Raw genomic sequence first — 72,089 nt, 5'->3', positions numbered from 1 at the left:
TAGCATTTGATAGGTATGATTACTACGATGTTCTTAAAAGAATCAACCAACTAAGAATAAAATATAATGAATTGGTTGAGGAGTTTTCTAATCAATTTCTTCACCTTTGTTATGAATTTATGGAAGAAGGTATAGATTGGGATTTATTGAAACAAAAGTTTGAGCATTTGCTTCATATCCCTTTCCATGGTGAATATGAACCCCTTGATGTTTTCGCTTCCCCAACTCTTGTAAATCACGAGACACCTCTAATTTCAAAGGAGGAACCTACTATTCCTTTTGTTCCTTGTCCTCCTCCTTTTTTAGTTCTGATATGGGTACCTCCTTGCAATGATGCCGAAGTTGGGAAATATGTAAATAAAATGGCTGATCCATCTCTTCAACCTTCATCTATTTCTCATGATTAAGATCCAATGGAGGAAATCTTGGAATGGTTCATGGAGCCTACGGGGAATACTAATCCTTACAACCCTCAAGATGATACTAGAATTCTCGACCTCAATCCTCAAACTTTTCCCACTGAAAGTCTTACTTCTTCAAGAGAAACCTGTCATCTTCTATCATCTACATGCCATGACTCCTTGTATCATGATCCATGTGATTAATCTACTCCACCAACTAGTTCTTCGAACTCTATTGATTTTAATGTTTTTGGTTCAAATTGCGATTAGGTACATGATAGTCACATTACGTAGGTAGAGGAGAAGGAAAGTGAGGAGACTTTTGATCTCTCGTCCCTCTTTCAAAACCCTTTAGGTTAGGATTTTGTTCCTTGATTCTTGGATGTTTTTAAATCTACTAGTCTCGGCATTCAACCAAATGAAATTGATTTGCTTAATTAATCTATAGTCTTGGGTAACAATCATTTTGATGATAATGAATATGTTGATGTATGTGATGACAAATGCCTAGGTACATCAACTGATCTTTCGGTTTCGCATGAAGATTTTAATTTAAAAGATTTATATCTAGAATCTGTTTCGATGAAAGATGATGTTCTTATCGAAAATTCCTCTTCATCTCACTATCCCTTGTGCTCTACTATCCACGATGCATCAAATTGCGATGAGGGTACTCCCTTCTCTTCAAGTTCTTCATCTGACGAGTTAAGTTCTCCATTGACACAAGGGAGTGAGGTTATACATGATGAAAAGGAAAAAATCAAATAATTGAGTATTCTTTCCATCCCTCATCATCTATTATTTTTCATGAAGACAACTCTTAAAATTAGATTGATCATGAGATTTCTCTTATTCATACATCTCTACGTTTGCAATCAGAAGAATCTTTTGACTTGAGTAATATGGTTTTTTAATTTTTTAAACCTGATCATATCAGTGAAAAAGATGGTTTCCATCTGGGTTAGTAGTGGTCTCATTAAAATCAATGAAAGAAAATATCCTCACACCATGCATGATATGATTCAATCTTCAGAATGTGATTTTACAATCCTTGAAATTTCCAGGACTTGTCAAGCAATCAAGGCACTTCAAATTCCATTGATGGTTATGTCAAAATCTTGCGACTTTGGTAAGGTCCCTAAACTATGTCAGATCTGGTTTTTCTTGTAAAATTATTTTCTTCACTTGGTTTCACTAGATGTAAATTCCTTCTTGAAAGAGGTGTGGATTTCAGATATAGTCTTTTGAACTTTCAAGATTTAGTTTCTGATCAGATTCAAGATTTTGTTTCAGTTGATTCTTCTCCATGCAAGGCTATTGTACTTAACTTGGTTTTGGAGTGTTTATCTCTCATATAAGCATGGAAATACAAAGTTGACCATTCCAAAGACCATCTTTGGCTGAAGGAATCATGCCTATCAGATGCATTTCAGAATAGTCAACTCTTGGTTTTTCTTATGAATGTTATATTGCTAATATTTTTCTTCATCGCACCTAAAATCCTCTTGAGTACTAATGAGTGCATGAGCTATCTGGCGAATGAAATTCTTCTTCACTCATTTTATCTTGAATGGTTTCATGTGTTTTCTATACTGGCATTCCTTTTAACCTCTTTTGATGATTACGATGCTAGTGAAAAGTGTTAATAGTTACAAGGAAAAGGTTTGTTACATTTATCATGCCAGGAAGATGATTCATTTTTTCAAAGCATTCATAAATATGTTCAAACTGTTTTATCTTTGTTGTCTATTAACCGAGAATATCATGCCATAAACAATCTATTTGATCATAATATTAACTTTCATTCAATTTATCATTCTCCCACCAACATATCTGATGAATGTTGTTTCACATTGATTAATCTGTATGGTTTATCTCATTATTTGGATACATGTCAAGAGGTTGAGGCACTTCATCCTTCGCTGATGGTTATGCTAGGCCCCCACTATATTGACAAACCTTATGAATATTATTAGACTCATTTTCCCTTCCAAGGTTCTCATCCTAATCCCACACTTTTAATTGAAAATTATTCTTATCAAGGATTTCAGGGTTTTCAAGAGGATTGTCTCAAATTTGATGATCAAATCACTTTATGGTTGGAGCAATATTACTTGGCAAGATTCGTCGCAAATTAACAAGTTTCGATATTTTCTCATGTTTGCTAAGGTTGGAAGTACAAGTGAAGATACATTCGCAAGAAGCTTCCTAGGTTTGTTTAATAATGGTTTTCATCGAAAAGGTAAGGATGCGAGCTAGTTAGAAGTAGTGGCTATGACATATCTTTCTGTTGACATGAAAGACCTTCATTTTTTTTTGCAAGTTATTGAAGCTCTTATCTTTTCTGCTGCACACTATTTTATATCTATTTTATTTTCTCATACCTTTGCATATGCAGGTCAGGAAAAGCTACGATGGCTACATTGGAAATTTCATTATACGTGACCTTGGCCTTCTAGCTAGTTAGGTTAGGAGTAGGTCTAGAAACATATTAGTTTCTCTTGCACATTCATCCTGTACTTGTTGTCTATAGTCTTTCTTGTGTTTTCTAACTTTTTTCTTGCATTCTATTTTCGGTTTAGCCTCCTTTTATTTTTTATTTCTAGTTTTGTTTTCTTCTCGTATCTTGTCTTTTGCATTTTTTTAATAAGACTTCACATGAAGAATGTTACCTTTGGCTCAAAAGACAACGTATCAAAATAGGAAAGGGTCTTGTGACACTGCAACATTTGGCTAAAATTTAGTCCTTCTTATTCGTCTTGGTTTCATACCTTTTAATCAATGATGTTTTGATGGAAAATATGATCCTTATGTAAGGAGAGATTTAAGTGAAACCATGAGACACGCATCTATTCTAGAAACCTCATACCTACACTCGATTCTTAAGTTTCATTGTTTTCCACATCGATCAAATCAAGTAGAGAAGGATAAGGGAAAATCTAAATGAGAAAAAAAATATAAGAGGTTTTATATACGCTTCTCTGAAGGAACAAACTCTTCTAATTTCAATAAGTCGAGATCCCTTCTCCACCCCATGAAATGAATAAGTGATGATGAAAATTACTATATAAATAAATAAATAAAGGGTGAAATGAGAGAAAGAATTCCTATGTAGAGAGGCGAAGAAAGCAACTCTGCTGGGGTAATGTCCAGGCTTGCTGGTAGCGGAGCAATGTTTGTGTTCCTGAAGTGACTCCGCCGGGGTACTGTCTAGGCTTGCTAGCAGTGGAGCAACACCAAAGATGAAAAAATATACTATGAATATCTTAAGCTCGCGAATAACATTACCCTTATCCTTATTCAAAACATGATGATATAACTAGATTTATGATTGTGTTCAACCGAGAAAGAATAAAGGGGACTATGTTTATACATGGGGTAAGTGGGGAAGCCAAATTAATCTGAACGATGAATTGATACTTCGTGAAGAACTAGAGCCTGTGTGTAAGATTTGACCAAGGAAGAGAAGTTGGAGTTCTACTAGTGTGTTGTCGCTGTGACAAAAACCCTCCAAAATTTGGTATACACTTGAATTTTGGAGCCTATTGTGGATCTTGTGATTGTTCATTCCATAGTCACTTCATGGTCGATCGATAAGTGTCAACGTCAATTTCTCACACATCCTCAGTCTGGAACAAGTTCATGAGCCCACTATTTTATGCAAGCTTGAACAAGCATAGTACAACCCATCAAGACAGTGACTGTGTGATGATAAACCTATGTCAATAGTCAAGGTGTGCTTTCATTGACAGTCTCTCTCTTTTGGTTGCGATTGTACTTCTATTTTAGTGAGTTTTTCAAATTGTCACTTTTGTGCGCCTTCACTTTCGCGAATGTTGCTTTCATGTTTTCGACTATCGCTTTCACTTGATTTCACCTTAATTAGTGTCTTTTTCATGTTATCTTTTCTATGGCATGTGTCACTTTCACCGTCATTTTCATATTGTAAGTGTCACTCACACTTTTCTCTTCATATGACAAATGCCATCTTTTGGCATGGGAAGTGTCGCTTATCGTGTAAAGTGGAGTTTGTCTTGTTTCAAAGGGTAAATTTGGTGCTTATGAGTCATTCTAGTCATGTAGACATGTTTTGCACCCATTCCCAAAGATTTATGCACTCTCGCACAAGTGTTGTCACTTTCATTGCAAAATGTACCCTTTGTGTTGCACTTAGAGAGGTATATTGTATCACCATTTCATTGAGGATATAATGTTGTTCTCATTTTTTGAGTGATCAATGTTGTGTCATCGACTGTTTGAGTGTGTGATCATGATCTAGTTTTGTCTCTGTCCACTCGAGCTTCACTGATCCCACACTTACCTTATTTGGAAAATTTCACTTCCGGGCAACTTGACTTCACTTAGCCTTCTTGAACTGCGCACTGCACAGTCTCAACCCTCAAGCCTTGACCTTGCCTCTTGTAATTGTGTACTGCACAGTCACAATGCCTAATCTTGACCCTTGAGCTATAGGACTGTGTAATTTCTTCCCTCGAGTTAGCAACAACTGCACACTATGTAGTGTCAAGCCTCAAGCTTCCAACCTCACACCTTGATATGCACAACTACATAATCCATGAGACTATTCTCCCTCGAGACTTGTGCAATGGGAAACTCCAAGCCTCAAGCTTGAGCTCTTGAGCCCCTCAACTGTGTAGCCACCCAGCCTGGCCTCTTAGAACTACACATTAGGAAACTTCGAGGCTCAAGCCTTAATATTGACCTCCTAAGTCCCTCAATTGCGCAGTTCCTTAAGTCCATCCCTCTAAAACTGCGCATTGGGAAACCTCAATCCTCAAGCCCCAATCTTGAGCTCTTTAACCCCTCAATTGCACAATCCTTTGACCCTGGAAATCCTGAACCATGCATTGCGCAGTATGAAGCCTCAGTCCTGGACCTTGGCCTCTGGAACTATGCAATCCTAGAGTCAATCAATCAATCAATCACCCGGTTCCAACCCTAATAAGTGATTCCATGAAACATGTTAGATTAAGAGTTTTTGAACTGATGTCGGATTTTCATGAGTGGTTTTTAGTTACAGGTGCTCTCTCTTATCATGACAGGATGATGATGGAGGAAAATGATAAGGGGACCATGTTAGAAGACACCTATGGAGCTGAAGAGATAAGATGATCACCAGGAGAGAAGTCGAAGGAACACTAGAGTACAATAGAATATCAAAGGTCAGGACCACATGAAGACTCCATACTGATTCATAGCCCTTTGGAGGGTGGATACGAAGAACAAAGCATATCTCTCATTTAAACGAAGTGTTGGATATATCTCTTACTGAAGACAAAGCAACAAGAGGAACAACTTGATACTACCACCTTATCATGAAGTCCATATTAGCATTGTCAAATTGTAACTTATGAAAATATCACTGCGATTTCATGTGTGTCCATGTGTCTTTCCACATATATTGTGGATGTAATGATTTAAATATAAAAAAGAAAAGGACAAAATGTAATGTAATGTGAAATTCCAAGAGTCATCCATAAAATGTGAAAAGTCTTGAATGAGTCAAAGAGTCATGGAGAAGTCAAACAATCATGAGGGTAGTCCAAGAGTCATAAGGGAGGTGAATGGTCACCCCATTTGTTATAAATACACCCTCATAAATCATGTGAAAGGACTTTTCACCTTGGCTCTTCCTACTAGGCATTACAGAGGAAAATAGTTCTTTGGAGGAACAAGTGGTTGCTCTAACGCTCCACTACTAGGGGTAGTGGTGTTCACTGTCTTAATGTATCTTAAAATTTTTTATTAATTCATAATCTAGTTGATCCAACACACTTTCATGCGTATGTCGTAAATGTTGAAATTCTATTATGTTGTTTTCATTTGTAATAAGGAAATTGAACTATTTCAGTGTCTTTGATATTTATCTTGTTGAAGGTGTGTTGTATGTGTTTTAACAGTCATTTATTCTATGCAAACTATTTCACTAGTTGCCCAACGATTCATCCTCATGTATATTCTTGTGTATCTTTATTATATTAATACTATTACTTATATTTTAAAGGATCACTTTTCTCTCACCTTTAGGTTGAAGAACCTTGATACATTTCACAGTTGAACATTTCACAATGAGTACTCACTTGCTAATTCGAAATTACCTGTGTATTACTCTCTTGTGCTAAACATTGTATCCAAGGAAAATCTCTAAGAATATATGGAAATCAAGCCTTATTTTCGAAAGGGCTCTTACACCAAACTGTGAGAATTATAATTGGGACTTTTCATTGGGGAGACCCCCTTGATTGATGGATTTCCAACCCCATCAACAACTTTATATCTTAACTCAATTGTTTCCAACACCCTAGAATTGTGACATTTCCATCTATTCTAAATGTATGATGATATAACTACTTTCTTAGTGACAAGTGCTCTATTCTATATGTTTCTTGGTACCATGGTGTTAGTAAAATTTGGGTTCTGTTAACCTGGTAGATTTATGTACAGGAAGGTTGGATTGAAATGTATATCGTTCACTTTGATTGGAGGCAACTATTGGTCTTTGCAGTATGCTAGCCTTACTAAATGAGCTGGGTCCTGAAAGGAACTCCAACCTCTATGTATTGGGTTCAATGGTAGAACTTGTATAGGAGACTTTTCATTTGCCTCATATTACATTAAGCATATTCTTAAAAGGAAGTCTAATACTAGACTTTGTAATCCCAATAGGAACCACTATTATTATTCTTCCTTGGTCACAAATATTGGATGCTAGCCATGTTCTATTTCACTTTTGAGGAGTTGTATGCACTTACTATGCAGCTAAAAAACTATGGATATTGAACAGTTTTGAACCAAGAAATTGGTTTTTCATTTATGGTCATGGAGGAACCCCCTCAATGCAATCAATTCAATAAATAACCCAATGACCTACTCTATTATGATTAATGTCATTTGTGTCTGAAGGATCTCCTTGACTACTATTGCTTGATTGTATTTGTAGTGGCTTGGTATCATTGGATTTCAAATAACATCATTATTTAGTCTTTCTGCATAACAAATTTCGGTGGAACATTGGTATGATACATTCCATATATCACTGCAACTGAACCTCTTCATCGTGTTATAAACATAAATCTGGTGGTAAGTAGGATGCACTTGAAGGTAAGTCACATAGTGCACAACTAGGGTAATTCATCATTTTTATGGACATAATATTCATGGTAAGTTGAATGTTTTAAAGGCGAGAACCATATAATACATTGCCACTTGTTACATGGATCCAAAAGCTTAAGCCCTCAAGTTTGAGCTACAAGCCATATGTCCATGCTGTGTAACCATGAGAAATTGATAAAGAGGAGGGACTTAGCCCAAGGGCCATAAAATGTATATGTCCATGTGCCATGGAAAAAGGGCAGAGATCAAATACGATGGATGACAATGATTTAAACTAAGAGATCAAGGGCTCGAATTTCCATGGGGCCTCCCCCCTGTGACGTCAACAAGGGATGGGGGGAGGCCCCACCAACAACATGACCATTGAATGGATTATAGGAGATTAAGGGCTCGTATTTCAGCTAGGATCCCCCCCTTGTGATGCTAGCGGGGAAGGGGTGAGGCCCTGTACCCCATTGGATGAGCTAGGAAACTATGAATAGTTGGATAGATGGTGTGGAAATATGATCAGAATGGTGATAACATAGGGGCTCTGTGACATCAAAGAGAATGGTTTTCACCAAGAATAATTCTGCCAAGAATAAATCTTTCTCGAGGAGGTTAGCTCCAGGGTGATGTGGACCTTAGAAACTTTGAAGCCCTTGCTCACCATCATGGAAGAGTCAGGATGACCCAACATAGTGGTGACGTGTGGAGGGCGCTTCATGGATTGGCGTGATTGGTGGATGAGACAAAGGAAGAGGTGAAACATCCTGAAAGATAAAAAGGTTACACAAGAAGACAAAGGGGCTAAGGGCTAAGGCCTAGTGGTTGATCATAATGTATGAGATGAGAATCCTAAGTACTGAGGGCTAAGTAGGTGGGGTTGCACCATTACATTATCAATGATTTGGAGTGAGGTCTCTCAGAGTTTTCTCTAAGATAGTTCTCGCTAAGAAAGGTTCTTGCAAGTTGGAGTTTTCCCCAATATAGTTCCTGCCAAGAATGGTTTTCTTTTGAGAGGGATTTTTTCCCGAAAGAGTTCTGCTGAGAGGAGTTTCATTCGAGGCTAGGGTTATCTCTGAGTTGGAGTTTTTGGTGAGATGGGTTGTGGGCGAGAAGGGTTCTCAATAGGAATTTCATTGGCGGTAAAGGCCTTGGAGTAAACATTTCTCGGAGGAAAATGACTCGACGGGCCAAGGGATTATCTGTGAAAGATAGGTTGAATATATTCCATAGAAAAAATATAAATATGAAAAATTGGGTTGCTTTATTTACTTTTGTTGTTTGAATTGATAACCATTTTAATTGATTATTAATATATTTTTATTGATTTCTTATTGATTTAAGTAAAATTATATTATTTTTTACTATATTTTAATTTATTTATTAAAACTCATTTCATTTTTATGAGCTTAAACAAAATTTTGTAATAAACAATAAATACCTAGGTAATATAAATAAGTGGTTTTATTTTTTAAAAAATTAGATAAAATTAAATGAATCTATATTAATTCTTAGGTGTCTAGTTATTTAATTCAACTAATAAAATTTTAAACATGTTAACTAATGATATTTTTTATTTTTGAATTGTTAATAATAATATTTATTATAAAAGTAATTTAAATATTAATTAATTAATGGTTAATAAGATTTCATTTTGTGATTATTATTCCTTGGGAAGGAAGGACTTTAATAATTCATTTACTTATTGATCACTATTAGTTTGGCATTCACCCATGCAACTTATATTGTTTAACTTCAAAAAAATATATTTATTTTTCAATATTATGGTGGTCTGACTACACCTTGCTGACACCTTGATCCTCCTACTACTATGACTATGGAATCCTGTAACAAGGGTACTCATCCATGTGAACATCAACTGGATCTGATCTAGACTTCTTGCTACTCTCTCATGGGCCCTGCCCATACTGGTCATCTAAAGCATCGCGCTCCTCCTCCATCTGGAGGTATCACTGCTATCAATGAAAATTCCTCCAATATAGAGGTCAACGCATTGATCTTTGCTGAAGTTATTGTCTGATGCACCTTCTTCTCCTTCTTCCTCTTTGGACACTGGGTGATGTAGTGACCAAATTTACCACATATGAAGCAATTAACCTTCGATAGTTATTTCTTCTTCTTCTCTCCTCCTTTTGAGTTCTGTCCTTGACTAGGACCCTTATTCTCCTTTCCCTTACTTGCAAGGACTACATTTTCTTCTTCATTCTCCACCTTTTGTCCCTTGCAACTATTGTTAGTAGCACCTTCAACAAGACTGAGCCTTATCTCTTCCCGAGTGAATTCACTCCACATGAGTTCTCGATCTGGTTGCTTATCTCGTCACATGATTGTTTAAATGAAAGTTCACCATTATTTGGTAAACCCATTTAGAGTAGTCCACACTAGTTCACTACTTGCTAGTTTTTCTCCAACAATTGCAAATTGATCTCTGACTTCTTGAATCCTAGTGAGATAAGAAATTACGCTCTCACCCATTTGCATCTTGATTGTTCTCAACTTCTCCTTAAGGATCCTTTTCCAATTCTTTGATGGATCCTGGTACAGCTTCACAACAAAATCCCACATGTTCTTTTCCGTATTCTTGTCTGCAGTATGTAGGACAATGTGATCCTGAACCCTGTCTAGGACCATCCTCTTTTATTTGACCATATCCTTCTTGTACTCATGAAACTAGATAGGATATTTCGATTTAACAACTATAGTTGTCACAAAATCCTTCAAACCATGCTCATCCAATAGGAATTGCATCCTGACCTTCCAAACACAAAAGTTTGAGGCTCCAACAATTCTGTCATGATCTTTGAGTCTTGTTGTGGAAATATCTAGGAAACTCAAATAAAGTAGAGAGATAAACACTGAAAATATCCTTCTCCTTCCAGTAGCCTACCTTGGCCTTCCTCTTGCACTCACACTCCCTATTGGAAATGTGTAGATATGCTCCTATTCTTGTCTCTGGTGTCCTTCTCGGAATTCACTTTGCTTGTTGATGCTATTGGGTAGCTCACTCTACCCCCTGAACTTTCTTTGGAATCAAGCACACATTGTTGACCCTGAAACTCACCTACTAGATTGAAAAGTTTGCTACGACTTTCTATTGCTAGAAATTTTAGCCTCCTTTCCTGCATCTCGAAAACTAGAAACCCTATGAGAATTCTAGAAATTTTCTCTGTGTGCTTTTGTCTTCCTTCCCTATGCAGATTTATAACTACAAACCCTTGTTTCAAATCTATGCGCCCATATCTACTTTGAAAATTTACTGATCTACTCTTCGGAACCTCTTCTCAATAACCACACTGCTTATTGCTATTACTTCTAGGAAAAATCAAAATTTTCCTTCAACCTAAACTAGAAATCAATTTTCCAGACCTAACAATCTTCATTGCCTAGCTAGCGTGTACAAATTTGGAAATAGTGCTTCAGATCTCCCTCTGAAACTACATGGTTTCTCTTCCTTTTTCTCTAAGCCTTTGTTTTAATCTTCAATTCTCCGATACCATGTGAACATTCACTGAACTGCAACAATTGAGTATTATTTTCCTAACTTAACAATTTATTTGTCTTCAATTAAATTATTAACAAAAAATAATGAGTAAACCACACTGCAATTATTAACCAAATAAAATTACATTGTGGAAATAAAATAGGAGCTGAGAAATATATGCACTCAAACAAAAATAATGACACCATTATTTTGGACTAAATATCCCCAAAAAAACTTCGAAGGGAGAACCAATGCATTAGATGAGGGTTTATTTTACTATGAAACAATTTGAGAATTATTACAATTGGTTTCCCAACTAGAAAATGTACAAAAATACATTGGGAATGTAGGTTTTAACCCCGTACAGAAATTACCTGCATACAAATTTTAAAACACAGAAAATAAATAATGTGAGAGCAGAACACATAAAACACATATACACAGAGATTTCCCGTGGATCCCAAAACCGGGACTACCAGCTTTATTTTTCGTTATTTTCCTTTCAATGTTACAATACATATTTATACATGTCGAAGCATCCAATACCATGGACCGAAAACCATCGTGTCCAAAAAACATGTGTATAAATCATGCACAAAACCATAGGTGGGTCCGCCCAACCTAACATAGGGTCCAAAACCAAAATTTCCCGGGACGCTGCCCCAAACCCCATAAAGTGGGGTCACGGGTGCCCCTCAAACCCCCTGTTAACTCCGTGGAAAGAATATAACACAACCCAACATTCTCCCACTTGTTGTTTTCTTTCCATAAGGGGCCACAAGAGAGCTTAGTCATTTTTCCAGCCTTGAAATGCCCATTGTCTCTCTCTACACCAAGAGAAATTCTCAGAGCTCAGAGATTTTGTCAATGCATCTGCAATATTCTCCAAAGTGTCCACCTTTACCAGCAAAACCTTTTTGTCTTCTATCATATCCCTCACAAAGTGATACTAAACATCAATGTGCTTTGTCTTTGAATGATATGCAGGGTTCTTTGCTAAAAAAATTGCACTTTGACTGTCACAGTCTATCCTTATAGCTCCCTGTACTAACCCCATACTTGAACACAATCTCTGCAACCAAACTGCTTCCTTGCTTGCATGAGTGGCTGCCATGTATTCTGCCTCTGTAGTTGATAGTGCCACTACAGATTGTTTCTTACTCATCCAACTGACGACACCTCCAAATAGGTTAAACACATACCCACTTGTAGATCTTCTTTGATCCAGATCTCCAGCCCAATCTGCATCAACAAAGCCACGAATATCCAACATTCTATCCAATCCTGATCTTCATTGGTAGCACAAACCATATTCACCAGTGCCACACAAATACCTGAAAACTCGCTTCACTACTATCCAGTGCTCCTTCCCTGGTTTTTACATAAACTTGCTCAATACTCCCACTGCATGTGCAATGTCTAGTCTAGTACATACCATTTCATACATTAGGCTACCGATTGCACTTGCATATGGAACACGGGACATGTCCTCTTCCTCTTCTTGTGCCTTGGGACACTGTTCAACGGATAATCTCACAACTACAGGAATAGGAACCTTTACCGATTTACTATCCTGCATGTTAAACCTCTACAATATTGTCTCGACATACTTCCTCTGGTTTAACTAGAGCTTCCTCTTTGTCCGATCTCTTTTAATTTCCATGCCCAAAATATAGTTTGCGGCACCAAGATCTTTCATGTCGAATTTGGAGGACAATTGGGTCTTCAAATCCTAGATAATTTCTTTGTCATTTCCAACCAGCAACATATCATCCACATATAAGACCAGATAAATAACGCGGTCACCAATTAATTTAAAATACACACAGTGATCTGCTTTGCTTCTGGTGAAGCCAAGTCCCCGTATAAATGTATCAAATTTCTGATACCACATCCTTGCTGAATGTTTTATCCCATACAGAGACTTATTTAACTTGCATACAAGTTCTTTCTTACCCTTCACCGCAAAGCCTTCAGGTTGCTTCATGTATATTTCCTCTTCTAGATCCCCGTGAAGAAATGCTGTCTTCACATCCATTTGTTCTACCTCAAAATCAAAAGCAACAACAACAGATAAAAGTAATCTAATAGAAGTTACCTTGGCAACAGGAGAAAAAATATCACCAAAATCAATTCTTGATACCTAGGAATAACCTTTTGCTACCAACCGAGCTTTGTATTTCTCCACTTTTCTTTCTGCATTTGTCTTATTTTTGAACACCCATTTGCTGCTAATGGGTTTCCTTTCAGTCGGCAACTCCACTAGATCCCAAGCCTCATTTTTGTGCAAAGATGCCATTTCATCAACCATGGCCTCTTTCCAGTGTTTTCCGTCCTTTGAATCTACTACTTCCTTCACAATTCTCGGATCATCGTCAGTAATAGATAAAGCAAAATTTGAATAGAAAGCAGACGGACTATACCTTTCAGGCTGCCTTCTTTCTCGAACTGATCTTATCACAGCCGGAGTTTGTGGCTCTTCATCTTTTGATTCTTCCTCTGCTGTAGAGTCTGATTCTTCCTCCTTTAGCTCAAATTCTATCTTCTCAGGTTCCTTTCGTTGGACTTCATGTTTAATAACATCTTTCACCTCTCTGAACACCACATCTCGACTGTACACAACCTTCTGTGTGACTGGGTTCCAAAGCTTATAACCCTTTAAACCATCCTTATACCCAATAAAGATGCACTTTTCAGATTTGCTATCCAACTTGGTTTGTTTCTCCTTTGGAACATGTACATATGCATCACATCCAAATACCCTCAGATGTGAAAGAGAGGGTTTCTTACCAGTCCATACCTCTTGTGGAGTCTTATCCTCCAACGTTGATGAAGGTGACCTGTTGACCAGGTAACATGCAGTATCCACCACCTCTGCCCAAAATTCCTATCCTAACCCGACACCACTGAGCATGCTTCTTGCCCTTTCCATCAATGTCTTATTCATTCTTTCTGTAACTCCATTTTGCTGAAGTGTATATGGAGTAGTCTTCTGTCCTGCTATACCACACTTCTTACAAAATTCTTCAAATTCCTTACTGCAAAACTCTCCACCGTTATCTGTTCTCAGCACCTTTATCTTCTTCTCTGTCTGGCTTTCCACCAGAGCCTTAAATTCTTTAAACCTATCAAAGACTTCAGATTTCTTCTTAAGGATATATATCCATGTATTCCTTGAGAAGTCATCTATAAAATGATACATAGTACACAAACTTACCCAGTGATGGAACCTTCACAGGTCCAAACACATCACTGTGCACAAGTTCTAATATCTATTTCACCCTCTTACTACCAGAGGGGAAACTCACCCGATTCTGCTTCCCATATACACAACTTTCAAGAAATCAAAATCCAGAGAGCTATTACTCATACCTTCTACCATACCTTTACCATGAAGTATCCGAAGGCCCTTTTCTCCAATATGTCCAAGCCTTTGATTCCACAACATGGTCTTCTCTCCAGAGACCACTAGATTTTTTGCTCCACTTTCAGGAACCACAGAACTATTGCACCCATCAATAATAGTGCTACCTTGCAGCTTGTGCAGAGTTCCACTCCGAACTCCCTCCATCAATACCAGTGCTCCCCGAACTATCTTGCAGGTATCCTTCTCAAACACTTTTTTTACACCTACATCATCTAGCTTGCTAACAGAAATTAGATTTCTGGCTAATGTAGGAATATGTAGAACACCTGGAAGCATTCTAACCCTTCCACCTTGCAACTTCAACTTTACTTTTCCAAAACCAACGATTCTAGCCTTCCTTTTATCCCCCAAGAAGACATCACCGCCATCATATTTCTCATACTCGCAGAACCACTCTCTATGGGGAGTGAAGTGAAAGGATGCACCTGAGTCAATCAACCATGCCTCATGATCTACATGTGTACTTGAAGAAGCCAAGTACACATCCCCACCTTCATCTGAGGTGGTTTTCGCCTCTGCAGAGGGAGCCTTATCAGATCCATTTCCTTTGTCAGGAGCTTTAGATTTACAGTCCCTTTTGTAGTGCCCTTCCTTTCCACATTTCTAGCACACCACCTTTACAGGTTTTCCTGGAGATTTAGATCTCCCTTTAGATTTAGATCTCCCACTCGATGACTTATTTTTGTTTCTGTTCTGGGTCTGCCCTCGTACAGACAAGGCATCACCATTTTGGCTCTCCATATTTTTCCGTCTCATCTCCTCCGTCAGCAAGGATGAGACTATTTCATCAAAATGCAAGGCAGTTGCATTGCTACCTATTGCAATAACCAGACTATCCCACGAATCTGGTAGAGAACACAACAAACTGATGCACTTATCTTCATATGAAATTTTAATATCAACAGATGCTAACTGAATTACCACAGTATTAAATGCATTCAGATGCTCTGTCACCGAGTCTCCATCTTTCATCCTCAGGTTATACAACTTTTTTCGCAGGAACAGTTTATTCACCAGAGACTTAGATTGGTACAAAGTCCCTAACTTGTCCCACAAAGCCTTCACCATAGCTTCCCCTGATACATTCAGCAATAATGAATCTGAGACACACAATCGTATTGTGCTCTTTGCCTTTAGATCCAACTTCTTCCATTCTTCATCAGACACTCCCGTTGGTTTTAGTACCAAGATCTATCGTGATCCACTAGTCTTTATCCACAAACAGATCCTCCATCTTGAGTTTCCACAATTCAAAACTCTGACCATTAAATTTCTCGATCTCTATATTTCCACTGCTCGCCATATTCTTTCACCACTAGAATCGATCTCGCAGATCTCCCACTAAACAGGGTCTACCACAGGCCCGAGCGAAACCCCTCAGCAATGAAGGTGTCCCCTTGAAGCCAAAACACCTCTGATACTAAATGTAGGTTTTAACCCCGCACAGAAATTACCTGCATACGAATTCTAAAACACAGAAAATAAATAATGCGAGAGTAGAACACATAAAACACATATACATAGAGATTTTCCCCTGGATCCCAAAACCAAGACTACCAGCTTGATTTTTCATTTATTTCCTTTCAATGTTACAATACATATTTATACATGCCGAAGCATCCAATACCATGGACCGAAAACCATCGCGTCCAATACCATGGATCGAAAACCATTGCGTCCAAAAAAACATGTGCGAAAATCATGCACAAAACCATAGGTGGGTCTGCCCAACCTAACATAGGGTCCAAAACCAAAATTTTCTTTGGGGGGGGGGGGGGGATTATAGGTGCCCCTCAAACCCCCTATTAACTACGTGGAAAGAATATAACACAACCCAACAAGAAAAATGTACTAGAGATCCCCAATATCCTATGCAAATCAACATTCCCTTCTCTGGCCTGCACACACCCCATACTGAAAACTCACATTGCTGCCTGAAATGTGCACTACTGGCTTTAAGTTATTCACACAACCTTGAAACGACCTCTAACTAAGATGTCCTACCTCCCTCTACCTTGGGAATGAATTTTCTCTGCCTTCTAGATACTGATCCAACCTCCAACAACTAAATCAAACCTCTTTTGGTAACTCACACTGGGAGTTTCTAGCTATTCGCGCTAGCTGTATCATCCCTCTCTGTAGATAATTCAACATCCCTTATCCTATCTCTCTGACACTAAAAAATCACTAGGAATCTGTCAGGAATCCTACTCTTCCCAAATATCTACTGCCTCCTCTCTCTAATGGTCTTTTCCTGGCTTAACGTATACCCTCACTGAAAGCTATGAACTAGGTAGCTTGATCTGCCTTGCTCACAACTAATCACAGTGATACTCTCTCCAAGCCCTTCAACTTTCTCTTACAATCTCTTGTTGGAATCTAAACAACCACGATTTAATCTCCATCGGCAGCTAAGATCAATTAGACTTCATCAATAGAAGTCTCTAGAGCAATCTCGAACATCCTTAATTAATTAACTTTAATTTACCACTTTTCCTAAGTTAAACTTAGGAAATATTTTAATTATGAAAAATTAATTTGATTAAGTTGTTTCCTAAGCTTATCTCATTAAACCTTTTATAGGTTTTCGATATATCATGTTCCTTAGCCTCTTAACATCATCTGAGACTAGGACACCTATACGATGCTACCATATCCATAAAAAACTAACAACGTGAGAAAGGACGAGTTAGTTTTGCTCTTGTGAGATGTGTTGGCACTTGTCAACATGCAATAGGAAATCATGTAAAGGAATTAAAAAGAGAGGGGACACTCTTGCAAGGGAGGATTCAGATAGATGAGAAAAAAGAAGGAATTTTAGGGTTGGTATTAGCAGATACGCTAAGGAAAAGGAAAAAAGAGATTCAAGAAAGGTGATAATGCGACAACAAAAAGGTCTTCGTTTAACAATGCATATAAGGCACTTGGAAGGACTCATTGAAGCTCAAACTTAAGAGCTATCTGAGGGACATTGAACAAAGGCGAAGTTGTTGGGTTTGGAAGGTAAAGTAGCAAGATAATCTATGGGTACTATAGGACTTCTCATGGCGTTTTTTATAGGTGGAGACCTTGTAGGTGGATTCCCATGAAGTCTATCAAGTGGAGGCATGGTGTGCTTTGGATTCCTACTGGATTGCAGGTGGAGGCACTGTGGGATTTGGATTCATGTAGTGTGAATCAGGTGGAAACACCCTTGGCTCTGGATTCCTGTAGTGAGTGTTGGGTGGAGGTTAAAATTAAACTAATATCTGCTATATAATTAAAAATATAAATCAAAACACATTATTTAAACCTATATATTTATTTACACTTGTAATGTCATAGTTTTTTTTGTTTTTTTTTGTGAAACACCTGGGTCTTTGGACTTTGACAGTGAGGTGAAAATAAATAAAATGTAACAAAAATATATGTGATTATATCCTTAAAAAATAAGAACATAAATATCACATGTAATTTAAAATGTATAAAATGTTTATTGTAATGTAAATTTAAATGAAATAAGATTAATATATTAAAGTGATGGGTCTTCCCATTGGGTATAACTTAGTTGGAAATCACCTTGTTATGAAGTAATATGTAAAGCATGAGATTCAAAATTCAAATCCCCATGGCTTAGACCAACAAAAATAAAAGTGATGGGTTTTAATAGTAGAAATTAAAAAAAAAAAATTGAATACAAGGTATTACCTCTTTTTGGATTTAAATATAAAAATATATATGTTGAGGAACTCATAAGAAGAATTTTAATACAGTATAAGCAATATATTGATATATTCTAGAACAAACCTCTTTTTAAAAGAATATGGATATTTGTTCCCTTTTGAGTCTAGGAGATAAGTTAATTAGGAATAAATTAAAATTCAAATAGGAGGAGAAGACACCCAAAGTAGTGGCTACTAAGCCATGGGGCCTGTGAAAGAATAGTTTCTATCTAAGGAAAGGGAGGAGAAAGAATAATGAATTTTGAAAATGAGAGTGAATATGGATAAAGGATTTCTTTAATGCTTAAAGATATTTGAATGATTTTCAAAAAACAAACTACAAGATTGGATCTATGGAAGAAATCAATATATTCTTTTTTTTGAAAGGGCCTTAAGAGGTAATCCAAGGGTGGTAGGTGCGTGTGTGGGTGGGGTGAGTGCTTAGCTTTGACCTAAGGAAAATTGAAAATTTCTAATGCTTTAGAAATAAACAAGAACTCTAGCAATTAGGCTGAAGCTCTAGCTCTTTACTTAGGATTCAAGTTAATTTAGAACGAAAACATTAAAAGATGAGAATGGCTCAAGATTTTATCGTAGTCATAGATTACTTGGTTTAAATATATCTTCCTAGAAACCCTCATCTTAACTGATTGCATCCAAAAATTGTTAGCAGGTTTCAAGGTGATGAAATTTTTTCATGTTCTTAGAGGGTTTTAATCATGTTCAAACCAAGCATGGAGAGGGATCAAAACTTGGGCGTGTTCAAACCAAGGGTGGAGAGGGATCAAAACTTGGGCATGTTCAACCTAAGGGTGGAGAGGGATCAAAACGGGCAAAATCATGGGTTATCAATACCTTTGAGTATTTTATCTAAATTTTATTTTGATTTTGATTATTATTATTATTATTTTAATTTATTTTTACGTAATTTGATCAAGTCAAAATATTTACAAGTCATGACACCACAACACAACACATCTCTTCTATATAATAGTGAACAACCCAATAAATTATTTTATTTATTATTTTAAAAATTAAATGATTTTATATTGATAATTTAATGTGAAATGATGAAGTAAAAATCTTAAGAATAAGTCAAAATGATAAAATTATTTTATTATTAAAAAATATTAAAAATATATTATTATGTTTAATATTAAAAAAGAGTTTAAAAACTATTATTATTTTAATATAAAAATATTTTAATACATATAACTAAGTTTTAACCAACTTAAATTTAAAAAATAAACACATCAAATAATTTAATCTCTCAAACCTGATTGGAAGAAGGTAAATAATAATAATTATTTAACAAAAGGACCGTTATATATTTATATATAGCTAAACATTAACCATTACTCTTGAGGGTTAAATGGTTTTATATTCATAATTTAATGTGATATATGGCTAGTTATTATTATTTTTTAAATGGTTTTATATTCATAATTTAATGTGATATATGGCTAGTTATTTTTATTTTTTAAATAGTCAAAATGAAATGATTATTTTATTATTAAAAAGAATTAAAAAGGTATTATTATTTTTATATTAAAACGGTTGAAAAATATCATTATTTTAATATTAAAAAGAGGGTGGGAAGTCTCAAATTTTATATAAATAGGATTTGGGTTTTATCTCAATATCACTTCTTTTTAGATTGGTTGTAATTGGGTATAGGTGTTGTGTTGATTTGTGAAGATGTGGAAATCAGGGGTATCACTCTGCATTGTTTGTTTTCTTCCTTGTTTGTTTCGGAGCTTGGCCAACGCCGAAGATGGTAAGTTGGTTTTTGCAAAAATAACAAATATTTTTTTAGTATATTAAATTCTCATAATGTCAATCTAGTGGATTTTGGGTTGCTGTTGATGTTACTACATTGAACAAATGTCTATATGCGGTATTTGAGTGCTGTTTTTCCATACAGAAATGGTGTAATTATTTTTGGACCATAGAAATGGAGAAATGATCTGATTTCAACTTGTTTTTTATTTGATTTGTATTTACTATTAGGCTTGATCCCGAATGGAGATTTCGAGGAGGCTCCTCCTCCAGGGGCAATGGTGGGCAACGTGATCGTAGCCCCCAGTTCATTACCAAAGTGGGAGACGAAGGGTGTTGTACAATATGTGTCTGCATCATCCCAAGATAACAACAACAACAACACAGTGCTGAATCTGGTTCTTCCCAAAAACGGATCCGCGGTGGTATTGGGAAACGGTGGGAAGGTATCCCAGAGGATTCACGGCCTCAAGAAGGAATCGCTTTACTCCCTTTCTTTCAGCGCGGGCAGCACATGCGCAGAAACGCAGTCACTGAATGTGACTGTGGTACCCTACGAACCCCAATTTGTTCCCATGGAAAGAAGCAGGTTGAATAGTTATGCTTGGACATTCACAGCTATGCGTGACACCCACCAGCTCATATTCCGCAATCCGGATAAGAATTTGCAGCATCCCAATTGCGGGCCCCTGATTGATGGCGTGGGCATCAAAGAATTGTCAAAGAATTATGAGAGAGTGCGGCCTGAAGATATAAAAGAAAATATGTTGTGGAACGGAGACTTTGAAGTGGGGCCATCCGACTTCCTCAACGGCACCAACGGCATCCTCGTTTACCCAGAGCACAACAACTTCTATTCTCTTGAATCTCCCCTTCCCGCCTGGCGGATCGCCTCCGTTAAACCCGCCAAGTACATAGATTCTGCCCACTTCAGGGTTCCGCAGGGCAGCAGGGCAGTGGAACTTATGGAAAGTGTGCTGTACCAGTCCAGGTTCGTACAGTACGGGGCCAAACACCGCTTGAGTTTTGCTGTGGGAGATGCTGGCAACGGATGCAAGGGAGCCATGGTGGTGGAAGCTTCTAACGGTGAGGAGAAGTTCAGGGTTCCTTACACGTCCAACGGGACTGGAGGCTTCACCACTGCTACCTTCGAATACGTTAACCGTCATTGGGATACTACTCGTATAGCCTTCAGGAGTGAGTTCATCGGGAGGGATGACTCTGGTGCCCCATGCGGTCCGGTGCTTGATGACGTCAAACTTGTTCCTCTACTTTAGTCCTAATTACCTTTTTGCTATGGTCTACTCAAATAAATTTTGCCATGCAACCTCAACCTCATAATTAAGGATGCGTGTGTGTGTTAATGGTTTTACAAGACCTAATTCTTCATCTGTATGATTTTCCATAATTCAATCCATGGTTTTCCAATAATTCAATTCATGGGTCTCTATATATGATGAGAGTTCTATATATATATATATACCTCCATTAGAGTATGCAATATATTTGCATGCATCCACATTATTGATAATATAAATAAAATATTCGACTACTTAACCATCACATATATGTGGTTGTTTCATTTCAGACGCAAAATATTTAGTCACTAAATCCGTTAGCCACGCAATGACCTTAAATAGAATTTATGGAAATTTTAACGTGTTCCTTACTCCTCACGCTTCAATTTATCTGATGGGTACATCATCTAGCAACGCAAATGCAAATGTTTCCATCCGGATGTGCTCTCTATATCGAAATATAACCTGGCCAAAATTGGATTATGATAAATACTCATTTTTACATCGATCATAATAAATATTCGTCTTTAAAATCTGGTTTACTTGTTTAAATTGTCAAAACAATTAATTTGTTTATGTAAAAAGCTCAGAAAGTCGTTTGGGTGAAAGGCATAGATTTTTAATCTCCAATGGTTTATTCTTTGATGGTTTTCACGGATCAAATTGCATAAAAGTAAATAATTAATAATTTATTTATTTATTAATCTTAAAAATTCATCAGTTAAATAAAGTGAAAAAATGAACGAACTCTGATGCCGCAACATTAAAAGACACTCAAATTCCTGTGATTCCGCACCATTAAAAGACACTCAAAATTCCTGTAACTTAAGAGTTGCTCAAAAAATTTTGCCATTTTTTTTTAAATTTCTAGACAAAATTATAGTGCAATATATTGCACTATAGATATTTTTGGGTTTTTTTTTTTTTCATATTTGTTAGTTTCTCTATAAATCATTAGACAATTCCTTATTACTTTTGGCCGAGTTTTTAGGGCTGCTTTGCATTTCAGCCTACGGAACGACCGAGAACAAAACAGTGGCATTGCCTCTGAGCACGCTGATCTTCTTCAATCTATAATCTGTCGCAGTGCAAGAGGCTTGCCAAAAATGCTTACATTTTTGAGTATGAAAAAAGCATAATTTTATATTCATAACAGATATTGAAATATACATATTGTCCTCCAAATTTTCTTAGCATATGCCTCATCGACAATGTCCAGAAAATACATGCCTCATCGACAATGTCCAGAAAATACATATCTGCCTTGAGATAATAATGCCTGCAATTCTATGCAAATATTACAGTCCATAGTTCATGTACTGCAAAAGCTAACCAGCTTGCCATAGGGCATTAAATAACTGGTTAGCTGCCTCCTGGATATCCCTTTATAAATAAAAAATAATAGATGTGTGTTATAGGGATATTGAGGGCGCAGCTAACCAGGCATTTAATGCGCTATGGCAAGCTGGCTAGCTCTTGCAGTTCATGTACAACAATATTACATATTGAAAAAATAAGTATGGGCAAGTTGCATTCTAGAAACACCAAAATAAAAGATGTCATAGAATACATGACGCCAGTAACAAAACAGTTTTGCATTGTAGATAAGTAGCAATATTTTTGCATTGTAGATAAGTAGCAATATTTGGATGAAGATGTTGTTGTCTAGACAATGCCTGTGCCGCATCAAGACAGTGTCAACAAACGCCCACTTGAGCAACCCGTATCGTTCAACAGCTTCATCTATGGGACTATTCTTTGGTAGAGCCAGTAAAAAGGAAAAAATATTGTTTAGGTTATTCACCATCTAACAAAGAGACAAAAGTCAGATATAACAAGTAATTTTGTGAGTTGTCGAGCTGAATCCTGGGAGAGGACACTGTTAAGCCCAATGGCCAAGCTTCCAAATTCCAGTTGCCCTGCTCCTTCCACCGAGAATCAATGCTTCACTTCAATAAACTCTGCACAACATAAAAAAATTCCAAAAATATAAGGAGGGTGGGAGAATTCTATCCAGGGAAGGGGAAATCTTCAATATTAATGCTCTTCTGGTCCATAGAAATAGTTAAGTGCATTTTTCCAATGGAGCCAGTTAAGCCCTTTTTCGATAATTCATCTGCATCCATGTTTTGTTTCGTGTCAACATGTTTAATAGAGAAATTGTTGTGCAGTTCAATTCTCATCAACCAACCAAGAACTTAAGGATTTGTGATTTTAGCTGTTCCCATAATGTGCTTTATAATTACTTTAGTATCTCCATGGATGTGGATGACAAGAATATTCAGCCAGTTTGTGAACCATAAGAGGCCCCACAATGCCAATACCTCAGCGTTAGTGTTTGTGCCTCTGCCACCATGCCAGTAAACTCTGAAAATTTGTTCCTTTGAGATGTCCAACAAGAAACCACAACCACACACTTGCTATTGAGCAGCGGCATCAAAAAAAACCCATCAGGTATATCGGTTGAACTTCAGTCTTCTTTTGGCAAGGGACTTTTTGCTTATGTCTTTTGTGGAATATAGAGTGTAACATATGACTGATCTTTTCCATAACTTTGTGGAAACTCCCTGTGCAATTTTGAAAGATGTAGTTGTTCCTCCACTTCCAGATTTCCCTGAAAAAGATAGGTGGTATGATTTTCCAGTTAGCCCTTTGAGTTCTCCACCATAATAGACCATCCTTTATGCATGCATGTTGGTAAAAAGGAAAACCTAAATGAGAAGAGAGTCATTTCCAGATTTGTGAGGTGAGAGGACAATTGAGGAATATATGGTTGTTGTTTTCATATTCCTCTTACAAATAGGTACAGAGTGCATGGATTCTTGTAGTAAAATGATAGTAGGATGTAGTGAAGCAAAAAGACACCTGAGGGCCCGAAATTTCGGGGCAACCCCCAATCCCCGGATGTTTAGAGACATGATGGACGTCATGGAGAAACCATCTTGGGTTGTCGTGCTCTAAGGGCCTGTGAGGTAGGGATGTTGACAATTGGCACATCAACCAAGAATCTGTCTAGGGGAGAGGAGAGGTGGTTTTTTCTAGGTCATCCCCTGAAATGTCTACTTCCACGGTTTTGTGTCCGCCTCATAGTGATGTTGCTGGTCGATGTAGGGCTAATGTGGGGGGTAGGTGATCCAACAGGTTTGTGGATGGTAACGGTGTGCAAATCTAGGGATTTCTTATTAAGCAGAAAATCCAAGTCACTGCCAATAGAGTGGAGTGTGTAGGAGAGTTTAGAGGCGAGTTAGGTGGAGTTACACTAGTTCTAGGCCCTTTACCCCGGTTTGCAAATAGAGAGGGTGACGAGGATGGAATGTAAAAAAAATGGGAGGTGGAAGGAAGTTCATGTGTCAAGAAAGGAGCCAATAAGGGTGGTAAAATGTCCAGGTTGGGATGGGTGGCATCTAGGGGGAATTACGGTCCGTATAGCGAGGCTAGATGGGGCTTGGGAGTAAGACTTCAGAGAAGAAAGAGGGGACGATGGAATTGGAATTGGTGATGATCCATTTAGTGAGGAATTCTGAGCATAAGAGCGATGTGGAAAGGAATTTCGAGGAATACTAGTGTGCCGCCAGGAAGAATCTGCATTCCGAAAGGTTGTTGACGGCTGTCTTCCATCGTCACGACCCTTTGGATGATTAATGAGAGGTTTTTCATGTAGTAAATCACCTGGTCAACGTGGGAATTGAGCCAACATATGTCCAGTGTGGTGGCAGTGTGATCACCGAACAGGAACTCCCCAGAAATATAATCTTTGTGATAACTGAGTCTCTCCCCAGTATAAGTTGATGTGATCTTGGAATTCCCCATGATATTGTTTCTCAATTAGGATCCAAGCCACGCTTTTATCCTGTGCTCCCAAGCAGTGTGGGTCGACGTATACAAATTTGCCTATAGCATTTCCTATATCCATGAGGACTTGTTTTGTCCAAAGTTCTATAGGCAAGTCGGGAAGCTTCAACTAGATGAGCTTATTTTGAGGTGTGTTGTGGACTGAATTATATCCTATGTACCAGTGGTGCAGTGCGAGGAAGCTTTTCCCTTTAATCCATCACTGATTTGATTTTCTCGAGGACTTAGGAAATGAAAACTGTACTACCCCTTCAGACAGTCGGCATACACCCTAACATGGTTTTCCATTTCTTCCCCCACCCAATCTCTCATGTCTGAGTCACTGAAATCATAAAAATACCACCTGCCAACCAAGGCTCGCTTTTGTAAACTGATAATTCTATGGATAAGCACAACATTCTCCAAAACTAAAGCAGGTGGGAGAGAGGTCATTTTTATAGAGCGCTGCTTATTTTTGGAACGTCGACTCCATGCAACTTCATCACCACCCTTGAGCGCTGCTTATTTTTGGAACGTCGACCCCATGCGACTTCATCACCACCCTGCGAAGCGTGCGACACATGGAAGGCACCTGTTGGACTAGCCTCGCCCAAAATATTGCACCACGTATCCAGAGAACGTATCCATCGTGGCTCTGATAAGGGCCTCATTGGCAGATGAGTCGGAGAGATGGCTTGCCATAAGCCTGTGGCTTGAAATGACCCCAATAGAATATTTTAAGGGGGCCGTCTAACATAAAATGTGGGTGATCATGCAGAAAGGTGGAAACGATTTAGGCGAGTCCAAATATAAATGCGACAGGCTCGGGAGGAATGTTTTACGAGGGAAATAACTCGTGTGGGGAATAAATCCACAAACAACCAGGATAATAGATCGTCGTCAAAACAACATCCAAATATGGCAAAAAGTCCGAGTCTGACACAGCTGAGCTAACAGGTTGTAAGAGGTCGATTAACGATGCATCCGGGGCACATGGGGGGATGTCCGGCCGACGTGTGTGGAGTTATGGGTGCGATCCTGAATGTGTAAGTGCCACCTACCACCCACGGCCCAAAACGGCTCGCCGGAGAAACAAATCGCCGGAGGAAAGTGGCAATACCGGTGCCAGAAAGGAGGAAAAACCGGTAATGAACCAGAGCCGAAACGCCAATTTTGTAGGCATGGGCGCAAGGATGGTCAATAGCCAGGAGCTAGTCGCAGCAGCAACAATAGCATCCCAAGCAAGTAACCTAGATGTTGCAGACTCTAAAACCAAAACTTTTGCAAGGTCTAGAGATAAAACAAAAACTAGGCCAGCGTGCACAAATAAATGCGAAATAACTAATAAGCAGACCCGGTCGATCCACAACGAGGGTATCCAACCACGAGTTTGAGGAGGATTCATAATCGGTTGGCATATGGCCTACGCTGGTGGGGGAGATACAGGAAATGATATATAGTGCAATTGCAAATATAAGAAAAATGTGACAGTACAGAGTGAAGGAGGAAATGTAAAAACATGTTATATTGAAACCAGAAACAAGCCAAAAGAGAAAGGGAATGAATCACGGTGGCTTATATGGAGTCAATAATTGACATTCCCAGGTATTTATGTAGTTTCATAGAAAAAGAAACATACCTTGTGTTTGTAGCGTGAGAACCAGATTGTGCCGGAGCCGCTTCAAAGCCTATATCAACAATATGCCCACTTTGAGGAGTCTGTTCCAATCAGAAACTTTCCCTATGAGACCTCTCTTTTGCAGAGAAAAACCACCTCAGCGAAGATAAAATTAGACTATGATACTCAGTTTTCACCTTCTAAATGTGGAGACACAAAAAAGTGATAATTGTCCAGTCAATCCTCGCAGAGGACACTGATAAGCCCAGTGGCCAAGCCTCTTTCACAGTTCCTTCACGCCAGATGAGAAATGAATCTCTAGCAGGTGTAGCAATAGGGGCATTCCTAGTTTCAACACCTTCCTTTTTTCCTGTCCATGCTTCTTCTCGTCCCAATCACACTAAGTGGGCTTTTCTTACCAGACGCTTGAGATCCTTCGACACCTTCATCATATACTCGTTAAACCTTAGCTATTCATTCACATTGTATTTAGTAGTGCTTGAATATATGGCTGATAATAATCTCCTAATCAATAATGTTGAAGCCAAACGTAGGGGCACTGCCAAAAATGCCTACATTGTTATCCCCATTACTACAGGCAATAGGAAGAAGAAAAATGTGCAGGACGATTAGTGTTTGTTTTTTCTTAACATTTTCTATTTAACGAGGGAGGTGAATTGAACCCTCCATTTATTTAGCAAATTATGAGTGGTAAAATATTAGTGTATTATGCGTATATCTAATTTTCAATAATATTTCGTGGTTTTGCAAATTAAAATTGAACACAAGCCATGACATGGGTTGAAGCGGCCGCAACTTTCGCTGGATCAGATTGAAACCATTAGCCCGTTTATATAGAGATGCTGCCGTGCGTGCCATAAGGACAAACAATATTGGAAAAAAAAATGATTACCATGATGTCGACGATATATTCCAGGTCAAAGAGGAAATTCAAAATATATATCATTTGTCATTATTCTGTGAAGCAAACACAGCTCAACTCGGGAAAATGCCAAATTTTTTATCGGAAGCGTTTTGACAATAACATTAAATGAGTTAGCAGATCATATGAACCCATTCTTTTTATTTTAATGATGTGTAAACTATTATAAAAAACAAGAGCCACAACAGTGGCGGAAGTCTTTACCGAGAAGGGGAAGGACTATTTACCATTGACTTGGCTGCTTGTTTAGATGTCCTATTCAACATGAGGACCATTTACTTTTGACTTTGCTGCATGTAGTCGTCTTTACCGAGAAGGGGAAGGACTATTTACCATTGACTTGGCTGCTTGTTTAGATGTCCTATTCAACATGAGGACCATTTACTTTTGACTTTGCTGCATGTAGTCTCTGACATTTGCTTGATCTGCACTTGAACTAGATCTAAAGATTTGGCCAGAGGCAAAGAGCTCTTCTTTGGATTCAGAACTAAAAACTAGATTTAAGTTCTCTCTTTTAAGATTAAAATCCCAAAAGAGTAATCCATATGCCTGTACCAATATAAATCTCTTAGAAAATAAAAAGATATTGTTATTAAATAAATAAATAAATTTAACAATATATTATATAAACATGAATAGAACAGGCCGACTAACGCAAGCGTTGACAGAAATGGAGACGTGCTTGCAACGATTAAATCTAATTCCCTTACATCCCGCCATGATTTCGCCCTTAATTTATCGAGTTGAAGATTTCTTTGGGCTTTTTGGACTACTAAATAATTTTCTCGTCCGAATTGTTCGCATTTAAAGATCGATCACTTCAGCTCTCATAAATGTTTGGGCGTTGACTACATCGAGCGATGAGATTCGAACGCGTGATCGGCGTGGGAACACAGATCCACGGGAACCAACAAACATTACCGCTGTATGACTGTAAAAAGGCAGGAAAATGCCATCATTGCAATATCTTGCGGTTCTTGGACTACTGTGGAGCCCCTGAAGACGCCTCATGATTCCAGCCTGTGGAGATCATGGATATCGTCTTGGAGTTTTGCAGTTCTCATTGACGTTATGTCTCCATTTCTGATGAAGTTTAGGCTCTCTGTTAAGGAACCATATCCTAATCATGCGTAAGAGGCTTCACGATCGAGTTCCGTTACTGAAAAATGGCAAAGGAAACAGTCAAGGTTGGCTTTAGATTGACCGCAGTGGCGTGTATTTGTGTGTGGACGAGCATTTACACAACATTTTCACAGAATGAAGATAAGCTCAAAGCCACATGATCTCAGTTAAGTTAAAATTCCAGAATATTTTGAAGGTTTTCAAATTTCAACTTCAGAAGCCGATAGCTTCAAGATTCGACAATTCAAATCATATTTTGATTAAATTCTACTTCTCAAAGTAGTCGAAAGAAGAGTATAACAACATTTTTGGTTTTGCAGAGCCGTTGGCCATCCGGATCAGGTGCGGTTCATGGGAGAACACACATACCCCCGAGATGAATATGCTTTGGGTAAAAGACTACGATTACATAGGCGGCTCGTCCGTAAACGCCACCACCACGAGCTACATCGCTCCTCAGCTCAAGAAACTCTGTTTCTTTAAGCTCTCGGACGGTCCCGAGAACTGCTACAACGTCACTCGTCTACCGAACGACCATTATTCCGTTAGAATGTTCTTTGGCCTCAACGAGGACATTTTGGCTGACCGCGAGCCGCTCTTTGACGTCTCCATTGAAGGAACATAGGTTTATTCTTTAAAGCCGGGCTGGAGCATGAACGACGACCAGGCATATGTCGAAGCTTCAGTTTTTGTCTTGGACATTGCTGCCACTATCTGCTTTAACAGCACCGGCCACGGTGATCCTTCAGTAATGAGCATCGAGATTCTTCAGCTTCATCCACAAGCTTATGATTTTGGGGTTGAGTGGGGGGATACTGCCATATTCAGGACTGCTAAGCGGGTGGACTGTGGAGAAGATCAGAGCGTGTACGGTGAGTCCTACGACAAACCAACTTGCGCGGCATATCAACCGTCCTTTGCATCGAACAACTCGAAGCTGATAATAAGACCCCAATTATTTTCCGCACCAAAACTTTGCATAAACTTAGGTTAAAATGCCAATATACCAAAAATATAACGGTCAAACTACTTGGTCAGCGATCGATCGATCGCTAATAGTCCCAAGCAGGGACTAAAAATTGGTGCTGATGTCGGCTCAATGCATCACAGAAAGCGTGAGTGCTTTCCTCGTGTTCTTTATTTCTATTTTACCTAATTTTTTTTTTTTTTTTTTGGCGCGGTGACCAATTTTGAAATGTTTTTTATTTTTATTTTACCAGTTCTTTTTTGGTGCGGTGGTCAATTTTGAAATTTCCATTCTGTTGTTGACTAGGGAGGGGATGGTCAATGTATTTTTTTGGAAGGATATATATAAGTATATGTATTAGTAATTATCTTAAAAGGTATAAAAAGAGTTTGATAAGATTGTTAAATTGGAATTGTTGAACTGGAAAAGTTATATTTTGATTTGAAATAATAATTGTTGTATTAGATTAGGTTGTTTAGCGTGTGTGTTAAGTGGGTAATACACAATTAAAATAATAATTCAAATATTGAGATGATAAAAGTTGATTGAGATATAATTTACCACTTATTTTACCAATAAAAGATTTAAAACCATTGTGAAGAAATATTGATTTTCTAGAATGGGCAATTTTTACTAAGAGGAAACAACAAATAGCGTTCAATGTCATTTTATGAAGGGCCTTTAATAATTTTTTTCCCTATGTCTGATATAGTACACCATTCAAAATGTATGGTGTACTATTATTCTCATTTGTATTCCCTATTATTGATGATTATCTCATTTAGGAAATTATCTACAATTGTTGTCAATCAAGACAATGTATTATTACTCTGCATCAAGTTGAACTGGACCCAAGGCATGACAAATTAGAAGAATCCTTTTATTGTTGTATATTAGTTGCTTCAATAGTAGGTTTTGGATGATATTGTTTGATGAAAGAGATCTTTTCTTAATTGACCACAATATGTTGTCATAGGTTCTTTCATAGTGCATAACATTCTACATATGCATTTGTGGAGTAACTCAAAAACAATTCATTGCCCCATCTCCATGGACTCCCATAGTTTGTTTATAGATATCAAACAGGGTTGGTGCCATATGCACACTTTTGTTAGTAATGAGAAATGAAATCTTCTTGTCACCTACAATATAAGATGGGGCAACTGTTCAAAGGATGGTTTTTATATTGCCAACAATGGAAACTTTTATTATTCTACATCGTCTAATGGATCAACAATACATGGAGATTTTGCATGAAGTCTCTAGTATAATATTCACCTAATGTTTTACACTACCAACAAAATAATTTTCCACTTCAAAGGTAAGTGGAACATATTTTAACTCATAAGTAAAGACACCCTTACTGTTTACAATTATGAATAGGCAACACTCATAGGCATCATTTAGAAATAATTTAAATAGGTTTTATCTTTTCATCATTATTTAATAGTACACAAAAACATAGCTGGTAACGCAAAATAAAATAAAATAAATAAAATATCTTTAATATTCAACCAAAAAAAATGTAGCCCATAACCCATTTTTCTTAGCCAAATTAAATACTTTTGAAAGAGCCTTATCACAAATCAAAGAGTGTTTTTTATTGGAGTTGAGATTTGAAAAACATTTAATTCATTAGAAAATAATTAATAATATAATAACAATTTTTACAATTTAATTAAAATCAAATGTAAAAACTAAGTATCTCATTACAAACATTTCTCCTTCTAATTTTTATACAATTCAATAAAATACAATAAAATATTAAGCAATAGAAAGAAACAACATTCTGCCATAAAAACATGTGAGTAAACCCATGTTGTTTTATCTTAATTACAAGGTTTCACCAATGTTAGTTCCTTCCGTATTAAACAAACAACACAAGTACCTCGATGGCTTGTCCTTCACCTTAGCTTCCTCACTTAAGCCATGGCTAACTTGGTCCTCTTGTCGGCTTTTCCTTCACATTCTCTTTCCTGCTCTAACACCCCTCTATAGATCTTACAGGTCTAATACTGTGTTGATTATCCATGGACACAAAGCTTCTGATTCCCCCCCTTTATGATGATGATGCTTGTGTTCATGATTCACGTTTTATCCACAGGTCTAAGGATGGAGACCCTGACAAAATATTTTTATTTACCTCTCATTATTATTTTCTTCCTTATGTAAAGACTTAAATTATGATGGGAAGTCACTAATGAAAAATATATCATTTACCTAAGTATCAAATATTTTTGAAGATTTTAATTTTGAATGATTTTTTTTGCAAATTTTAAGAATAAAAAACCACTACACTTATTTCAAAACATGCACAAATATAGGAGCAATATCTACAAATAATGACATAAAATATATGAGCCAGTTATCCATATTGAAACATTTATTTTTGAAATGTTAAATATTATAAAGTCAATGTTATAACAACATTGTTTTATCAACATTTAATTAAATGATTTATTTTATCAATAATGCCAATGTGTGAGCTTGTTATGTTGTTGGTACGTGCAACAAAAACCATTGAACTTTCTAAATGTGATTCTAAATGTGATACTTATTCATGTGTATTGTAGCCCTTGAGCAAGTTTGAAAAAGTTGTTGAGGATCCCGACAGATTTAAAATATTAAAAGAAAAAGATTATTTATATTTTTCAAATTTTAATTTATAGTGTAGTCACAATGGTTATTTAGAGTTTTATTATCATTTTGATGGCTAGACAATAAAATACAAATGGATGGAAGCATGATTTTGTACTCCTTAAATTGCACCGCTTGTAAATGGTAACCCTACTTCTTTCAAATTTGTCATGGTTAGGAAAAGCTAACTCCTCCTCCCTTCTGTATATACGAAACTTCAAATAGAAAATTAGAACATGAAATACCTAATGGAAATATGCCTCGTATCAAATTAATTAAGGGTAAAAAAGCATTAACCATGCTCAATTTATTGATTCTACAATTCTAATAGGAGGTGCCTTGGTCATTATTTATATAGTCAAATCAGTTTTGGATGGTTTCTTATATGCTTTATGTGATTTGGTTAATAAATTCGACAACCAAATTTTGGGTTGGAACGTAAGTCCTCAGCGAACTCCAATACATATCAATAACAATACAATTTCCATTTCAAGAAAAATGACACTCTTATAACTTGGACATGCATTCTGAATAAAAATAAAACCAATTGTATATGTAGAGAGCTCAGTGACTAAATCTTGTAAGACAATCTATCCCCATAAAATTTGTCCTCTTTTCTCTTCCAATCCATCAATGGGTTTATTTGTTTGTCCAATGGAAGCTATGCACCACATTAGGATCTCAAGAAATTCCCTGACAGGAAAGAAAAACTGAACAAAAAACTATCATCCTAGAAGTGAGGATCTGGATCCACAAACAAAAACCAATACCAAATTTAAATTAATTTGATTCATTTAAACATAATGAATAATAGTGGCACTTTTATTTTTAATAAGATAAATTTTAATATTAAAAGTAGAGTTAACAAATAGAAACCAAGACGAACTTTTGGTTTAATTTTATAAACAAGATGAAGAACTTGACCAATGGCGTGGCGTATTAACCATCCAAACCTCCCCACCACCGAACCAGGCACATTTGCTTGAACTTTAGGGTTTTTTCCTCCTAATTTAACTCCTTAGTAGCTATAGTTTATAAATATTTTACCATTAATGAAATTTGAATGTTTGTAGAGGGTGGCCTTCCTGTCGCACCTTGAATTGTTGGGAATGGCTACCAATGGTATAGGTAACCCATCTATCTTTGTTCCTTTGAGGCATGGTCTAAATCTATTGAAGTTTTATCCTCCTTCTTGGCTTCGAATTAGAAATACCTCGAATTGTCTTGAACCCACAGTTTCATTGCAGCGAGACTGCTTGGAATTACAAGTTTATTACTAACCCTTGACTCTAATCAATGTTTGGTTATGCATTTCCGTCTGCAAGGAAAAAGATAACTAATTCTTATTCGTGAATTTGTTGTAGGTACCCATCTACCCTTACTTCAACTCCACATTTCCTGTGACTCGGAAACTGGTTCCAAGTATGCCTGAAGGGGGGTTTCCTTCCAATTCTGAGTTACACACATGGATTTTCTATCATGTCTCTGTAGCCTCCTTTGAATACACTAGGTGAATTAGTTAGTTTGGAGGATGACTGATTTATTGTGCTTGGTCTAGCCATATAGAAATAAAGTTTGGTTTCGGCTATGTCGATTTTATTCTCAATTATGTAAACTATACTGTAATAATTGTTTCATAATATTTATGGTATTTTTGTTTTTCCCCTCAGACATTTCCATCATTAGAGATTTCTGTATTTATGGGTAATTACTGAGAAATTTTGGCTCCATACTTGTAGCTGCTACTTTCAATTCATTGCATAATTTCTTAGATATTTTAGACTCTTCAAGGTTACATGTAATTAATAGTTTTGCTTAAACCTCAGAGAAGTCTATTTTCTCTTTTTCCATTGTTTATGTTAACACTGTAATGCTTTCAAATACTTTATTCCTGTTTACAAATATCACATCCTGATTATCGTCTATTTAAGGCTTTACTGTCTGTTTAAGGGATATAAGCGTTAATATTTTTGATGACACAAGAAAATGTCTTCCACAGAAGTAAAGGGATTGTCTCCAGGGTGCCATGAAGGCTCAGCTAGGAGACTAACCCTGAGCCTGCCAAGCGATACTTGTTTTTATCTAAATAAGTTCGTAGACTGCTAGCTATAACTTCATCAGTTTTTTGGGCACTATTTACTATTTCATAACTTTTAATTTGCATACTGATTTATTTCCAATCACAACAATAATCCAGAGTGAACAACAATTTCCATAACCTTAAATTTTAAAGAGAAGACACATACTTCAAACAATCTTAATTAAAACTTATATGTTACTTTCCTCGTATGCCGCACATTCACACTGGAAGTGATGTCTATCCTCCTAATTGATGAGACCAGTCTCTACACTGCATCTCCCCCTGAGCTCTCCTTGTATGCAGGCTTTCTTTAAATACAATACTGCACAGAGGAATTTCAATGACTATCTGGTCCCAACCAGACTTAGTCATGCATAATTATTTTATCCAACTTCACCTCAACAACCAACATGGATAATGATTAGCTATTTTTTCGCAGTTTCTCTTAGCGAGATCACCTGAGGTTCCTTTCTATAACCCTTTTGATTTCTTCTTTTCCAAGTTTTATTTCTGTAGAAGAGGTGAGGGTAGGTAAGAACCTAGCCCATAACTGTCTAACCTCCCAAGCTTGTGAGGCTCATTCGACATGACTTTCCAATGTAACTTGTGCATAAGATAATTAATTAAAAATTGATAACATTAAATTTATTGTTTGATCTTCATAAGGCCCGCTTCACATCATAATGTTTACCATAATAAATTATTATTTACCAGTTATTAGGGGACGTTACATCTTCCCATTCTCGATCAAAACACCATTCCGGTGTTTTCACATCTTCAGAACAAATTTGGGTATGCTTCTCTCATGAACTTTTCATCCTCCCAAGTGGCTTCATCCAGGCCACAATGCTTCCACTATACTTTAACTTGGGTGATAACTCGCTTCCGTAGCGTTACTTCTCTTTGATCGAGTATACATTGGGGCTTGACCAGAAACTCATCGTCTGATTCGACCTACAACAATAGTTTCAAATCTATATATATATATATATATATATATATCAACTAGCAACCCATACGATACACATATTATTTATGAATTTTATTACCTATATATCTTATAAACTGATAACGTATTTAGGATCATATATATATTTATTTAATAGGGAAACATGAAAATATTGTGCATTTGTATGTAACTGGGTAAATCTAGTTGGTAAGCCATAGGTCAAATTCGAGCCAAAATATGAAAATGACCGCAATATCGGGGAACTAACTTGGTACATCCTGCCCAACGCAAATTGCTCTTTTTGGGCTTCACCTGTACATACAAGTGATCCCCAACTTTAAATTTCTGATAACTTCTTTTTTAATTTTTAATCCACATAGTGCTTTTGCCGGTCTTGGGCTGCCTAGCAATGCAAATGCAAATGTTTCCATCTAGATGTGCTCTCTATATCAAAATAGAACATGGCCATAATTAGATTATGATATCATTTTTACATCGGTCATAACAAATATTCATCTTTAAAATCTGGTTTACTTGTTTAAATTAACTTGGTTCATCAAAATAATTCATTTTCTTCCCTAAAAATTTCATAAAGTCATTTGGGTTAAATGCAGATATTGTGATGTCATGTTCTATCCTTTTAAAAGTTTTCACTGATAAAATTACATAAAACTGAATAATTAATAATTTAATTATATTAAGATTAAAAATAATAATTAATAATTTTAAACTAACATTTACTTATATATTTTGTTCTCAAGTTTTTTACCACCATACTTTTTCCATGGGTTTTTCTTTATGTCATATTTGTTCGTTTCGTCTATGCACGACGCAACCATAGTTAGAGGCTTGCCCAAAAACCCTATATTGTAGTTTCATCTATGCAGGGTGCAACCATGGTTAGAGGCTTGTGGGAAAAGCCTGCATTATCATCCCAATAGCTACACGGAATAGGAAGAAGGAAAATGCCCATGATAATTAGGGTTTGTGTTTTGTGAATATTCTTTATTTAATGAACAAAGTGAATTGAATCTTTACAAAAATATAATTAAGATGATTGTTTTGAGAGGCGCTCTACAATCCGATGTCCAAGGTGAAGTAGATAGAGATGTCCAGTGTGAAGTAGTGTATGGGTAAATATGTCCAGTGTGAATGAGATGTGGAGTTAAATATGTGAATATTTTTTAAATGTTTGGATTATAAGTATAAATATATCATGTTATGTTATATAAGATGTGGAGGGGGATAAATATGTGAATATTTAGATGTGTAGGTGTGAGATGTGGAGTTAAATATATGAATATTTTTTAAATGTTTGGATTATAAGTATAAATATACTATGTTATGTTATATAAGATGTGTAGGCGTTAGATGTGTGATACATATGTGAATATTTAGATGAGATGTGGAGTTAAATATGTGAGTATTTTTTAAATGTTTGGATTATAAGTATAAATATATTATGTTATGTTATATAAGATGTGTAGGCGTTAGATGTGGGATAAATATGTGAATATTTAGATGTGTAGGCATGAGATGTGGAGTTAAATATGTGAATATTTTTTAAATGTTTAGATTATAAGTATAAATATGTTATGTTATGCTATATTATGTTATGTAAACATTTTTACTTAGTCAATTACATTGAAAAAATAAAATGATATTTTATAATTAAAATAAAATTGAGATAAAATAGAAAATCTACAGTTTTAGGAACCTACACTTTTTCCCATGATGTTCTTCTCTAATGGTTAAATTATATAAAAATAAAATAAAATTTTAAAAATAAAAATAAAATATAATTAATAATATTAATAAAATTGAGATAAAATAGTAAATTTATGGAGGGAGGTTTTTGGGCTCTAAAGATTCACAACCCATAGCTTTACCCATGTTTATTCTTCTCTAATTCTATTCACATTATTTTCATAATAATATTTCAGAAACCATTTATTTTTAATCCTGGGACTGGTCCAGATAATCCTGTCTCTATTACCTCTGATGACTAAGCATGGTTACAAGTGTTCTACTTGTCTTATTTGTATTATGGAGCTTTTGGCCTCCTAAGTTATGGACTGTGTCTCTAGTTGTACTTATGTTTATATGCCATATGTTACTAGCGGTAGTCAACAAACCTGGTCAGGGTGAGACTACCTGTATTTTGACATCGATGTACTTCTTTTTTGATGAATGAATAAAACCTTGACTTACAAAAAAAATAATGTTATAATGTAATATTTAACATTTTAACTTAGTCAAATTGTATTTCTAATATATTACTTAACATTAGTCCACGGGTTCTTGAATAGATGGTGATTGGGTGCTTTGTAAGACACTCCTTGATGTGAAGTCATTGGTTCAATTCCCTGCCTCAATTGAGGTGATATATTGGACATGATGAGGATGTAGTCCTGTCAAGCTTATATATATATATATATATATATATATATATATATATATATATATATATATATATATTTAACATTTTATTTGAGTGAAATTATATAAAGATAAAAATAAAAATTATAATTATTAATTTAATTATCTTTGCATGTTTTCTATAAGTCCCTTTTTTTTGAGTTGTTAAATAATTTATAAATACTATTTAAAAATAATTTAAATAATTTATTTATCTTACACCTTTATATTTTATTTATTTATTTATAATTTATTCTATTATTTTTATAATTTCTATTCATCCTTCAAATTTCTTTTTTATACCGTATATTCATTAAAATAATATTTTTTATAAAAAAAAATTGCATATAATAATATTTATTAAAATAAGAATATTTGTTATATATATATATATATATATATATATATATATATATATATATATATATATATATATAAAATCTTTTGATCCTCTTCAACATTACTTTTGTTAATTTCATTTTCTCTTTGTTGTTATTTTAGGCAACTTCTAAGTAATTTCCTCTATTGGTTTAGGGTGGCCAAATTCAACCAATCATAGAAGCTTATTTTCGTCCTCCTACTTCAAACCAAAAATTTACACGTGGGCTTCATCTCCAACCAAATCCCGCATGTTGAATTGGAAGGCTCCGTTAAACTCCACCCACTCCTGCTCAGCCTATTGTTGTTCAAGTTGAGTCATAGTAGACTGGTGCAACTACTATTTGTTGCGCTTTCTTTTACTAGACCCATTAGGGATCATTCTTCATGTAAGATTTATGAGTGACTCAACCAAGAAATCCCTATTGGAGAGGGCCACAAAAAAATGGAGGGTGAGTATTGTATATGGGGAATGGAGGGTGAGTATTGTATATCGAGAAATCCCTAATGGAGAGGGCCACAAAAAAATGGAGGTTAAGTATTGTATATCCTTTATTTGGTTGGATGGAGTCTACATAGTTATAAACAAGAAGATACCTTTGTTAAAAACAATGTTTTACAGGTGAGTGTAGCTTGAGACATATTAATGTATCATAACTATATGTTGTTGTTGATCATACTGGGACTAATATTTTATTTTCTCAAATTTCCAAAATGCATTATATGTGCTCACATTGTTGAGAAATTGGGGGAAGGGGTGCTAGACAGGCCATAAGATACAACTGTGGATGGTCGAGGATTGATTTACACTCCCACCTAAGATGGTTGGATAAATCATATGCATTCAAATGGGACATGAGAAGACTAGAAGATGGTTTGAAGCGCTCCTCTTGGCCTCATTGTGAGCAAGAGTGGTGATGTTATTGATTTTATGCCCAACCAGGTAAAAGTTCGTGTCTTCAGTATGTTATGCTGGTTTTACAGTCCTCACTTATTTTGGTAAGGAAAGTGAAACATTCAAATTGAATTTTGGAGATTTCAGATTTATTCAAAACCACGAAGCATAGGAAAAATATTCAAAAACCCTCAAAACCCCTGAAGCATAGGAAAATTTATGAAAAAACTTTAAGCCCCTTAGAGCATAGAAAATTTTATTAAAAACCCTCAAACCCCCTGAAGCATAGAAAAACTATGTCCTTGGCAATTTATCCATGAAACCATACTTCACATCTAATTTTCTTCCAAATTTACTCTTGAAATTTCATTGAAATAAGGAAAATATAGCTAGTTTTAAATAAAAGGTACCCTACTTGAAGAAATATCGCTTGCTTTCGGGCGAATCTAAATGGGTTTGTACTACTGTGAGACTTTATACATCTTGAATTTATATGAGATATTTTTTGTGCAGGGTCTATATCCATGTGAATCTGGATTTGATATTGATAGTGTTACACTGCATATTTCAAATATTAAATATTAAAGTTTAAAGGGGTTTGTGTTATTGTATCATTTGATTTCCTTGGTTGGCGTTGTTGGTCTTGCTAAAAGGGTAAGGCCTAAATCTGAAAGCTTCGACAACATGGGTATGGGGCATGTTCCTTCTTGATGGAAGGGGATTTTCCAAATTGGTACAAACTTCAGTACAACTCACTGCAACAAGTACCTCCATCAATATCCATTTCAAGAGTCAGTGCCTTTTCCATTTGTATTGATCGGGATGTTTATAATTTCTTGTCTATATGTCTGCTTTATGGCTTCTCAAAAGAGCCTTTATTACAATGTTAAAGAAAACCTTGTTCCTTCATTTTTTTTAATAATTCTGGATAGGATTCTCTACTACTTATATCAAGTTGTTCACACTAACAAATTTCAGGTTTGTCTTAACATGGCAAACACAAGGATAGCCAACACTTTTCATAGTCCTTAATTGAGTAAGAAAATTTCAATTATGTATTTACAATGCCTCTCTATATGTATTTCTAATAGAAAGAAACTCATTTTAATTACTCATACATTTCTCAAAGATCACAAATCTGCAACATAATTAGAAAATTCACATATCTAAGTAAAAGCAATGATAGTGGTAATGAAATCAGTCATATCCATAATTGGTTAAGAGTCAAGTCCCATTATACATGTATTGTAATAGATCTTAATGGCCCCTTCTAACAAAGGGACCCATCGACCATTCTCAAGAGTCTACTCAATGTATTTTCTAGTGAAAAAACCACTACTCTTTTCATTATAAAAAGTTTACTCAATGTATATAGAGACCCTACTATATAGAATGTCTGACATAATATTTCGATACCTTATAACCAACAAAATGACTAGTCAGATCACATTTGAATAGTTGAGGTCCAAACTCTTCATCAATACTAAGTACTATAGCAATTATGCAAACAACTAATGTGTATTAAATAATAAATAATAAAACCACCATAGAAAATAACAGTTTTACGTACAAACATTGCTGTATTCATTCATACTAGTCAACGTTCAATTTATATGAACTGTAATGGAAGAACCGTAGATTTTTTCCCAGTTTATATGAAAATATTGCAAGCACTAACCTACTTCAAGTGGTCTCATGTATGCATGTTGTGTATAAACTTGAGACTTATCTGCAAGCTTGCAAATATTAAAAAATAGAGCATATTGTATAATTAGAGATAAAAGAAAAAAAAATCAAATCAAAACCTAAAATATGTCGTCACACAAATCAAATTATAAGAAAAAATACGTTGGCAATCTAGAAGTAGGGGTTTTAAAACCCATGTTGTTGTGTTCGAAAAATCGAAACACAACATTTGCATTATGCAGATAATTTGATGTAAATGAGCAATGTTGTATTTAAGCTCATAGTTTTGTAAAAATATCTACTCCTTTGATATTTTCTACATGACCACTTCTGGTCTCAAAAAGATAACCTATCATATTTGGGATTAATTAGCTGAATAAGAACCTAATTACCCCATAAAGGTGATTGGGCCACATAAAGCTAATTTTGATATTCAATCATATCATATTATATTAAAGTCACATATGAATTTGAAATAATAGCGTGCAATTCACATTTGGGCACATTTCAAGAGGTATTAGAGAAAAAATGGATCTATATGACATAAAAAGATCTTGGCAATGCAAAGGGAATACTTTTCTCTTTGAGATTCAGATTGAGGCAATGGTGTTTGTTAGAAACTAAACTCACAAGTACATCCAATGAGAACTTACTTGTAATTTTGTAAGATCAAGGAGATGTAATCACCACAATTTACCAATCCAGAATGGCTCAATAACATTGTCCAATCATGTACACCATTTTTGTACCTTGTCTTCAACAGAGCATAACATTTAGCTGGAGTTTCTAATTAAGGTGACATTTTTTTTGGAAAGTACAATTACAAGGCATTAAAATGAATGATCTTATAGCCTTATAGGTTATTTCATGAAGCAGGGTCAAAGTTACAAGCTCTGAAAGCTGTTACCTTTTCAGCGCCAAACCCCTACTAGAAAGGAAAAGTCATAAGAACTTTCAATTGTAGTAGGAAAACCAGGTGTTAATTTTTCTTGTTAAAAGAAGATGTCTAGCACACAAATTCTTAGATTTAGATTTTCATTAGGAGGGGAAATCAATTGAATGCAAGTTATCTTTATTTTTAAATAAAAGGCTTGATTGGGAAAAAAATGTTGAAAAGGAGCAAGGAAATATTGAAGTTGATTAAAAATCCCTTGGTAAAATTTTTGAATGTACGTGATAGAACATGTGGTGTATTGTCATTTGTTTGATTTCTCTGTGGTGAATTTTGTCTTTGTGTTTTTGATAATTAGTTTTTTCTTCTACTGAAAACAAAAACAATACAACATGATAAGGAGAAAATCAAGCCTTTCTCTCTTTTTGTTCATTAGTTTGTTGTTGGTTGTTAGAACTCAACTCCATTGTAGGATATAGCTACTAAAAAATCCAGGACCTTTCCTATCTACATTCATATAATTGAGATTTCACATTCTATAGGAATCTAATTGGAAAGTAGCCTTCCTGAGCATTGCTTCATTGAATTAAAGTTTCACTATCCAATTTGTTGTTTGCAATAGGAAATTGATTGGAGTCAGAGGTATGAGGCTACAAATGGGCCTTTAAATGTTTTTGGGTGAAATTCGTTCTCCATGAGATAAATATGGACATGGTATTCATACATTGCCTACAATAAGTGGGAACATTGTGAAAAATGCAAGTATAACTAGATATGCAGGAGTAATTGCAAACAGAGGAGCTCCCAATGCTAGAGTTTCATCCTACAAAGTTTGTTGGCTTCCCAATACAAATGGAGGATAATTCTATGATGTAGGTATTCTTGTTGCATTCGATGCAGGGATACATGATGGAGTTATGTGTTCTTTGTTTCTATCAGATTTGGCTCTGCTCTTTCTAATTATTTTCAAGGTGGAATTGCAATTGGAGCATTCCATTCAGTCTAAAAAGGAAAGGTAGTTGTATGTTCCACTAGAAATGATGGTCGTACTCTGGGGATAGTTTCAAATGTGGCACCATGGATCATAACCATGGGAGAAAGAAACATTAATGTAAAATATCCTTCAAGTGCTATTAGTGTTAGTCCAAGGAATGAAAAGCTACATCTCTCTATGATGATGAGTTTTAACATTTTTTATATAATAATGTTGCAAACAACTTCGCTTCCTAGGATCTCTAGTTGGTTCCTTAAAAATTTGAGTTATATATGCATCTATATATGAATATCTCCAGAATATCTATTGTCGCATCCCCTGATGATGGACTCACTTGGTAGTCCAAAACGTTGGGTTCATAAAATTGTATAACAGGTCATTCCTCCTCTATTTAAAACTATCCTCACCTATATGGATTCATTATATATGCATCTACTATAATATGCTGGAAAATTTATTATTCAAATGGTAGTACCTATCTTTACCCATGAAAATCCTTTGGAAACTATTTACCCATCAATAAATGGTCCATTAGTAGATTATGTTGAAGCTTCACGAGCAGTTAAAGATGGATCTCATGTTTGAAGAAGTAGAATTTAGCAATAAATATTGTTTGGCCCTATCCTCTAGAGTGGGCTATCAGAGCTAGCCATTATGCCTTAGCCAACAAAGCACATGCTAAAAATGAAGCCTCCTGAATACATATGATGTGAAAATATGGAACGGTATAAGGGATATTGTATGACCCATGAAGGTTGTTGAGCATGCTTCAAACAGGTTGGTTGGCCATATGCTCATGAAGTCAATGATTATGAAGATAAAAAGTATGTAAGAGTGGATGATTGGGAACACATTGAGGAGGCAAGAAAAGGCCTCAACAAACAATGTTTCAATTGCACTAATAAACAAATCCAAAGCCCAAAACCTTATGCATCACCAATACAAATGACCATTCCAATTGGTAATATTCCTTTTGAATTCCCTTAACCATGTTTCTTTGTGGAATTCTCACTTTTTGGCATCCTTCCCTCATTGTTTGGTCAGATTTCTGTGTATGTCACCCTGAAGCATAAATAAGTTGAAATCCTTTCAATATGCTTACAAAATGGTAGTAATATGTGGTTCTATTGTTCCTCTCACATGTGTTTGTTATTTATAACCAAGCTCCTTTCTTATTCCAAATCTGGGTTGCTTTTCACATTTGGTTTGTCTCAAATGTTTAATACATCCATCTCTAGACTGCTTTAGAACATAGCTTACATAATTTTAAATGCATACCGTACACATCAAACCTTTGTTAAATCCAAAGAATGGGGAAACGTATGGGAGAAGGAAGGAAAACTGCTTCCTTTTGGGTGTCCCACCATCTCACAGGGGTGTTTTGTTTTACGATTGTGAGAAATGAGATTGATGTTTGGAGACTTAATAATGAATGTTTTATGTTTTCACTTGTCTAGCTAGATTATGAATGGTTTTTGTAGTTTGATTCTTAGCCATTTTGGTCTTCTTTCCAAAAAATAGAGTTGACTTCAAAAGGGTTATTATGAGATAATATCCTCATCTTTATCAGGTGAAAAGAAACTCCAAAAGGCCACAATGCTTTGTCAAATTGGTTTTACAAAGGAATCATTGTGAACACAATTCAAAAGCTAAAAAGGCCTTTCTGCGGATTGTTCATTTACATGGCAAGTATTTGAAAATTTATCAACTTTGCAGAGATTGGTGATTTCAATATAATTGTTTCACAAATAGGGTGGTAGTTTTTCTTTTATATAAATTATTTTATTTTCTGTAATCGCAAATTGGTAAATTCTTATAATGCATATGCATGCGTCAAGTTTGATTTTTTTATATCTATATCCTTCTGATAAAGCAATTGTGATTTCCTTTAGTTCATAAATTTTCTTAATGAAAAGAAATTACGATCTATTCTTGACTGTGTGGGGGTAACGAACCACTCAAGGGTTGTTTTAGAATTTTCTTTATTCTCAACATGATGCTGGTAACTTTTCCTATCTTTTCCCATTAAGAAGGTGCATTCTTTGTATCCCTTTTTTGGAAATTTAAAATTATTTAATTAATAAATTTTTCACTCAAGGAAAGTTGAAGTATGATCTTGTTGTCCCTTGCTTTTTAGATATGCATTTTTTATTTATGTTGTGGCTTTGATTTCATCATTTTTTATCAGTGCAAGGATAAAGAGAGAAGATAAAAAAAGGAGTGAAGATAGAAAGCATGAATTTCCAACTGGGAAAAAAATTGTATAAACTATTACATACAAATTGTGTATGAACTACTGTTGCAAGTGTGGGGTTTTGCTGGTTGCAGCATAGATTAACACATCATTACAACTTGGGACGAGTACATGGAAGCTACAAATTGGACCAGAGCTTGGATAATCGGAAACTAAGTACTGAGTGAGAGTTGGATTGTGGAATGTTGTTTACCGCTTCGAGTAAATATGCTACAACCTGGAGCTTAGAATATACATGGATGTTGTCATAGCATAATAGAAAAATAAATTGACAACATGGATGTGTATCCTTAGGTTCCCACATATACATATATATGGTGTAGCTCTAGTGGATATGAAGAGTGTGAATTGTAGTTTTAATTGATGAAACAATTTAAGGAGAATGTTGGATATTTGTGACATGTTGTGTGGGTGAAATCATTGTCCAAACAAGGACTCCTTTGTTACATTCACTATTCCTACAATGATCTCCATTTTCAATAGGCTTTCTTGTGTAAAACTAAATTAGTTCATAGAAAATATTGAGAGTGGTTAAGGGTTACACGATTAAAAGAGTTCGGTGTTGTGATAATTGCCATCACTATGACATTGAGCGTTCCTAAAGGTGTGAGGTTCTGATGATTTTTGCTTGTAGATAGAAGAAGACACACTTCCTTCAAGTACAAAAACATATAACATAATAGAAAAATATATATAGATAGAAGACATTCTATGATAAATTACTCTTTATTTGATTTCTTTTCTATTTTATTTTATTTTGTAAATCACATCTGAAAGAATGGATGACACTAATAAGCCAATAAGGAATGCATCGTTGCAAAGAGCAGGCCCTTTCAAATATGGTGCGGGTCATGTCAATTCAAATGTGGTTGGAAATCCTGGCATAGTCTATGATCTATTAGTCAAATACTACTACAAATTATTCTGCTACTTGAATTAATTATTATAATTCAACAAAGATCAGAACCATAACATGGATGGTGTTTTCTTGTCCAACACACCAACTTAAGATACATGACCTCAACTATCCTTCAATTATGCTCTCACAATTGCAAGGGTCTATGATTGTGAAAAGAAAGGTGAAAAATGTGGCAGATGGACCTACAATTTATAAGGCAAAGGTGAGGTCTCATCCCAGAGTTTTGGTGTTAATTGAGCCCAAACAACTTGAGTTTTCTAAGAAAGGGGAGGAGGATTTCTAATCTTTTTGAGCCTACAGTTTGGCGAATATGCCCTTGAAAATGGTTTTTATTATGAGTAATTGTTTCCATTTTAATTTTGTATATACAAATTTTAGCTAAGAAACTTATGAAGATGCATATCAAATTGGGGCTTAAATGGGTATTTTTTATTGTGAGAATGAAACTTCATGTATTTTGTATTCATAAGACATGGATTATTCTACAGGGTCTGCTGAAAGTTAATGATGATCAAATATTTCTTTTAGCTTCAGAAGTTGATGGAATTTAGATAAGGTTTGTTCAATTGAAACTGTTTTATGTCTTTTCACCTTTGACACTTACACAAACATTTGAAAGAATATAACATTGTTTGCTTTTGTTTCATAAAATATAACAAAGGGTACATGTGGGGTTTTATAGGTTATTTGATGCAATTATAGAGGCTAGCGATGGAAGTGTATATGACTTAGATGCAAGCACCAAGTTTAAATATGATAGATCCTTTCTGGATCTTTTAGAAGCAAAACCCCTTGGCAAGCTTGTGAAATATGATCCAATAAAAAAGAAGACTATAGTTTTAATCATTGGCCTTGGGTTTGCAAACAAAGTTTCCCTTTCAACAAAAGAAGAATACATCCTCATATGTGAGACATGGAAATAAGTAGATAACATGTGTACATCAACTTTCTATTATGGAGGGTAAGTATTGTATATTGAGAAATCCCAATAGGAGAGGGACACAAAAAAATGGAGGGTAAGTATTGCATATCCTTTATTTGGTTGGATGAAATCTATATGATTATTTTTACCCATTTTTCCATTACTACTACTCCTTGCAGCTTTTTTGATAGCTTTGTTTGATATTAATTTCACTTGAAGAAAGGTTGTAGCCATGTTAAATCTGGCCATAACTTATTATAAGATCGTGACAGATGATGCATATTTGATCTTAAATTGGTTCTAGGTTTTGAGCTTGTGAGGTGGAAGGCTTAGTAGTTGTCACTGTGGCTTAGCATGTTTGCACTAATAGAGCACCACAGTGAGAAGCTACCAATTAGGGTAAACGATCAATTGACACCCTAGCCATTGGGCTTACCAGTAGATAACAAAAGCAACACACATAGGCTTGATGTCCATTTGAAAATAGTGCCCACCAAAAATAACACAAACCATGAGCTCTATGACAACCTAAAACATTCTAGAATTGTACATCATTTAAATTGAGTACCAATCCGTTCAAAGCACCTACTTAATTATTGTTACCACATAACTGGCCATGCAAATCTATCTTTCCCCGATTCAAATTATCAGAGTATAATTTATGTGTATTTTGTGGAAATTAAAGCTCTTGCATGCATAACAAGACAATAAATTCATGTATTCAAGGTTGAATAGACAAATTATAACATATGTGGCACCTTCTGCTTGTAGTCGATACAACCACCTTGTTAAGTTTAGCAATGATTTGCGTTAAAAATTATTTCCTTTTAATCAAGAAATAGCATTGAAGCTTCAACCAATGTTGCTTTACAATATAGAACATGGTATTTTTGTTAGTTCTCTCAATTCCATCCTCCAAAAAATTACAAAATTAAAACAAACACACACACAAATAATAAAAAACAATAAAATTTAAAATTTAATATATGAATATCATTTAGATGATTATGAAACCAAGCTACAACTTTTTTCAATTTAACAATCCTATCAGCCTACCTTTGCACCTCTTTGGGGCAATTGCTAGTTAGTTAATTTATCTTTTCCACACACACACACACACACAAACATATATATATCTTTTTTCAAGGCATTCCTTAACGTTTATTTTTATTGATATTTATTTTCTTTCTATTTTTTTTTTTTTTTTTTAAATAAAATTTTAGGTTTGTTGTAACATTACTTTTTATTATATATTATATTATTTATTTTCATGATTGTTATGAGTTTACCGTTGCATGGAAAATACTTTGCTTAAATTATACTTATAATTATAATGTATTTTTTAACATTCTGATTTAGTCAAATTACATAAAAATAAAATAAAATAAAATACATAAAATTAATAACAAACCTAGATCCATCTTAATTCCAGATTTATCTAGTGCCTAGAGAGATCAAAATTTTCACGTGCAAACCTCCTTTTTGTGTGTAAAAGAGATTTGATCCCTCTAGATATTATATTCAATGGATTAGTGTTAATGTATTGGTCATATATTTATTTAATTTTTATTGATTAGTGTTACTGTTAGTGTGTATATTTGAATATTTAAATTTAATTTTATATTATTCATTGAGAACATAATAATATTTAATTTTCAAAACTACTAAATCAAGAATAGGGGTGGTAGAAGTTGGAGGGGTTTCATTTGCTTCAATGAAAAAAAAGAAACAACCTTCTCTAACAACCAAGTTTAAGCAAGTCTAAAATGCAACTAAACGAATATGACTAACAACCAAGCCGAATCTTATGCTCTTCTGCAGGGTTTGATGCTTGATTTGTAAAATTCCATGGATATACCAATGGACAGTTCATCACAACAGATCTGATAAAACTATATTTAAAATATGAAATTCTACACTATTACAATTTTATTAGCTTTTGGATTTGTCCATTTACTGTTAACAGCTCATGCATACAAATTAAAATTATGCAGAAAATAGAGAACGACAAAATAAAATCTCACACACACATTTAACACAAGATATGTTATGGGAACCCCTTTGCGAGAAAAATTGAGCTGAAATGTGAGGCCACTCCACTTTATTTCTTTGAATAAAAATATGGCTACGAGTACAGAGAAGTATGGTTTATGGCTTTTAGGTTGCTATAGTGCAAAAATCCTTTATGTGTGCTCTATCTCCTATCCTTCTCGCCTACTTTTTCTCAGTTATGGAACAAATGCACTAAAAATAATGGAATCTCTTTTCCTCTTAGTGGCCCGATTATAACACTACTCGATAACCTACTAGTGGTTAGGTTTGACTACCTCAACTCGTATCCAGAGATATAAAATAGACTCTTCTAGAGTCCTCTACATCATAATAATATGGCTAGCCCCTTTTTCATGTATAATGGGGATTGGCGTGACATCCTCTCAAATTATGGTGGTGAAAACAAGAAGCTCAACTTTTGAGTGACATAAATTTCGCATACAAACTCCAATTGACATCATTCTTGCGTCGTTGGAAAGATGTGTGTGTGTAGAATAAAACCTAAAGATGTGACACTAAAGAAACAAAGTTTTACCCCCAAAAAATGTTGTTTGATTCCTAAAAATGTTCCCGGAAGGTTATAGACCCTCCTTTTTCAAACTAGGTCCCACTGGTAAAAAATGGTCCCGTGAGCTGATTCCTCCACTTTTTCCACTCTGAAAGCATCAATATGGATGAAAAACAATGTAACAATCCAATCTATATCAATGCTAGAAAAAACCAAAGGATCCAAAATATCACAATCATTAGGGACTCTCGAACTATTATGCAAAGTCTCATTAAAAATGCTCCTCCAAAATATCATCATTTAAAAGAACTAATAAAAAGAATTTTGAGGATATTGTTAATAATACATTAACAATATGTCACATACCTTGATTGAAATAAAAATTCACAAAGGCATTAATGCCTTGAAGTGGGATGGCCACATGGTGAAACCAAGGCCTCCATACCATGCAAGATACAAGCCATATGTAGAATCAAATAGAGGGAAGAGATGCCCCATATGCTTTATCGTTAGACATAGGCATGTTTGAAGAAAGTATGGAGAAATTACAAAAAGGGAATATGGGGAGGACATTGGTAAGGATTCACATTCGGTCACTAGATTATTGATCAAGGGAAGAGTAATTAAGGGTCATGTCTCTATCTACATCGATGAAGGTGGAAGCAAGATGACATGGGAGGATCATAACTTTGGTACAAAGGAGGGAGGTCAGAGCATGTATCCCAATCATTTCTTTCGCATAGGGGAAAAAGGAAGAAACAACCTAGGGAAGGTACACAACATGCAAGCAACAAGTATTTACATCATGGTGAATTTGGGATTCATTAAAAGGCGTAAAAATAATTGGTTTTCCCCCTGGCCTGAAAACAAAGCATGCCTAAATTTGATCCAAATTTTGGGTAACATAATTCTTCAAGCTAACTTGTTGCAACTCTATTTAGGAGATTTGTATGTGTAACTAATCTACAAAGGATTGAAAGCATTTTGGGGAATTCACACACAAAATTGTGGTAAGACAACTCATATGTTTACATTTCTTTTAGATATTCACACTGAGGTAAAATTTATAGTGTCATTAAGGAAATTATGAAGCTATTTTGGTGCACATTTTGGTTAAGACCCAGTGAAAATATAATTTGTGAGAATAATTGTAGTGAATCCATAGCCTTCTAAGATCATAATATAGGGAGCCACACTATCAAAAGGTTAAAATGGCTACTCTTTGGGAATTTTTTTCTATCAATTAAGTAGACACGTAAGTTTCAACCTGTGTGATGAAAGAATCAAGATCATCCTTCGACTATGAGTGACCATACCTGGGACGTGTCTCATGAGTGTAATAGTAACTCACATAAAGGTTTTTAGTACATTGTGGGATTGTGCATTTAGAGCATATATACTTCATGTGTGTAGATAAGATAGTTTTTAGGAGGTATAAAGAAGAAACTTTGTACCCTTGGTGCAAGAACTTTACTTTTGCATCAGGATACATTAAGGCCGAATGTCCCAATGTAGAAGTACAACATTTGATGGAGGAAATAAATCTCCTTCAAGAATAAATCCTGACCCTACATATGAAACACAATCAAACTGTAACTTCCTCCTCCCAAATTTACCCAGATTCACAAGCTCTCCAAGGTAAACATGAGACCAATGTCACTAGGACATGACCCGACCTCCAAGTTCCAGTTAAGGAAGCGGGGCTACAATTGAACACATACTAACATTGTACAGGGAGTACAGATCACTCAGGAGTTGAACAACCACCCTAGGTGATTAATCTCTGAGTTGGAACCTTTTTTCTCTGACCTAGCACCCCAACCACACAAACAACAAGGCAAGAGTGTGGTAATGAGGCCCCAATCACATGTAAAATCCTACTTCCATGCAATTATGAACTAAAATCCCCAGTTTAGTGCCATCGGTTCTGAGATCTGAGCCACTTTTTCTAGCTAGCCTCCAGACCACCACCCAAAATTGCGTGTAACTTTCTAGAATCATAATTAACATGACAACAATGCAAAACATTCAAATTTGAAGTAAGAACTTGACTTAGACATTCCTAATCCACCTCTATGGTCTAGACATCACTAACATCAACTATATTGGTCTCTACCCAAGTTGTCTAGGGCTCTAGGAACTACTAACTCAACCCACAACCTTCCATGGCTCTAGAGCGTTTATTCCAACCGCGACTCCAGGGACTAGTATAAACTCAACCCACTAAGGGCTCCAAAGAATTTGTCCCAACCTACGTCTCTAGCAACTAATAACTAAATCCAAACTGTTCTAGGGCTTCAAAAGCATTTGTTCCAACCCATAGTCACCGAGAACTTAAGAACCAATAAAAAACAAGTGGAAAAACCCACAACACCATAGTTATCCAAGAAATCGCAAGGCAAGGTTGAAACCACTATCAATCTGGAAAAATATCCATGCCATTGACAACACATAACCAAACAATAACATGCATATACCATGCATCCAAAAATCAACAAGGAAATCACATATGCAACTTGTTACCTGCAAAGTATCCATGTTGTAGTTGTTGATCCAACTTTTCCCTTACGCACCCTTGCTTTCCTTTTCTTTCTTTCTCCAATCCAAGTGAATGCTAGAGTGCACCAAGCATGCTCCAAGAATGTGCTAAGTGTGCAAGAGTATGAGAGAATGAACTAGAGCTTCACCAAAAAATTGTCAAAAAACAAAACTAGCCAAATGCCGTGAACTAATTCTTTGAATCCTATTTATCATTAGTGCCTCTATTTTATTCATTTTCCTTTTAATTTCCCTTGCATGCAAATATGTGCCTCTTCACCTTCCTTTTCTCCAATTTTCCTTTATTTTCATAAATAAATACCAATTATTGCCTCTTTTCCTTTGCCAATTTCCATAGCCATTATCAATCAGGAGTGATGCCCACTACAATGTTTTTCCCAACAACTTGTAATACGTGTCCCATAACCTTCGTCTTATTTTATTTACATGGAAAATCAACCAGGGGTTGTTACAAACCCCTCCCCCTTGGGGGAACATCGTCCTTGGTGTTCAATGATGCTTATAAATAGAAAAACATGTTTTTGAAGTAGCTTTACAACACAACTCAATGTAGCATTTACATCATACCAAATTGTTGAAACCATGAACACCATACTGCTTATTGGAGCTTTATAACACAACTCGTTGCAATATTTACAACATATTCTCATTGGAGATTTATAACACAACTCATTGCAGTATCTACAATACACATGTGCATATAAAAACATAAACCAAAACGTATATACCAAACAAATATGCTCAACTAGCAAATAAAGAAGGATACAAAGCCCACATTTGATACGTGATCTCCCGTGTAGCTTCATTGGGCCTAAAGTGCTTCAACTACACTTTAAATTGCTTGATTTCTCTGTTCCGGAGCATGAGTTGTTTATGCTGCAATATGCATTATGGTTCTGGATGGAATTCTCCATCTAGTTCCACCTACAATACATACCAATCAATCACATGATCAACATCCTGCACATATCTCTTAAGTAATAAAACATGGAAAAAATCACGGACTTTCACTGTTGGTGATAGTGCGATTTGGTAGGCCATTGGTCCAATCCTCTCAAGGATCTCAAAAGGCCCACAATACCGAGGTACCAACTTCACACATGATCCAATCCTCAAGGAGATCTTCTTGGGCTTGATGTGTAAGTACACATGATCCCCAACCTGAAAATCCTTGAATGCTCTATACTAATCTGCATAGTTTTTTTCCTTGTCCCGTGCTTCGTTCAAATTCCTTTTAATAACCTGCATATTCTGCTCCATCTCAAACAACATATCTGGTCCAATCAACACTTTATTCACTGGATCACTCCAGTTGATTGAAGTATTACAACTCCACCCATAAAGAGCCTCAAATAGATTCATACTTAAAGATTATTGATACCCATTGTTATATGCAAACTCTACTAGTGCAAGATACTCCTCCCACTTCTACTCTTGATGCATGAAATACATTCTCAACATGTCCTCAAGAATACCATTAACCCTCTATGTTTGTCCATATGTCTGCAGATCATAAGTTGTACTGAAGGCTAACTCTATCCCCAAGCCTACAAATAACTCTTTCCAAAACTTGGAAGTGAACTTGGAATCTTTGTCTGATATGATATTCTTGGGAACACCATCCAACCTCACTGTCTCCCCGATGAAGATCTAAGCTACCTCACTAGATAAATTAGTAGCCTTCACTGCAATGAAGTGAGCTACCTTGCTCAACCTGTCAACCACAACCATGATGGAATCATGCTACTTTAATGTCCTTGACAAACCTGTAATAAATTCCATGGAAATGACCTCCCATTTCCACTCTAGAATCAAAATAGGTTGCAATAAACTATTTGGATGCTTATACTCTGCTTTCACTTGCTAATAGTCCAAACATCTAGTGACAAACTCAATTACCTCTTTCTTCAAGTTCAGCCAATGGTAGAACTTATTAACTGCCGATAATATCTTCTAACATCTCGAGTGAGTTGAATACAATTTAACATGAAACCCCCCCAAGATAAGCTTCTTGAGCTCACTACTATCCAACACATAAATCATGTTCCTGAATCTAACCAAGCCATCTGTCATGAGGTGATACTCCTCAGCCTTATCACTTTCACCCTGCTGCTGCAATCTCTACCTTGGCTACTGGTACCTTTCATCATGTTGCTCTTCCTATAATATTTTCTCTTGCAAACCTATCTCATAAGAACTCACTACTATAATAAGGTTCACCTACACTCTCCTACTGAGAGAATTTGCAACCTTGTTCTCCTTACCCTTGATGTATTTGATCTCAAATTTGAATTCACTGAGAGTAGCCAACCATCTAGCTTGCGTGCCATTCAGATTGGGTTGGTCAAACATATACCTCAGTCCACTATGATTACTCATCAGAATAAAACTCCTGCCAAGAAGGTAATGTCTATACATCTTCAATGCATGAATAATAGTTGTCAACTCAAGATCTCTAGTCACATAGTTCTTCTCATGCTCATTCAACTTCCTTGACTCATAGCATACCGCTTATACTTTCTACATTATGAATCCACTAAGTCCCTTCATGTAAGCATTTGTACATACCACAAACTTCTTATTAGGATATGCAATCTTCAGTACTGGAGCATTTGTAAGCAACTTCTTTAATAGCTCAAAACTAACTGCACACTCCTCAGTCCATTCCAACTTATTTCCTTTTCTCTACAAACATGTAATGGGAAAAGAAATTTGTGAGAAGTTCCTTATGAACCTCCTATAATAACCTGCTAGTCCCATGAATTATTTGACCTCATCCACATTCCTAGGAGCAGGCCACTCCATGATAGCTCTAATATTTTTTGGGTCCACTATTGTACCTTCCTTGGAAACAACATGTCCCAAGTAATTAACTTCAGTTTGAAAGAAATTGCACTTTCTAAACTTGGCATACAATTGATGCTCTCTTAGCAATCTTAATACTACTGCCAGGTGTTGTGCATGCTCTTCCTCATTCTTAGAATATATCAATATATCATCAGTAAACATTATCAAAAACTTGTCCATATAAGGACACAACACACTGTTCATCAAACACATGAAAATAGTTGGAGCATTAGTACGAACAAAAGGAACCACTACAAACTCATAAAGACCATACCTGGTACATAATGTTGTCTTGTAAATATCTTCTTCTTTGATGCGCACATGATGATATCCTAATCTCAAATCAATCTTTGAGAACACAACTTCTCCCTCCAACCGATCAAATAATTATTCAACCCTCGACAATGGATACCTATTCTTAATAGTCACCTTAATCAAATCCATATAATCAATGCACAACCTGATAGTATCGTCCTTCTTCTTTACAAACAACACTGGTGCACCCTAAGGTGAAACACTTTGCCTTGTGTATCATTTATCAAGCATCTCCTTAAGCTAAAACTTCAATTATACCAACTCGAGAGTGCTCATCCTATAAGGTGCCCTTGATGCTGGTGGTGCTCCTAGTACCAACTCAATAGAGAAATCCAATTCCCTACAAGGAGGTAATTCTGAAATATTTACTGGAAAAAAATCTTGAAACTTCTACAAAATAAGATACCTCTTCAAAACTTCATCATCCTCAACATCCTTCCCTTTGTCACTGGAAATATGAACGAAAAAAAATACACATTCTTTCCTGCATAGTTGTAGCCATTCTCACTGATGTTGTATTCTTCTTTCCCTACAAGATTCTCTTTTCTTCATCATCATCTAGACACTCAATAGCCTTATCATAACAGTCCACTTTGGTCCTGTGAATGAACAACCAATCCATGCCCAAAAGCATATTGTATGAACCCAAAGGAAGCACATTTAGATGTGATGATGTAGGCATACCATTCAACTCAAATGCATAAGATCTCACCTAATAATGAACTCTTTTCTTGGTCCCTATAGCCAACTACACCAACCAAGACTCTACACGCACTTCTTTATTCAAGCCACACTTATCCAGTGGGTTAGGACTAACATAACTATAATTAGATCTGGAATCAATACAAATGGAAACAACTTGATCATATAGCTTACCTTCCATCTCAATAATGGATGTCTGGTGGTCCGCTTGCCTATTATCAAGTGTTTCATAGATCCGAGGAATACTCTGACCAACACCTCCAATTGTATGTGCCTCCTGAGCACTGTAAATATGAGTTCTGCCAACCTAGTGTTGTGGACAATATATCCTGCGATGCTTTCCACCACAAGTCCAATACTACAAAGGATTCCTTCCATTTCCTTTGTTATGCTCCTCAGACTGAAACCCATGTCCTTTGTCAACTACATTGAACTTATTCGAATGTACTACATTCTCCTTGTCACCTACATCCTGAGGTCTTCCTCGCTTCTTAAACCACTTTCCTTTAGTCTTCTCACTATCTTTCCAATCTCGTTTAGGCTCACACTTACTATTAAACTGCTCATAGCAATGCTTCAACTTCCCATTGACTTCTTCCAATGACCGAGGCTCATCATACTCAATATGATCTTTAAATGCTAAGGGAAACCACTAATGAACCTTTGGACCTTTGTCTTCTCATCCTTAGGATATGGCACATGCCTCAACAACTACATAAACCTAGTCGTATACTCTTCATCTGTCATAGAACTCCTTAGCCTTTCCTTAGTAATATCTCTTTGACAAGTACTTTTTTCAGAAGAGTCTTTTAAACTCATGCCAACTCAACTCCTGTGTCTTAATGCCTTTGACAAATTTCATGTCTTCCCACTAGATATCTTCTTTTCCTTTGAGACTGAAAATAACTATCATGGCTTTCATATTCTCCATATAATCATGCAGTTGAAAGAACTTCTTCATCCCAAGCAACCACGCTTCTGCATCTTCTAGTTTCTTCACATCCCCGTCAAAAGTAGGAGGATTGGATTTATTGAACTCATATGGAAAGTATTTCTTGTCACTTCTGCTATAAGTATGATGGTGGTGATGACCATGATGTTTCTCTGAACCAAAACTAGAATAAAACCCATAAGCACTACCTCTCATGTTAGATGTATCCAACCATCTTCCACCTCTCACTGTGTCATCCTTGTCCAACCTATATCCTGATCGAGACCTGCTGCCATATACCCCATTAGTCCTTTCCTCCTGTCAATGAATGATTCTTGGTTCTCCTTGTCTCTACAATTATGGTAACTCTGAAGGATCATTGCATTGACCTTTGCTTGCTTTTTCTGAGCTCTGGAAAGTCTTTCCTATGACTCAATTATCCTATCATTATTTTACTTACAAATTTTGATATATTCCTTTAGGCTTCTCAGTGTATCTGCTATATTAGGAAAATACTCATCTCCTTGTTGCTCAGTTGATCTATAAGGAGAGTCACTTGAACTGTAATCCACCATTTTTCTCGTCATCTTTGATCTTCTATTTCCTGCAAACTTGCCATGTTAGATAAACCAAATACATACATAATCAAAATCATACCTTAGTGAAGTTCATGGGAGCTTATATCATTTGCACAAATTAGTCCATATTAGCACGATATAGATACATAATAACATCAACATATTAACATCATCATGATGACAAAAACTAAAACAATGACTATCACAATGCATGCATAGCAACATAGATAACTAACATGCATGCATAACAATCACATCTACCCTGAGGTCCAATGTTGCAACCCCTCTCTGATACCACCCTATGGTATTAGATATTACTTAAAGAGAACGAAACCCGCTCTGATACCACCCTGTAACTGCCTCCTCCCACATTTAGCCAAATTCATAATATCGCCAAGGTAAACATGAGACGAGTGTCACTATGACATGAACCAACCTCCAAGTTTCAATTAAGGTAGTGGGGCCTACAACTAAACACTTACTGACATCCTACAGGGACTATAGATCACTCAGGAGCTAAAAAACCACCCCAGGTGATCAATCCATGAGTTATAACCTTTTTTCTCTAAACTAGCACCCCAACTACATGCATAACAATGCAAGAGTGTGATTATGAGGCCCCATTTGCATGAAAAAGCCTGCTTCCATTCGGTTATGACCTAAAATCCCTAGTTCAGTACCAAACATTCAAATTTGAATCAAGAACTTGACCTAGACATGCCTAATCCACATCAGACATTTTGTCAAACATATGGTAAACATGTAAGCTATAGGTCATGAAAGCATATCTAATCATAAACTTCTGAATTTCATCTCTGAATAACCAAGAAGGCTCCAAGCCCTCTCTATCTAACCGCAATAGCACTTGTTAGTCCATGCATTCATCAATCAATTGAAAACTTATCAAAAAATGTCAAGAGCCATAGATAGATTACATCATATAACCAACAGATAAACAACATAGAAACCATGACAAATCAACCATAATATCAACATCATAACTAGTGTAAGTATTCATAAATCACAATAGGAAAATATCTCTTATTCACATATGAAAATTATAACCAAGCCAGGGACTTCCACGTACCACCCAACCATAAATTGGGCTGAAAAGAATCTCTCTTTCAACCAATCACCCCCACGCCATATTCCAATCATGAATGTGGGATCTCATGGAATAAAACAAAACAATAGAAAACTAGGGTTCCAGAGGCCAAACCACCTCAACCCTCAACCACAGTGATTCCACCTCTATGGTCCAGACATCACTAACATCAAACATATTGGTCTCTACCTAAGCTGTCTACGGCTCTAGGAATTAGTAACTCAACCCGCAACCTTCTAGGGCTCCAGAGCATTTGTTCCAATTGCGGCTCTAGGGACTAGTAAATCAACTCACCAAGGGACCTAGAGTTTTATCCCAACCTATGGCTCCAGGAACTAGTAACTCAACCCAAACCTACAAAGTATCCTTGTTGTAGCTGCCGATCCAACTTTTCCCTTGCACTCCCTTGATTTATTTTTCTTTCTTTCTCCAATCCAAGTGAATGCTAGAGTGCTCCAAGAATGATCTAAGTGTGCAAGAGTATGAGTGAATGAGAGAATGAACTAGAGGTCCACCACAAAACTGTCAAAAACCTAAACCAACCAAAAGCTCTGAACTAATTATCTGAAGCCTTTTTATCATTGCGTTGACAGTGCTTGACCCGCCAACATTCAAGGGAATCTCCCTGGAAAGAAGTCCCAAATAGACCTCAGACCATTTGGAGTAGGAGTCCCAATAGTGGGTGCTAATGTAGTGCCTTGACCATGGTAGCGAAGAGATAAGTATGATGACTTTGGTCGGAAGCAAGTGTGTGGTCTGGTATCAATTCAAGTGAGATGCATGGGGATTATAACATGCGGAGGGGAAAATGAAGCGTGCCCCTTAGAATCCTGTAATAGTACACAACTTGAAAGGAGCACATGAGCGAAATGACATCACAAGATGGAATGCAGAATAATCCACAAACCAAAGTGACAGGTTAATCCAACAACATTCATTCAACAAGATTCATACAATTGCATACAAAGTACTTCATAAGAAAATGCGTAAGTTAAACAACATACATGCTAAAACAACCATAATAGTCCAACTACAATGACAACATATGCATGAATGCGTGATGTCTCAATTATTATTATAACTGAAAGTTACATCCATCCATACAACATTGAAAACCACTAGCCCCAATAGTGGAACATTACAGTCAAGAACACCTGATCCTCCAAAGGAGTATACTTGCTCTACACTATGGAGAAGCCAATGCTCGTCACAATATTCCCAAGCTTTCTCTAAGCCTAAGCCTAGCCAAAATCTTGGCTCCCAAAAGCCCATTCTATGAGCTATGAGGTTCTATTTATAACAAAGGGTGGGGTGACCCCTGACATTCCCCTTTGTGAATCTTTGACTACCCTCGTGACTCTTCAACTTCCTTACAAGTAACTCATTACATAACATGATGACCTTTCACATTCCACTAATGACACTTGGAATTTCACTTGCAACATATTTACAAATAATATTACATTTTCCACATGTACCCATGTAAGAAAAAATAGGCTAGAGACAACCTAATAAGACAAAACAGTATGATTCCGAAGTTTGGGGAAAGACCAACTCGACAACCTCCACTTGGTGCTTTTAGGTCACATGTTGATGCTAAGCTTGGTATTGCATGATGATGTCCCCAAACTGCTTGATATTTCCTTTCTGATAGAAGATGCTTGCCTCCATAGCATAAGGTTATATGGTCTTGGACCTGTGTCCAACTTGTTCTGAAGCATGTGCAGCATGGTGTTGACCATAACGAGACCAACAATGTACATCTGCATGTTATGTGTTCTTAGCTCCAATTCTTCCTTGGTGACCTCTTGTCTTAGCTACTCCATGTACTCATTGATCTCTAGCTAGACTTGGTTCTTGTGTTTAGCATTGGTGAGGGAACTTATACCTATTCACTCTGTTCCTTAGGCTATTGGCTATTCCAACTCATCAACTTGCATTGGTGATGTTTTCTCTGTCATTGTGCCTTGTGTTTGTTCTTCTTCCCGCTTATGTTTCTCTTCCTATTCTTTCCTCCTAAGCTCCCATCCTTCCTTCGATTGTTGTTCTTCTTTCTACAATCTCAGTTCTGCTACCTGCAAGCTCTGCTTTTCTCTCTTCCTCTGCTCTGTTGTCTGTGTCCTCTATTTCCTTTTGCTTCTACTACCAAATCCGTCTACATGAAGATTGAATCCACTTTTACTCTGCAACTTTATTCTCCCTCTATTATGTTAGCAACTTCCTCTTTCCCTGATCTTGTACTGGATTGTTGCTAGACTTACTACCATGTTAGCGTTGACTCCTTTTCTATGAGCAATTGAGTGTCTGCATACATTAGCAAGTTAGTTGGCGCTTTCTCAACTGCTTCCCCAGTACTGCTTTCAGTGGTATCTCTTGAAGTAGCTCTCTTTGGTGCCATGGTACAATTACTACTGGGGATAAGTGCTTCACGAGTGTGGTACTTGTGGGACATAAGGGACACTCATGGCAAGCAAACATTAGCTATTACAAATCTAACTTCACAGCATGATCAAGCAACTATTAGGGCATTTTATGAGAGGGATTACACAATTTTGACCGACAGGGGTGACTAATTGAATGTGGGAACTGTGCACTATGCAATCCCAATAGTCAGTGTGGAAGCTTGATAACTAGAACTGCGCAATGTGTAGTTCAGTCTGGGCTAGGGCCCGGGAGAGATTGTACATTGCGCAGTCTCAGTGGCCAAGATGGGAGATTGGCTCCTGGAACTATGCAGCTGGAGCCAATCTAGGATAGGCTCTGCACAATTCAAAAAGCCAAGGTAAAGGCCTTGAGCTCCTATATTGCGCAGTGCATGCAGTGAAGTGTGAAATCTGGGAAAGGGGAGCCCGAATCTGCCCATGGGAGTGTGAAAATCAATCAGATCTGAAGGATGATGTGATGTTAGGTGCAGCTCTATCTAAGTGTTGATGCATGCATGTGAAACAAGTGCAAAAATTGATTAAACTAAAGGAAAATGAAGCATGTGAAGAGAGTCGCCACAACAATGATCGTCGGTGCAAAATGGGAAATCTCATTCGACACTTGGGAAAGGCGATCTATAAATTGAAACAAAACTTCTACAAGCTAAAATATGTTAAAATGCTAGTAGTCATTCAAAGAAACAAGTGAAACAACACTCTCACAAGCTAAATAACAAAATGAGACAAAAAAAGTGGCAAAAGACAATAAAAGAAAAACTCACCTAAAAGAGCAACGACAATGCTCTGAAGGTTTCTTGATGTCCTCAGGAATGCTAGAGCTTGATGATCGAATGTACAAATGATCTCTAGAGGTGTCCATTACATAGAATTGAGCCAATTTGAATTTATGACGCGTATGCCTAAGATCAAGGACAAAAGTGACACTTGGCAGAAACTTCTAAAGATAGCAATGTGCCACCTTCAGGAAACTAATAATAGATCCCTGCTTCCTAGGGATGCTTCTTACCCTTTAGTTTCTTTTCTTTTCCAGGGGAGGAAACTTCCAAGCTTTTCTCATAAATATTGCAAGTTCTGGGAAGGATTGGGAAACTCTCTAGCTCATGCACTGTGCAGTTTCTGAGCACAGTGAGGTCCTGCGCAATTTTTGGGCTGAGTGGCTTTGGGCTGCCTCTCATGTTCTATGCAATTTCCCAGTTGAAGGTTGGATTTACACTATCTAAGTGCAATTTTGGAGCTGAAGTCTCACTGTCAGCTTGAACTGCACAATTCCCAAGAGCAAGGCTGGTTGCCCTCAAGGATTGCACAATTCTCTATGGAAAGCCCAAAACTGGGTGGAAACCAAGTCAAGAGATCATCTTGTGGGTTAGATAGTAAACCAAATAAGAAAAAACAAGCCATAATGCAAAGGATGAAGCTCAATCAAAGCACAAGTACTTGGGTCAATGTGATATGTGCTGATGTAGTTTAGAAGGGAGGCTCCAAAACAAAGCAAAGGCAAAATTTTGGAGGGTGGTTGTAGCTACTACAACATTGGCGACACACTGGTAGAACTCCAGCTCTCTGTATGGACCTTGTTCGTATAAAGCAAGTCTAGCTCTTCTAGAAGTATTGTTTGATTATTTGATTGTCACAACTTCTTCACCAGCTTGAGTTAAAGATGTTGTCCCTACCATTCTCTTTATCGATAACACAAATACCAAACCAAGTAAACCAAGTTGTTTCTATTGAGGATGATGGGTATATAAATACAAAAGTAATATAGATTGGCAAAGTTTTAGTTTCATCTTTGGTGTTGCTCCACTGCTAGTAGGCCTAGAATGTACCCTGACTGAGTCACTTCAGAAACAAAAGAATTGCTCCATTTCCAACGAGCCTAGACAATACCTCGGCATACTTACTTGATTCACCTCTATACACAATAAGCCTTTCTACTCTTTCACATTTATTTTATTTTTCATTTCATTTCATTTTCATAGAACTGTGCATAGGCACTTATTTATTTCATGAGGTGAAAGAGGGATCCCAAATTATTGAGATCAGAAGAGGTTGTCCCTTCAGAGAAGGATGTATATATATAATTTGAAATACTTGTTAAGGTTTCCCCCCTCTCCTTACTCTACTTGATTGAGTTGACAAGGGTTAACCGAATATACAAAACTGATTAGAGTAGGTGGTACTAGTTAAAAGTGCAAGCATTGTGATTTCACCAAGACTCACTCTGAAAGGAACATATTTTACATCAAGGTATCATCGAATAGAAGAAATGAAATATCTTCATAACGAGAGGGAATAGAAAGATAACCGAGTCTTGATAACTGTACAAGTCCTCTTTTATATCACCATGCTTGTCTCAAGAAGCCAAACATGGTTTCACACAAAACTAATCCTATGGGTGCACAAGCAAAGAAGAAAAGGAAATAAGTAAGAGAAAACAAAACAAAGTAAGAAAAAAAAATAGAAAATAAAACACTATTCAAAAACAAAATAGAAAATAAAACACTACTCCTACTCCTAAGCTATGAAGAGCATGGGCCAACTCACGTGAAGTGATATTTCCAATGCAGCCACCAACGCATTGGTTGACCCATGTAGGTGATGGCATGGTTGATGAGAAAGATATTCAAGCATACCAATAGACAAGAAAGATAAAGCAATGCAAACCAAATCGTTCGAAGTTTGAATGTGTCCACAGAAAAGAAAAAATTGAAAGCACATGAAAGGCACTCTACAGACGTATCATGGTGTTGTGTCACATTGTGCATGGACGACAAGCATGTACACTCCTTCTAACTTGACAAATGGGCAAACATGAAGATTTTTTTTTTCGTTTCGCAATGGTACTTTCCATGTATGAGTCATCCAGTGCATGAGAAATATGATCGTGTAATTCCGGTGGAGGATGTGAAAATTGTGAACTAGATTCATTTTCAATGTGAACAAGAGAGTGACGAGGAGCCTGGGGAGATTCAACAAATTTATGATCCAAAGTGTGGCTGACCTCAAGGAAAAAAGAACCTGACATAACCATCAACTTAGGTTGAAGTGCCTCAACAAGTTGAGGGGTTTCCACTTTGTTAGAAGATAGATTGTCAAATATCGGTGGCTTATAAAGATCAACAGTTGGTGAATCATAATCATGATCACATGAATGAGTGAAAAGATCATGAAAGCCACGATAAAAAATTCAAGATGGAAAACGAAATCCTCTTAATCTAATGAATCATATAGAGGGGGTGATGAAAAACAAAAATCTTCACCCTTTGAGTTTCCAAAAATGAAAGATGAGAGATCTAGTGGATTCAGGAAGAAATATTTGTCCTCTCCGCATTCAAATGACATATTGACATCCTGTGCGTTCTGTGAATGATCGGAAGTGGAAACATCCAAAGATGAATTTTCACAAGAGGGAACGTAAATGGCATAATCACAGAAGATGTCAGGATAAAGTAGATGAGGTGCGGACATAAGGAGGTCATCCTTAACTGCAACTCCTTGTTCAGATTCTCACACATACTCATAAAAAATGATAGCATAGGTTGATTGTTCAACACCAAGTCCATCCATAAACTTATCCTCATGAACATTGCATGTCCAAAAATGAATGAACACAACATACCAAAATATGGAGGATCAAAGGAACCAGTGGGTGGAGGTTGAGAACATGAAACAATGTGACAACCATCAGGCTTGCAGTCCAAATCTGCGCAGAAATCCAGAGTAGGTGGGGTAGGAGGATATGGTGACATTTTAACAACTAAGTTCACAAATTCTCCCACCTCGTCCTCCGGAGATAGATTCATTTAATGAGAAGGGGATGAAGGGTCACTTGGGACAACAACCTTGTTCGTCTCAGATTTAGAAGCTCTAACACTGAGGTATGCTGGGAGGGGTTCGAAAGATTCTAAGTCATGTGGATTCTCAGATATGTGAACAAGATACTAAAGTATTTAATTATGAAATTTCAATTCAACTTCGTCTTTTGAAAATTAAAGAAAGTAATGATGGAAACGATCATAAAAGTGCGCAATTGATTCGTTAAGTGATTTTCGTAATTTTAAAATTTTACGATTAAGTGCTTTTTGGTCATAATAGATGAAAGAACGACCTAACTCTTAAAACATGTGGTTGAAAGAGTGTATAGAGGCTGTAGGAAATGTGTGACACCATTTCTTGACGCATCGTTTTAACGTGTAAGCGAACAACCCATAGGCATTGTTTTCCGAGGGGACTTCATTCCTATCACAGAAACCTAGAAAGAAAATTTCGTGAATTAACAAGGATGTTCCACTTTCACCATCATATTTAACTTGTGACAAGTCATCTATAACGTGCACTAGCGCATCGAAATCATGAGTGTGAGAAAAACATGTCGGGGTTGAGATTGTGATGTAAGTCATGAATGATGTGCAAAGATTCAAAAAAGACTTTAAGGGCTCAACTTGTCATCTGGCCCTCCTTCTAGTGCCAGAAATATTGACGGTGTTGGACCAGTCAACATTCAAGGAGAGCTCCTTGATAAGAAGTCCCCACTAGAATTTAGACCGTTTAGAGTTGGAGTCCCAGCAGTGGGTCGTAATATAGTGCATTGACCATGGTAGCATGCAGAGATAAGTATGATGAATTTGGTTGAAAGCAAGTGTGTGACCTTACACTGGAGTCAAGTGAGATGCATGGGGGTTCTAACACACGGAAGGGAAAATGAAGTGTGCCCCTTAGAAGCCTGTAATAGTACATAGCTTGAAAGGAATACATGAGCGTAATGACATTATAAGCTGGAATGAAGAATAGTCCACAAACCAAAGTGACAGTTAGTCCAACAACACACATTCAACAAGATTCATACAATTGCGTACAAAGTAGTTCATAATTGAATGCGTAAGTTAAACAACATACATTGTTAAAGCAACCAAAATAATCCAACTAAAATAATAACATATGCATGAAAGCATGCTGACTCAATTATTATTATTATAAGTGAAAGTTCCATCTATACATACACCATTAACAATCACTAGCCCACATAGTGGAACATTACAGTCAAGAAAACCTGCTCCTCCAAAGAAGTATACTCACTCTACGCAGTGGAGAAGCCAAGGCTCATCACAACACTCCCAAGCCTTCTCTAAGCCTAAGCCTAGCTAGAAGCTTGTCTCCCAAAAGCCCATTCTATGAGTTATGAGGTTCTATTTATAACAAAGGGTGGGGTGACCCTTGAAATTCCCCTTTGTGACTCTTTGACTACCCTCATGACTCTTCAAATTCCTTAGAAGTAACTCATTACATAACATGATGACCTTTTAAACTCCACTGGTGACACTTATAATCTTACTTACAACATATTTCAAAATAATATTACATTTTCCACATCTACCCATGTAAGACAAAATAGGCTAGAGACAACCTAACAAGACAAAACACTATGATTATGAAGTTTGGGGAAATACCAACTCGACAACCTCCACTTGGTGCTTACAGGTCACATATTGATGCCAATCTTGGTACTCCATGATGATGTCCCCAAAATTCTTGATGGTTTCTTTCTAATAGCAGACTCTTGCCTCCATAGCATACGTGTATATGGTCTTGGAACACGTGTCCAACTCGTTCTGAAGCATGTGAATCATGGTGTTGACCATGATGGGACCACCAATGCACTTCTGCATGTTATGTGCACTCAACTCCAAGTCTTCCATCGTGACCTCTCATATTAGATGCTCCATGTACTCATTGATCTCTATCGAGACTTGGTTCTTGTGTTTATCATTAGTGAGGGAACCGATACATGTTCATTCTTTTCCTCAACTACTGGCTGTTTCAGCTCATCAAACTGTATTAGCGTTGTTTTCTGTATCATTTTGCCTTACCTTTGTTCTTCTTCCCACTTCTGCTTCTCTTCCTTTTCATTCCTCCTCAACTCCCATCCTTCCTTTGGTTGTTGTTCTGCTTGCTGCGATCTCAATTTTGCTACCTGCAAGCACTTCTTTTCTCTCTTCCTTTGCTCTACTGTCTGTTTCCTCTTCTTCCTTTTTCTTATGCTACCAAAGCTACCTACATGAATATTGAATCCACTTTTAATATACAACTTTTTTCTCCCTCTATTATGTCAACAATTTCCTCTTTCCCTGATCTTGTATTGGATTTCTACCTTCTGCTATTGCTACTAAACTTGTTGCCATGTTAGTGTTGACTCCTTTTCTATGAGCAGTTGAGTGTCTACATACATTAGCAAGTAAACTGGCACTTACTCAACTGCTTCCCTAGTAGTTATTTCAGTGGTCTCTCTTGAAGCAACTCTCTTTGGTGCCATTTTACAATTATTGTTGGAGAGAAGTGCTTCATGAGTGTGGTACTTGTGGGATAGAAGGGACACTCATGGAAAGAAAACATTAGATCTTACAAATCTAACTTTACAATATGATCAAGCCTCAATTAGGGGATTTGATGAGAGAGATTGCACAATTTTGACTGACAGGGGTGGCTGACTGACTGATTGTAGGAACTGCGCACTGCGCAGTCCCAACAATCAGTGTGCAAGCTTGATGATTGAAACTATGCAATGCACAATTCAGTATGTTTCAAGGACAGGGAGAGACTGCACATTGCTTAGTCTTAGTGGCCAAGATGGGAGACTGACTCCTCAAACTGCGCAATGCACAGCTTAAGCTAGGCCAGGATAGGTTCCGTGCAATTCTAGAAGCCAAGGTAGAGGCCTTGAACTTCTAGATTGCACAGTGCATGGATTGAAGTGTGAATCCAGGCAAGGGGAGCCCAGATTTGTTCACGGGAGTGTGAAAATCAAGTAGATCTGAAGGATGATGTGATGCTAGGTGTAGATCTGACTAAGTATTGATGCATCCATGTGAAACAAGTGTAACAATTGATTAAAATGAAGGAAAATGAAGCATGTGAAGAGAGTCACCACAATAGTGATCGTTGGTGAAAAATGGGAAAAATCATGCGACACTTGGGAAAGGCAATCTACAACTTGAAACAACACTTCTAAAAGCTAAAACAAGTTAAAACACTAGTATTCGTTCAAAGAAACAAGTGAAACAACACTCTCACAAGCTAAACAACAAAAGGCGACAAAAAAAGTGGCAAAAGATAATAAGAAAATATCACTCGGAAAAGCCACGACAATGCTCCGAAGGTTCCTTGATCTCCTTGGGAATGCTAGAAATTGATGATTGAATGTACAAATGAGATCTAGAGGTGTCCATTACATAGAATTGAGCCAATTGGAATTTATGAGGTTTATGCCTGAGATCAAGGATTGACACTTCGCAGAAACTGCTAAAGATAACAATGTTCCAAATTTGGGAAACTAATAGTAGATCCCTGCTTCCTAGGGATGCTTCTTACACTTTAGTTTATTTTCTTTTCTAGGGGGTGGAAACCTACCATGCATTGCCCAGAAATATTACACAGTTCTAGGAAGGACTTGACAACTCTCTGGCTCATGCAATGCGCAGTTTCTGAGCACAATGAGGTTCTGCACAATTTTTTGGCTGAGTGGCTCTAGGCTGCCTCTCATGTTCTGTGAAATTTCACAGCTGAAGGCTAGCTTCCCACTATATCTGCGCAATTTTGGAGCTGAAGGCTCATTGTTAGCTTGAACTGTGGAATTCCTGAGAGTAAGGCTCATTGCCCTCAAGGATTGCACAGTTCTCTAAGGAAAGCCCGAAAATGGGTGGAAACCAAGTCAAAAGATCGACTTGTGGGTTAGACAGTAAACCAAGTAAGAAAGCACAAGCCATAATGGAAAGGATGAAGCTCAATCAAAGCACAAGTACCTTGGTTAGTGCGAGATGAGTTGTTGCAGTTTAGAAGGGAGGATCCAAAATGAAGCAAAGGGAAAATTCTGGAGGGTGGTTGTAGCCGCTAGAACACATTGATGCCTCTATTTTCTTCATTTTCCCTCTAATTTCTCTTACATGAAAATCTGTATATCTTCACCTTCCTTTTCTCCTAATTTCCTTATTTTCATAAACAAATTCCAATTATTGCCTCTTTGTCTTTTCCAATTTCCATGCCATTATATTCACGAGTGATTCCCACTACAATGATTTTCCCAACATTCATCTTAGAATATGTGTCCCATGACCTTGTTCTTATTTTATTTATGTGGAAAATCAACCAGGGGTTGTTACACAAATCGTTATTAACCTTTCAACAATTATGGATTTTCTCATATATTAGAGGTCCATTATGCAAAGGTACGAAGACGATCTTAATAGCATCTAACAACAAATAAAAGGTCTACATATAACAAATATCCCTAGAATAAGTCTCCTCAAATAATGAAACATCCATAGGTGCTCATGAACTAGTTCCAAATTTGAACAAAACATCCCAAAACAAGATGAGGCAAGAATAAAAGATGAATGTCCAAAATCAAAATTATAACTATGATATCATGTAAATATTGCCTCATTTTATTTGTTTTTTAAAACAATTTTCATAATTTATAGCATATATATATATATATATATATATATATATATACAAATAAAAAATATTACTCTGATTATAACCATTAATATTCAACTCGTAAGACTAGCACAACCACATTAAAGGTATTAATGTCATTGATATAAGAAGAAGGCTTCATTTGTATTTATCATTGATAAATACACCATTTGTATCTACCGAGAAAACATTATTACAATAAAAATATTATTATTATCATTATAATTAATATCATTAGAATACCATTATTATTTAATATTAAATGTTATTTATTATTATTTAGTTTGAAATTATCTGATATAAGTATGAACCCTAGGAATATGAACCCTTAGATTAATAAACTCTAGGGATTGATATTATAAACCCAAGAGAATAATAAACCCAAGGGGTTAATACTAAAACCCTAAGGGATTATAAACCCAAGGGAATAATATTAACCCAAGGGATTATTACTAAAAAACCACAAGGTTTATATTCCCTTGGGTTTATAGTATTAATCCATTGGGTTTATAATATCAATCCCTTGGGTATATTAATCTAAGTGTTCATATTCCTAGGGTATAATACTATTCATAGGTTTATAATATTAATCCCTTAGGTTCAATATAAATCATGGTCAACCAAGGGTTTATATACCTTAAATTTATAATATTAGTCCCTTGGGTTTAATAATATTAGTCCCTTCAGTTTATAATACCTCGGGGTTTTAGTATTAATCCTTGGGTTTATTATTCCATTGGGTTTATAATATCAATCCCTTCGATTTACTAATGTAAGGGTTCATATTCCTAGGGTTTAATACTAAAACCCCAAGGGATTATGAACCAAAGGCAATAATATTAACCCAAGGGATTAATACTAAAAACCCAAGGAATTATTAACCCAAGGGAATAATATTAAACCCTAGGGATTAATATTATAAACCCAAGGTATATAAACCCTAAGAAAAATATTATAAACCCTAAAATAAACATGGTTTACCATGGTTGACAAAGGTTGATTTTCATTTGAGACAATTCTTGTCATAATGCAACGTTGGTCCATGGTTGACCATGATCAACCATCTTTATTCAAGGGTTTATACTATTTATCTTATGGTTTATATACCTTGGGTTTATAATATTAATTCCATTGAGTTTATAATTCCTTAGGTTTAATACTAAAAATCTAAGGAATTATAAACCCTAAGGAATAATATTAAACCCTAGGGATTAATATTAATTACAAACTATATAAGTAATATTATACCCTGGGAATATTATACCATTTAATTTATAATATAAAACCCAAGGGATTATAAAATCAAAGGAATAAAATTAAACCCACAAAATTAATATTATAAACCCAAGGTATATAAACCCTAAGATATTAAATACCCTTGAATAAACATGGTTGGCCATGGTCAACCATTGTCCAACGTCGTATTGTGACAACGATTGTCTCAAAATGAAAATCAACCATTTTCAACTATGGTCAACCATGTTTATAAATCCAATGTATATAGACCCTTGGTTGATCATGATTTTTATTGAACCTAAGGGATTAATATTATAAACCTAAGAATAATATTATACCCTAGGGGAATAATAAACCCAAGGGAATAATACTATAAACCCAAGGGATTATTACTATAAACCCAAGGGAATATAAACCCTAGGGATTTTAGTAATAATCCCTTGGGCTTATTATCCCTTGGGTTAATATTATTCCCTTGGGTTTATAATCCCTTAGGGTTTTATTATTAACCCCTTGGGTTTATAATATCAATATGTTGGGTTTATAATACAAAATATTATAAATCCTTGGACCATGGTTGACCATGATTGACTTCAAATCGAGAGAATGTTTTTCACAATGCGAAAATGGACCATGGTTGGAAATGGTTGATTCTCATATTAAGGCAATATTTGTCAGAATGTGACGTTGGACCATGGTTGACCATGATTGAACATAGTTGACCATGATTGATATTATAAATCCAAGGGAACAATAAACCCTAGGGAAAAATAAACCCAGGGGATCAATACTAAAAACCCAAAGGACTATAAATCTAAGGGAATACAATTAAATCATAGGGATTGATATTATAAACCCAAGGGATAAAAATTATAAACCCAAGGTATATAAACCGTAAGAAAAATGTTATAAACACTAAAATAAACATGGTTGTGCATCGTTATTTTCCATATTGACCATGATTGATTTTCATGTCAAAACAATCTTTGTTACAACACGACATTGGACAATGATTAACCATGGTTGATTTCCATATTGAGACAATCTTTGTCACAATGTGACATTCAACCATGGTTGACCATGGTTGGCCTTGATTAATATCATAAACCAAAGGGAATAATAAACCCAAGGGATTGATATTATAAACCCAAGGTAATAATAAACCCAAGGGATTAATACTAAAACCCCAAGGGATTATAAACCCAACAGAATAATATTAAACCCAAGGGACAAATATTATAAACCCAAGGTATATAAACCCTAAGATAAATATTATAAACACTAAAATAAACATTCTTGAACATGGATGATTTTCATATTGAGATAATCCTTATCACAATGTGACATTGCACCTGGTTGAATTACATATCAAGAAAATCTTTGTCACAATGTGACGTTGGACCATGGTTGATCATGGTTGATTTTCATATCAAGACCATATTTATCACAACGTAACGTTCGGCCATGGTTGTTTTTCATATAGAGACAATCTTTGTCACAATGCGATGTTCGACCATGGTTGACCATGATTGTGCATGATTGTCCATGATTTTCATATAGAGACAATTTTTGTCACAATGCGACATTCATCCATGGTTGACCATGGATGGC

At 36.2% G+C, this 72,089-nt stretch overlaps 2 pseudogenes; both read left to right on the top strand.

The window, feature by feature from the left end:
* Positions 1-20,207: 20,207 nt before the first annotated feature.
* On the top strand, positions 20,208-21,206 carry LOC149169305 (BIIDXI-like protein At5g11420 pseudogene; annotated as a pseudogene).
* An 8,187-nt stretch (positions 21,207-29,393) lies between these two features.
* On the top strand, positions 29,394-46,733 carry LOC149169304 (protein STRICTOSIDINE SYNTHASE-LIKE 4-like; annotated as a pseudogene).
* The last annotated feature ends 25,356 nt before the right edge of the window (positions 46,734-72,089 follow it).

Source organism: Pinus tabuliformis, chromosome 4_2 (assembly GCF_031772625.1).
Source record: "Pinus tabuliformis cultivar Carrire ecotype Pingquan chromosome 4_2, CPIR1, whole genome shotgun sequence".
Classification (NCBI taxonomy): Eukaryota; Viridiplantae; Streptophyta; class Pinopsida; order Pinales; family Pinaceae; genus Pinus; species Pinus tabuliformis.
Note: the sequence above shows the minus strand (reverse complement) of the source record. Positions and strands in the feature narration are given on the sequence as shown.